The sequence below is a fragment of the Eretmochelys imbricata genome, chromosome 11 (genome assembly GCF_965152235.1).
Source record: "Eretmochelys imbricata isolate rEreImb1 chromosome 11, rEreImb1.hap1, whole genome shotgun sequence".
NCBI classification, from domain to species: domain Eukaryota; kingdom Metazoa; phylum Chordata; order Testudines; family Cheloniidae; genus Eretmochelys; species Eretmochelys imbricata.
In genome coordinates, this window is record NC_135582.1 from 75,623,349 (window position 1) to 75,684,296 (window position 60,948).

The window sequence follows — 60,948 nt, forward strand, 5'->3', positions numbered from 1 at the left end:
CAGGCTAAACAAGCCGTCATGCCTAGCTCTGTTCTGGAAACTTCTACCGGGATCCGGTCAGAGGTGATGGACCCAGACCCCAGGCCAATGTCTGCAACAGCAGTAGTGGATCCAGTCCCAGAACCGGAACTGGCGGAACAACCAGCACCAGACCCATTGCCAGCACTGAATCCAGTACTTGCAACCCCAACACCAGAGGACCCCACCGAACCTGAACCGGCAGCAGCCAATAACACTACACAAGAGGCTCAGCCGGAGCTTGAACCCCAACATAGTGCACCAGTCACAGTCAACGGAAACAGCCCCATCCCTACATCGCTTCCAGGGGGACCAAGCTGAGGTCCACAATCCAATGAGGAACTGATGTCTCCAGCATCAAGGGAATAGTTCCAGACCGAACAGGAAGCAGATGAAAGCCTCCAGAGAACTTGGACGCTGGCCCGGAGCAACCCATCGCCTCTCAGCTCTTCTAATCAATCCAGATTTGTTGTAGAAAGAGGACTTTTATACAAGGAAACTCTTTCTGGTGGACACCAGGAAGACTGGCATCCTCAGAGACAGTTGGTAGTTCCAACTAAGTACCGGGTCAAGCTCTTGAGCTTAGCCCACGATCATCCTAGTGGCCATGCTGGGGTGAACAGGACCAAAGACTGTTTGGGGAGGTCATTGCACTGGGAGGGAATGGGCAAGGATGTTTCTACCTATGTCTGGTCTTGTGAAGTATGACAAAGAGTGGGAAAACTCCAAGACCAGGTCAAAGCCCCTCTCCAGCCACTCCCAATCATTGAAGTTCCATTTCAGCAAGTAGCTGTGGATATTCTGGGTCCTTTTCCGAAAAAGACACCCAGAGGAAAGCAGTACATACTGACTTTCATGGATTTTGCCACCCGATGGCCGGAAGCAGTAGCTCTAAGCAACACCAGGGCTAAAAGTGTGTGCCAGGCACTAGCAGACATTTTTGCCAGGGTAGGTTGGCCCTCCGACATCCTCACAGATGCAGGAACTAATTTCCTTGCAGGAACTATGAAAAGCCTTTGGGAAGCTCATGGGGTAAATCACTTGGTTGCCACTCCTTACCACCATCAAACAAATGGCATGGTGGAGAAGTTTAATGGAACTTTGGGGGCCATGATATGTAAATTCGTAAATGAGCACTCCAATGATTGGGACCTAGTGTTGCAGCAGTTGCTCTTTGCCTATTGAGCTGTACCACGTCCCAGTTTAGGGTTTTTACCATTTGAACTTGTATATGGCCGCGAGGTTAAGGGGCCATTACAGTTGGTGAAGCAGCAATGGGAGGGATTTACACCTTCTCCAGGAACTAATATATTGGACTTTATAATCAACCTACAAACACCCTCCGAACCTCTCTAGCCCTTGCTAAAGAAAACCTACAGGATACTGAAAAAGAGCAAAAAGCCTGGTATGATAAACATGCCAGAGAGCGTTCCTTCAAAGTAGGGGACCAGGTCATGGTCTTAAAGGCGCTCCAGGCCCATAAAATGGAAGCATCATAGGAAGGGCCATTCACAGTCCAGGAGCGCCTGGGAGCTGTTAATTATCTCATAGCATTCCCCACCTGCAATCAAAAGCCTAAGGTGTACCATATTAATTCTCTAAAGCCCTTTTATTCCAGAGAATTAAAGGTTTGTCAGTTTACAGCCCAGGGAGGAGATGACGCTGAGTGGCCTGAAGGTGTCTGCTACGAAGGAAAATGTGCTGGTGGAGTGGAAGAGTTGAACCTCTCCATGACCCTTGGGCGTATACAGCAACAGCAGATCCAGGAGCTGTGCACTAGCTATGCGCCGACGTTCTCAGCCACCCCAGGACTGACTGAACGGGCATACCACTCCATTGACACAGGTAATGCTCACCCAATTAAAGTCCAACCTTACCGGGTGTCTCCTCAAGCTAAAACTGCTATAGACCGGGAGATCCAGGATATGTTACAGATGGGTGTAATCTGCCCCTCTGGCAGTGCATGGGCATCTCCAGTGGTTCTAGTTCCCAAACCAGATGGGGAGATACGTTTTTGCGTGGACTTCTGTAAGCTAAATGCTGCAACTCGCCCAGACAACTATCCAATGCCACGCACAGATGAACTATTAGAGAAACTGGGACAGGCCCAGTTCATCTCTACCTTGGACTTAACCAAGGGGTACTGGCAGGTACCACTAGATGAATCTGCCAAGGAAAGGTCAGCCTTCACCACCCATGTCGGGCTGTATGAATTTAATGTACTCCCTTTCGGGCTGCGGAATGCACCCGTCACCTTCCAAAGACTTGTAGATGGTCTCCTAGCAGGATTGGGAAAATATGCAGTCCCCTACCTTGACGATGTCGCCATATTTTAGGATTCCTGGGCAGAACACCTGGAACAGCTACAAACAGTCTTCGAGCACATAAGGGAGGCAGGACTAACTGTTAAGACTAAGAAGTGTCAAATAGGCCTAAACAGAGTGACTTACCTTGGACACCAGGTGGGTCAAGGAACTATCAACCCCCTACATGCCAAAGTGGATACTATCCAAAAGTGGCCTGTACCAAAGTCAAAGAAACAGGTCCAATCCTTCTTAGGCTTGGCCGGTTATTACAGGCGATTTGTACCACAATACAGCCAAATCGCCACCCCACTGACAGACCTAACCAAAAAGAAACAGCCAAATGCCGTTCAGTGGACCGAAGAGTGTCAGAAGGCCTTTAACCAGCTTAAAGCGACACTCATGTCTGACCCTGTGCTAAGGGCCCCAGACTTTGACAAACCGTTCCTAGTAACCACAGATGCATCCGAGCGTGGTGTGGGAGCAGTTTTAATGCAGGAAGGACCGGATCAAGAATTCCACCCTGTAGTGTTTCTCAGCAAGAAGCTGTCTGAGAGGGAAAGCAACTGGTTAGTCAGTGAAAAAGAATGTTACACCATTGTCTACGCTCTGGAAAAGCTACGCCCATATGTTTGGGAAAGGCGTTTCCACCTGCAAACCGACCATGCTGCGCTACAGTGGCTTCGTACCACCACGGGAAATAACAAAAAACTTATTCGGTGGAGTTTAGCTCTCCAAGATTTTGATTTCAACATCCAACACATCTGAGGAGCTTCTAACAAAGTGGCTGATACACTCTCCCATGAAAGTTTCCCAGAATCAACTGGTTAAAATCGTCCTTCAGATGTGGAAAATATTGTTTAGTCTTTATATACTTGGTAGTATATTTAGAGGTACATGTGCCTTATTAACTCTGTTTTCTCCTAGAGCTCCAGGAAGAAATCACAGCCAGCATTTCACCCTATCTGTGATTTGGGGGGTGTCTCATAAATATAAAGGGAAGGGTAAACACCTTTAAAATCCCTCCTGGCCAGAGGAAAAACCCTTTCACCTGTAAAGGGTTAAGAAGCTAGGATAACCTCGCTGGCACCTGAACAAAATGACCAATGAGGAGAGAAGATACTTTCAAAGCTGGAGCGGGGAAGAAACAAAGGCTCTCTCTGTCTGTGTGGTGCATTTTCTGGGAACAGAAAGGAATGGAGTCTTAGAACCTAATAAGTAATCTAGCCAGATATGCGTTAGATTCTGTTTGTTTAAATGGCTGAGAAAATAAGTTGTGCTGAATGGAATGTAGATTCCTGTTTTTGGTGTCTTTTTGTAACTTAAGGTTTTGTCTAGAGGCATTCTCTATGTTTTGAATCTGATTACCCTGTAAGATATTTACCAGCCTGATTTTACAGAGGTGATTCTTTTTACTTTTTCTTCTATTAAAATTCTTCTTTTAAGAACCCGATTGCTTTTTTCCTTGTTCTTAAGATCCAAGGGTTTGGGTCTGTGTTCACCTATGCAAATTGGTGAGGATTTTTATCAAGCCTTCCCCAGGAAAGGGGGTGTCGTGTTTGGGGAGGATTTTGGGGGAAAAGACGTTTAGAAGGGGGCTCTTTCCCTGTTATATATCTGTTAGACGCTTGGTGGTGGCAGCGATAAAGTACAAGGGCAAAAGGTAAAATAGTTTGTACCTTGGGGAAGTTCTAACCTAAGCTGGTAAAAATAAGCTTAGGGGGTTTTCATGCAGGTCCCCACATCTGTACCCTAGAGTTCAGAGTGGGGAAGGAACCTTGAGAGCCTCTGAAGTTCTTTTCCACAACCCACCATGACTTGCCACCAGATGTCAGGGTAGAGCTCATCCTGACTCTGCTTACACCTGCACTTCGGATTTCTGGTCTTCTGCTCTCTGTCTGTGTGACAAGAGCCAGGGGAGAGGGTGAAGGAAAGGAGGCACTTAAGTCCACTTGTAAGAGGTTTAGAATAAAGGCAGCATTATGAGAGATGGACAGTAATTTTTTTTTAAAGTTTGGTGCTACTCCAGTAAAGGCAACTGGAGGACTGTAAATTAAAGTTTGGGGTGGTTAAAGATAACTTGGCACAACAGGGTTTGGAGGATTTGGTCGTAGTGAAGAAAAGAGGAAAAAAATGGTTTTGAAGTGAAAAAGGGAGAGTGAGTGGGTTAACCCGGGAAGTTGCTCAGAAACAATTAACTGTAACAGAGAATGGCACTTCTGCAATTCAACTGAGGTGCAAACAAAAGCGCAAAAAAAAAAAAAAAAAAAAAAAAAGGCCCAGGGTAAGGCAGCTGAATTGAACCTTAAAGAATTGAATGCAGAAGTAAATGATTCAAAATAAGTGAAGAGTTACAAGTAGCTTTTGCAAAAATTAATACCGCAGACTTTGTAGGGAAGTAAACACTTAGGAGTTGTGAAAATGTTAAAAAGTAACAGTTGTGGTGTTATAAAAAGGGAATTCTTGGTTTAATAATAATACCCAGTTATGTAAATATAAATATATGTGCAATGACTCGTCCTTCTCACTGGCTTCAGTGACACGACGGCAGGCTCACGAGATGACAGCAGGGTGCTCACAGGCGACTGACAGCGATGGATGTTAACTGCCACAGATGGTAAGTAATAGCTGCAGGTGGCACTTGCCCGGAGTTTCCATCACCTGTGGAAGCAAACCCACGTGCACCTGCCACTCGGATGGACAGCCCCCAACTGAGGTAATGGCTGCTGTTATATAGATTCTGCAGCGCAAAACCCCTTAGGGAAACCCCATAGAATCCCCGGGAAAATCCAGTTAAAACTGGAACTTGTTTACTACTTGGGCCCCTGACCATTGGAAAGGGCAGGAAAACTCTCCAACTGCCCTCCTGATCACATGACCAAGTCCTCCATTTTAGATAACAAAATGGGTTCCATACAAACAATAAATCATAATACTAATAGCCTTACAAACACAGCTTTAGGAATTTGCCCCTAACAGAGGGGAAATGGGAATAGTTTGTCATCAAAATCACTAGATGTGTGTGTGTGTGTGTGTGTATAAATGGGGTTTCTTTTGGAACTTAACTTGACTGCCTTGTTTATACAAAATGGGAATGTAATCAGGGTACAGTATTATAAAAAAATAATCAGAGCAGTGCAAGGGATATTAGGCAAAAAATAATTTGTGTGTGTAAATATTTCTGTGTGATGATGTAAGGTTTTAAGGACCTAAACCAACACTCATGGTTTGTAAAATCCTGTTTGTAGGTTTAAGAATAATTGGGTTTGTTTTGTTTTTAAATAAAAAAATAATGCCACTAAAAGTCCATTTGAATCTCACATCCAAAGTTGCAACTTTGACAGACCCTTTTGCCAGCTATCAGAGTAACAGCCGTGTTAGTCTGTATTCGCAAAAAGAAAAGGAGTACTTGTGGCACCTTAGAGACTAACCAATTTATTTGAGCATGAGTTTTCGTGAGCTACAGCTCACTTCATCGGATGCATACCGTGGAAAGTGCAGCAGACTTTATATATACACAGAGAATATGAAACAATACCTCCTCCCACCCCACTGTCCTGCTGGTAATAGCTTATCTAAAGTGATCATCAGGTTGGGCCATTTCCAGCACAAATCCAGGTTTTCTCACCCTCCACCCCCCCACACAAATTCACTCTCCTGCTGGTGATAGCCCATCCAAAGTGACAACTCTCTTCACAATGTGCATGATAATCAAGTTGGGCCATTTCCTGCACAAATCCAGGTTCTCTCACCCCCTCACCCCCCTCCCAAAAACCACACACACAAACTCACTATCCTGCTGGTAATAGCTCATCCAAAGTGACCATTCTCCCTACAATGTGCATGATAATCAAGGTGGGCCATTTCCAGCACAAATCCAGGTTTTCTCACATCCCCCCCACCCCCATACACACACAAACTCACTCTCCTGCTGGTAATAGCTCATCCAAACTGACCACTCTCCAAGTTTAAATCCAAGTTAAACCAGAACATCTGGGGGGAGGGGTTAGGAAAAAACAAGAGGAAATAGGCTACCTTGCATAATGACTTAGCCACTCCCAGTCTCTATTTAAGCCTAAATTAATAGTATCCAATTTGCAAATGAATTCCAATTCAGCAGTTTCTCACTGGAGTCTGGATTTGAAGTTTTTTTGTTTTAAGATAGCGACCTTCATGTCTGTGATTGCGTGACCAGAGAGATTGAAGTGTTCTCCGACTGGTTTATGAATGTTATAATTCTTGACATCTGATTTGTGTCCATTTATTCTTTTACGTAGAGACTGTCCAGTTTGACCAATGTACATGGCAGAGGGGCATTGCTGGCACATGATGGCATATATCACATTGGTGGATGTGCAGGTGAACGAGCCTCTGATAGTGTGGCTGATGTTGCGCTATATTGATGACATCTTCATCATCTGGACCCACGGAAAAGAAGCCCTTGAGGAATTCCACCATGATTTCAACAATTTCCATCCCACCACCAACCTCAGCCTGGTCCAGTCCACACAAGAGATCCACTTCCTGGACACTACAGTGCTAATAAACAATGGTCACATAAACACCACCCTATACCGGAAACCTACTGACCGCTATTCCTACCTGCATGCCTCCAGCTTTCACCCTGACCACACCACACGGTCCATCGTCTACAGCCAAGCTCTGCGATACAACCGCATTTGCTCCAACCCCTCAGACAGAGACAAACACCTACAAGATCTCTGTCAAGCTTTCTTACAACTACAATACCCACCTGCAGAAGTAAAGAAACAGATTGATATAGCCAGAAGAGTTCCCAGAAGTTACCTACTACAGGACAGGCCTAACAAAGAAAATAACAGAACGCCACTAGCCGTCACCTTCAGCCCCCAACTAAAACCCTCCAACGCATTATTAAGGATCTACAACCTATCCTAAAGGATGACCCAACACTCTCACAAATCTTGGGAGACAGGCCAGTCCTTGTCTACAGACAGCCCCCCAACCTGAAGCAAATACTCACCAACAACCACATACCACACAACAGAACCACTAACCCAGGAACTTATCCTTGCAACAAAGCCCGTTGCCAATTGTGCCCACATATCTATTCAGGGGACACCATCACAGGGCCTAATAACATCAGCCACACTATCAGAGGCTCGTTCACCTGCACATCCACCAATGTGATATATGCCATCATGTGCCAGCAATGCCCCTCTGCCATGTACATTGGTCAAACTGGACAGTCTCTACGTAAAAGAATAAATGGACACAAATCAGATGTCAAGAATTATAACATTCATAAACCAGTCGGAGAACACTTCAATCTCTCTGGTCACGCAATCACAGACATGAAGGTCGCTATCTTAAAACAAAAAAACTTCAAATCCAGACTCCAGTGAGAAACTGCTGAATTGGAATTCATTTGCAAATTGGATACTATTAATTTAGGCTTAAATAGAGACTGGGAGTGGCTAAGTCATTATGCAAGGTAGCCTATTTCCTCTTGTTTTTTCCTAACCCCTCCCCCCAGATGTTCTGGTTTAACTTGGATTTAAACTTGGAGAGTGGTCAGTTTGGATGAGCTATTACCAGCAGGAGAGTGAGTTTGTGTGTGTATGGGGGTGGGGGGGATGTGAGAAAACCTGGATTTGTGCTGGAAATGGCCCACCTTGATTATCATGCACATTGTAGGGAGAATGGTCACTTTGGATGAGCTATTACCAGCAGGATAGTGAGTTTGTGTGTGTGGTTTTTGGGAGGGGGGTGAGGGGGTGAGAGAACCTGGATTTGTGCAGGAAATGGCCCAACTTGATTATCATGCACATTGTGTAAAGAGTTGTCACTTTGGATGGGCTATCACCAGCAGGAGAGTGAATTTGTGTGGGGGGGTGGAGGGTGAGAAAACCTGGATTTGTGCTGGAAATGGCCCAACTTGATGATCACTTTAGATAAGCTATTACCAGCAGGACAGTGGGGTGGGAGGAGGTATTGTTTCATATTCTCTGTGTGTATATAAAGTCTGCTGCACTTTCCACGGTATGCATCCGATGAAGTGAGCTGTAGCTCACGAAAGCTCATGCTCAAATAAATTGGTTAGTCTCTAAGGTGCCACAATTACTCCTTTTCTTTTTGCCAGCTAGTATGAGGTGGCTTTGGTATTTAGCATTTAACCCTTTGGGTACTTCTATGTGTTTATGAAGTTTAATATCTTTTTAAATGAGGACCAAAGAATGTGGCCTTGGCAGAGGCAGCCACAACTGGGAAAATGGAGAGAGATACTGGATCCTTTTTTTTTTTTTAAACTAATTGTGAATTGGTTGGGGATCAAAATAATACTGGGGTGGGGGGAGTAAATGGGATGGAAGGCTCCCTTGCCATGCAAACAAAAATGACACTACTAATGTTTAGAGAAAGGAAAGTCCACTGAACACTTCTACTTTCATCTAAGCGTGCAGCCAGCAATAACCTAAGTGACTGCATACCACATCACTGTGACATTTAAAATATGCACTGTCCTAATTCTTTCTAAATGATCCTATTGTTTTTCTAGCTGTATCTTTGTATCTCATACTGTTATTTATCCGTTTTGTTCCCTATCCCTCAAGTGTTTTTATATGGGAAAAAATGTATTGAAGAAACTTAGTATGCAGTTGACAAAGAGGAATTTGGTGTAATTATGATCGGTGATTATTTTTTATACTGTAAGTGCCAAAGCTTTACTACCGTGGAAAGACAACTCTTTTAATAAAAAGATTTACAAACCAAATGTGTGGCTAGTGATTTTTTATTTTGTTGTTGCAATGGGTTCAGGGAAAGAAGGTGTACCCTGAACTGAAATAGCTTTGCCTTTGGAAAGAAGACGGGACAGCCATCTTTCTGCAATATGAAGTTGAAAACAGGAGAATATTTGTGGATCATTTTCTTAAAGAAAGTAGCATAGAAACGATTATTTGAATTACAGTAGCCCCTAGAGACACCAGTGGAGATCAAAGCACCACTGAGTTAGTACAAACCCCATAGAGTTAGTACACACCGAGTGAGAAAGTGATCGAGAGAGCTTCAGGGCAGGGACTAATTAGATGAGACAGACAAAGAATGGGAGAAAGGAAGTATTATCTCCATTTTAAAGATGGGAAACTGTGGGACAGCATTTAAGGCCTCAGTCCAACAAGGTACTTAAGCGTGTGAGTAACTTTAAGCGCATGTATTGTCTTATCAGTTTTAATGGGATTACTGACATGCTTAAAGTTAGCCCTACGTTTAAATATTTGCTGAACTGGGGTCCAAGCGACTTGCCCAGCACCCCAAAAGAAGTGGCAAAGCCAGGAATTGACCCTACATCTCCTGAGATCAGGCCTATAGCTTAGCTGCACTGTCACCCATACAGAGTAAGCAGTGGGGAAGATTATAAATTATCTTAATTCATCTCTCCTTATAACTGTGGATGGAGGATAATTTAATCACTTGTTACTAAGCAAGGGATGGAAATGTATAAGAGATACCTGTCTCCATTTTACAAGAATTTACAGATCCATTCTACTTCATTCTTCAAAAGTGGGCCGCTATTCAGGGTGGATAAAAACAATAATGATTTAAAAAAAATAAATAACAAAAATCAGATTTTTTTATTTAAATCGGATTTTTGAGGGAATAAACCTCTCTAAAGATAGTTTTAATTAAGAATCACTATAGCTCAAAGATGTCTCATCATGGAATAGGGATTATAAATTCTCTAGTTTGAGGCAATATATTCATGTAATGTTTAAGAAAAGTTTTGTAAATGAGTTCCAATAGTTCATGGATTAGGGACCCAATCTTATGGGGTTCCAGAGGCTTCTGTATAGATTATTTAGGGTAATCTTTCTATCTACCCAACGGGATTCAGTGATCAGTCTAGAAGATACCATGAAGATGCTTAGTTTTGTAGTTCTCAAACTGTGGATTTGTGTCTCCAGAGATAACATGCTTCTTAACAGCAAAAATGTTTTAAATAAATAAAAAAATAGAAAATATAGAGAGGTGAGAAACAAGAGACCTCAACCCTATTGTCCCTCTGCAAATTTCTGTACACAGAGTCAATCCCTTACCTCTCACTAAAAGTGCAAAGTTTCAAAAAGTTCAATGCACAGAAGATTGTTGGGGGTGGAATAGATCTGGAGAAGGAGAAGAAGTCTGGAGATAAATGTGAGAAGGGAGGGACAGGCAGTAGAAACAAAAGTCAAACTGTTTGAGCAGCATATTCCAGAAGTCTTGAGGTCTTTCTGAGTGTAGCCTTCATTGATTTGACATGTACCATACCATTCTCTCACTAGAAAGGAAAACCTATAATGGCAGCAGGCTGTAAAAGAGACCCAGTTTGGGAATATTTTAATGAAGTTCCTCTACTTGTGAGTAAGACAGGCATGCGTGTAAAACGCAAACGGTGCAACAAAGAATTGCAAGGCCTGGTTGCCCAAATAAAACAACATCATGAGAAGTGTTCCTTCTCAGGAGGAAGCTGTATTGAAGATGATGAGAGGAACATGTCTGAACATGCAGGATCTTCAGGGTGGTAAACTTTTTTATTTCATACTTCTCTCTTAAGGGCTGCCTGTCTTTCTTCTGGACTATTCTTGAATTCTCATGTTTCAGCAAAAAATATAGTTGTTACTCTATGGTACTGTCACTTTAGATGCAGTTATAATAAAAAAATAAACAGCTGAAATGGGCGGATCTTCCTTTTACAATTTCACCTTTAAAGTAGTACTGAGTGTCAGTGAATGCAATGAGTCATACAAAATGAGCAGTATGGTAATAATAAATAACTGCATTGACTTATTTTATTTAGGAGAATCCATCCTCAACATACAGGATTCTGAAGACTATCTACCTTCAAGATCACCATCATTTTCTGTAGTTTTAGAGCCATCTGCCAATGATAGTGTTTCAGTCACATCAAGTATGTCACACAGCCACAGTATATCACCTGTAGCAAAAAGAAAAAAAAATCTCCATCATCCAGAAACAACCATAGATAAGTTTGTGATAAGAACCAGCAGATTACAAAGAGAGGTAATTGATGAAAAAATTGCCCTGTTTGTTTATGCAACAAACTCTCCACATGACCAAGAACCCACACTTCATTAACATGGTTCAGTCATTAAGACCAGGATACAGTCCACCCAACAGAACAGATGTCGCAGGCAAATTGCTGGATAATATGTGTATGAAAGAGAAACTGAGCAGTGTGCAAAAGGTCTAGGGACCAAAATTGTTAACCTGAGTCTTGATGGATGGAGCAATGTCCACAATGCTCCTGTTGTATGTGCTTGTGTGACAACAGAAGAAGGGAATGTCTTCTTTACAGAAACAATTGATACATCAGGAAATGCTCACACAGCAGAATACTTACAACAAGTAGCAGTGAAAGCTATACCAAACTGTGAAAAAAAATTCAAATGTCTAGTACGCAGCTTGGTCACAGACAATGCTGCAAATGTATCCAAGATGAGAAGAAATTATTTTGAAGAGAGTGAAGAGAGTCCCAAGCTAATAACATATGGTTGCAGTGCTCATTTGATGCACCTCCTAGCCAAAGACTTCAGTGTTTCAGAAATAAAGGCTAATGTTGTTGAAATTGCAAAAAAACACTTTGCAGTAGCTGCTCTGAAAAAAGTGGGAGGAACCAAGCTAACTCTCCCACAAGACGTGCGATGGAACTCAGTAGTGGACTGTTTTGAGCACTAGATCGAGATCTTGCCTAATCTGATGACAGTTTGTGAACAAAATCCTGAAAAAATAGATGGTGCTGTCACAGCCAAAGTTCTCAACACTGGGCTTAAGAGAAATGTTGAACGCATGCTGAGTACCCTGAAGCCTATTTCTGTAGCCTTGAACGCAGGGAAATAGCTGTTTTACTGCTGATGCTGTTGAAATTTGGAAGGAACCGGGTGAGATCTTAAAAAGAGAAATATGCAATGACAGAGATAAATTACAAGCATTAAAAAAAAACAAACGGGACAAGCACTATCTCCAGCTCATTTTCTTGCAAATATTCTCAATACTTGGTACCAGGGTCAAATCTTAACTGCTGAAGAAGACGAGTTGGCTATGACATGGACATCCAGCAATCATCCCTCCAGAATGCCAACTAGAATAAACTTCAGAGCTAAGGGTGAACCATTCGAGAAATATAGGTTTGCTGATGATGTTTTAAAGAAAGTCACACCAGTGAACTTGTGGAATTCACTTAAGCACTTGGATTCAGAGACTGATGAAGTGATAATCTCACTTTTAACAGCAGTCGCTTCTTCTGGAAAAGGCCTGGGTAGGGAACGTCGAATCGTGGAAGTCAACGAATGGCTACGCAGGTGGTGTCGGAGAGAAGGCTTTGGATTCTTTGACTATGGGATGGTGTTCCATGAAGGAGGAGTGCTGGGCAGAGACGGGCTCCATCTTACGAAGAGAGGGAAGAGCATCTTTGCCAGCAGGCTGGCTAACCTAGTGAGGAGGGCTTTAAACTAGGTTCACCGGGGGAAGGAGACCAAAGCCCTGAGGTAAGTGGGAAAGAGGGATACCGGGAGGAAGCACAGGCAGAAATGTCTGTGAGGGGAGGGCTCCTGCCTCATACTGGGAATGAGGGGCGATCAACAGGTTATCTCAAGTGCTTATATACGAATGCACAAAGCCTTGGAAACAAGCAGGGAGAACTGGAGGTCCTGGTGATGTCAAGGAACTATGATGTGATTGGAATCACAGAGACTTGGTGGGATAACTCACATGACTGGAGTACTGTCATGGATGGTTATAAACTGTTCAGGAAGGACAGGCAGGGCAGAAAAGGTGGGGGAGTAGCACTGTATGTAAGGGAGCAGTATGACTGCTCAGAGCTCCGGTACGAAACTGTAGAAAAACCTGAGTGTCTCTGGATTAAGTTTAGAAGTGCGTGCAACAAGAGTGATGTAGTGGTGGGAGTCTGCTATAGACCACCGGACCAGGGGGATGAGGTAGATGAGGCTTTCTTCCGGCAGCTCATGGAAGCTACTAGATCGCATGCCCTGATTCTCATGGGTGACTTTAATTTTCCGGATATCTGCTGGGAAAGCAATACTGCGGTGCATAGACAATCCAGGAAGTTTTTGGAAAGCGTAGGGGACAATTTCCTGGTGCAAGTGCTAGAGGAGCCAACTAGGGGGGGCGCTTTTCTTGACCTGCTGCTCACAAACCAGGTAGAATTAGTGGGGGAAGCAAAAGTGGATGGGAATCTGGGAGGTAGTGACCATGAATTGGTTGAGTTCAGGATCCTGACGCAGGGAAGAAAGGTAAGCAGCAGGATACGGACCCTGGACTTCAGGAAAGCAGACTTCGACTCCCTCAGGGAACGGATGGCCAGGATCCCCTGGGGGACTAACTTGAAGGGGAAAGGAGTCCAGGAGAGCTGGCTGTATTTCAAGGAATCCCTGTTGAGGTTACAGGGACAAACCATCCCAATGAGTCGAAAGAATAGTAAATATGGCAGGCGACCAGCTTGGCTTAACGGTGAAATCCTAGCGGGTCTTAAACATAAAAAAGAAGCTTACAAGAAGTGGAAGGTTGGACATATGACCAGGGAAAAGTATAAAAATATTGCTCGGGCATGTAGGAATGAAATCAGGAGCGCCAAATCGCACCTGGAGCTGCAGCTAGCGAGAGATGTCAAGAGTAACAAGAAGGGTTTCTTCAGGTATGTTGGCAACAAGAAGAAAGCCAAGGAAAGTGTGGGCCCCTTACTGAATGAGGGAGGCAACCTAGTGACAGAGGATGTGGAAAAAGCTAATGTACTCAATGCTTTTTTTGCCTCTGTTTTCACTAACAAGGTCAGCTCCCAGACTGCTACGCTGGGCATCACAAAATGGGGAAGAGATGGCCAGCCCTCTGTGGAGATAGAAGTGGTTAGGGACTATTTAGAAAAGCTGGACGTGCACAAGTCCATGGGGCCGGACGAGTTGCATCCGAGAGTGCTGAAGGAATTGGCGGCTGTGATTGCAGAGCCATTGGCCATTATCTTTAAAAACTCGTGGCGAACGGGGGAAGTCCCGGATGACTGGAAAAAGGCTAATGTAGTGCCAATCTTTAAAAAAGGGAAGAAGGAGGATCCTGGGAACTACAGGCCAGTCAGCCTCACCTCAGTCCCTGGAAAAATCATGGAGCAGGTCCTCAAAGAATCAATCTTGAAGTACTTGCATGAGAGGAAAGTGATCAGGAACAGCCAGCATGGATTCACCAAGGGAAGGTCATGCCTGACTAATCTAATCGCCTTTTATCATGAGATTACTGGTTCTGTGGATGAAGGGAAAGCAGTGGATGTATTGTTTCTTGACTTTAGCAAAGCTTTTGACACGGTCTCCCACAGTATTCTTGTCAGCAAGTTAAGGAAGTATGGGCTGGATGAATGCACTATAGGGTGGGTAGAAAGCTGGCTAGATTGTCGGGCTCAATGGGTAGTGATCAATGGCTCCATGTCTAGTTGGCAGCCGGTGTCAAGTGGAGTGCCCCAGGGGTCGGTCCTGGGGCCGGTTTTGTTCAATATCTCCATAAATGATCTGGAGGATGGTGTGGATTGCACTCTCAGCAAATTTGCGGACGATACTAAACTGGGAGGAGTGGTAGATACACTGGAGGGGAGGGATAGGATACAGAAGGACCTAGACAAATTGGAGGATTGGGCCAAAAGAAATCTGATGAGGTTCAATAAGGATAAGTGCAGGGTCCTGCACTTAGGACGGAAGAATCCAATGCACCGCTACAGACTAGGGACCGAATGGCTAGGCAGCAGTTCTGCGGAAAAGGACCTAGGGGTGACAGTGGACGAGAAGCTGGATATGAGTCAGCAGTGTGCCCTTGTTGCCAAGAAGGCCAATGGCATTTTGGGATGTATAAGTAGGGGCATAGCGAGCAGATCGAGGGACGTGATCGTCCCCCTCTATTCGACATTGGTGAGGCCTCATCTGGAGTACTGTGTCCAGTTTTGGGCCCCACACTACAAGAAGGATGTGGATAAATTGGAGAGAGTCCAGCGAAGGGCAACAAAACTGATTAGGGGTCTAGAACACATGACTTATGAGGAGAGGCTGAGGGAGCTGGGATTGTTTAGCCTGCAGAAGAGAAGAATGAGGGGGGATTTGATAGCTGCTTTCAACTACCTGAAAGGGGGTTCCAAAGAGGATGGCTCTAGACTGTTCTCAATGGTAGCAGATGACAGAACGAGGAGTAATGGCCTCAAGTTGCAGTGGGGGAGGTTTAGATTGGATATTAGGAAAAACTTTTTCACTAAGAGGGTGGTGAAACACTGGAATGCGTTGCCTAGGGAGGTGGTGGAATCTCCTTCCTTGGAAGTTTTTAAGGTCAGGCTTGACAAAGCCCTGGCTGGGATGATTTAACTGGGAATTGGTCCTGCTTCGAGCAGGGGGTTGGACTAGATGACCTTCAGGGGTCCCTTCCAACCCTGATATTCTATGATTCTATGATTCTGCCAGTGTAGAAAGAATATTCTCTTCCTTCGGACTGGTTCATTCCAAATTGAGAAATTGTTTGGGACCTGAACAAGCAGGGAAGCTTGTTTTTCTTTTCCAGATTATGAACAAACAGGGAAATGAAGGTGAAGACGACTGAGTTAGCTGCAGAAGCCAGTATTTTAAGTTTCTCATGTTGACCTGGCTGACACAGTCAATTAAATTTCTTAAAAAATATTTCATTTAACTATTTTAGTTAAAAACAATTGTAACAAAAAAACCTGATTTTAAAAAACTTGAATGTTTAACTACATTCAAAAATTCATATTTTTTGTTAAAATATTGTATGTTTGCTGTTGAAGAAAAAAAAATCCAGAATACATAATGTTGTTGTTTTGGTTAAATAAAACAATTTAAATGTCTCTTCTCCTTCTAATACAGCAGGGATCAGCAACCTTTGGCACGTGGCATGTCAGGGAAAGCCCCGGAGGTCCAGGCTGGTTTGTTTACCTGCCATGTCCGCAGGTTCGGCCGCTCGCAGCTCCCACGGGCAGCGGTTTGCCATCCCAGGCCAATGGGGGCTGCGGGAAGGGAAGCCAGCACGTCCCTCGGCCCATGCCACTTCCCGCAGCCCCCATTGGCCTGGAGCGGCCGAACCTGCGGACACCACAGGTAAACAAACCGGCCCGGCCCGCCAGCGGCTTTCCCTGGCAGGCTGCGTGCCAAAGGTTGCTGATCCCTGTGATACAGCATGGCAAGAAAATCCTCCAAATATTAATGATAGTTCACCTCCCAACGACTTCATAAATATCTGCTTCAATTATGTTTGGTAAATGAAATAACCAAACAATCATTCATTTTCTGATTTTGCTGTAAAACTAATCTGAAAAGTTTTCAAAATAAATCACTTTAAAAATGTATCGTGTTTACCTTCTAAAAATGAAACTTACATCTATCTCTGAGTTGTGAAGAATATTTATTAAGGTTATAACAACCAACAAAAATGCACTTTTATGTAGAAATCCATGATGAATCGAGTCTCCTTACTAGTGATTTAAATCAAATCCACCCTGATCTTAACACTTTCAGTGTCCTTACAAACTTAGATGCTTTCACCACAGGCTGGCTGGTTGCCCTTCAGCCAGGCTCTCCCCTTTGATCAGCACTTCAGTTGCTTGGTGTGGTGATGTCTGTAGATGGAGGTGGAAGAGAGAGGAAGAGCATGGCAAACGCCTCTCCCCTTTATTATGTTCTTTCTTCCCTCTTGGCTTTGCCATCCCCCTTCAGAGTCAGGTGAGCATTACTTCATCGCCGTCCCAAACTGACCAAAGTAAGGGGGGTGACTCGCTCGAGAGTCCAACAGATCCTTTGTTGCTGCGTAGGCCAGTGTCCTTTGTTCCTGTGAGGCTGAGCTGGGTTTGAGACATACATGTCCTGATGAGGTGTGAACTGCCCCTCTGCTCTTGGACAGTTTTGCCTGGGCCTGTTTTAAGCCATGAGGCCACATTTTCAGCCTCATAACTATATACATGAAATTACAACCTAACACATTACATCACTATAACAACAATGCTCAGTGCATCATGAGCCTTCCAAAGACACCCAACATGACAAACTTTGCATTGGATACTACACAATCCTTTTATAAGGATGAACATATGGGTGTAAGGTGTTCCCCCGAGGTACAGAACCTCACAGTGGGCTAAAAACACTTCCACACACGGGCTGAGGACAGACAAGTTCTCCCACAATACATTACAAAACAGTTCAGAGAGTGGCTTGGTTTAAAAATAGCCAGTTATGGGGAGTCTGCCACAATGATTGGCTATTAAAAATGTGTGCCTTATTTCCAGTCTGAATTTGTCTGGCTCCAAATTCCAAAGATTGGATCTTGTTAGACCTTTGCCTGATAGATTGAAGAGCCCATTATAAAATTTGTGCTTCGAAGCAGGTACTTAGAAACTATGATCAAGTCACCCCTTAACCTTCTCTTTGATAAGCTTAATAGACACAGCTCCTTAAGTCTCACTGTAAGGCAGATTTTCCAATCCTTTCATCATTCTGGCAGCTCTTCTCTGAATCTGTCCAATGTTTCTATGTCCTCTTGAACTGTGGGCACCAGAACTGGACACAGGATTCCAGCCGCAGTCACACCAGTGCCAAACACAGAGGTGAAATACCCTCTCTGCTCCTTCTCAAGGTTCCCCTGTTTATACATCAAAAGATCACATTAGGCCTTTTGGCACAGTGTCACATTGGCAGTTCATGCTCAGCTGATTGTCCAAGATGATCTCCAAGTCTTTTTCAGAGTCACTGCTTCCCAGGATAGAGGCCCCCATCCAGTGAGCGTGACCTGCATTCTTTTTTCCTCGCTGGACATTTACATTTGGCCATATTAAAACACATATTGATTGGTTGTGCCCCATTTACCAAGTGATCCAGACTGCTCCGTATCAGTGACCTGTCCTCTTCGTTATTTACCATCCCTCCAATGTTTGCATCGTCTGAAACTTTATCAGTGACACTATTTGCCTTCTTCCAAATCATCAATAAAAATGAACAGCCTAGAGCCAAGCTCCGATCCCTGTGGGACCCTACTGGGGAAACACCCATCAATGAGGATTCCCAGTTTACAGCTACCTTGTGAGACCAGTCAGCCAGCCAGTTCTTAATTCACTTAGTGGGTGCTAGCATGTTAATTTCGCACTGTTCTAGTTTCTTCCTCAAAATGTTGTGTGTTAAGAAGTCAAATGCCTCTCAGAATTCTAAGTACACCACATCAGCGCTATTACCTTTATCAACCAAACTTGTGAGTTTGAGCAGATCTATTTTCTATAAACCCGTGCTATTGGCATTAATTATATTACCCTCCTTTAATTCTTTATTGATTGAGTTGGATATCTACCATTCCATTCTTTTGCCTCGGATCAATGCCAATCTGACAGGCCTACAATTACCCAGGGTGTCCTATTTACCCTTTTAAAATACTGGCACAACATTAGCTTTCGTCCAGTCCTCTGGAAACTTCCCCAGCGTACTAAGAGTTATTGAAAATCAGCATTAATGGGCGAGCAAGCTCCTCGGCCAGCTCTTTTAAAACTCCTAGATGCAAGTTATCTGGATCTGCTGCTTTAAAAGTAGCTGCTGTTAACATTCTCCTTAGTCACTCTTGGAATAGAAAATATTTCTCACTATCATATAACATGAATACATTATCTGGCATTTTCCCAAATGGAAAACAGAAATATTTATTGAATGCTTTGGCCTTCTCTACATTATTACTGTCAGCTCTACCATTTCCACCTAGTAATGGACAAATACCATTGATAGGTTTCCTTTTGTTCTGAATATTCTTAAAATGTGTTTTTATTGTCCTTAACTCGGCTGGCCATCGATAATCTTCTTGTGTCCTTTTGTTTCCCTTAGCAATTTTCTGCAATCCCTAGCGTCTAATTTATATTTTCCCCCATATGTTACATATTGTATATTTTTATAGCTGCTTTCACTTCTCCTCTCAGCCAGGTTGTTTGTTTTTTCCCCCACCTGTGTAGCCTTCTTTCTAGCTTGGAGAATTTGGGCTTTTGGGGCATCTAGCACAATGTTCTTATACAACTCCAAAATACCATTTACAAGTTTCTGATTAAATCCTTTCTCCCAGTTCATCTGACTCATCACTGTTTTCAGCTTTTTGAAACTTTTAAAACACCAGTGTAGATAGAATTATACTGGTTTGGACATTATTCTGTTTGCACATGACAAATGTAATCAAGTCATGGTCACTGGCACCTAAGCATCTTGGGCTTATTCATCATTGCTGCTCCTTAGTAATAAAATAAAAATAGTAATAAGACCCAGCTCTTATTTAGTGCTTTTCATCACTAGACCTCAAAGTGTTTTAGAAAGGTCAGTAACATTATTCCCATTTTACCAATAGGGAAATTGAGGCAGAGAGCTGGGCAGTGACTTGCCCAAGGTCACCCAGCAGGCCACTGGTGCAGCCAGGAATCCTCTCTGGTTTGTATCCCAATGCCCCCTGTTACATAATTCCCAAGCAATTAATCACCCCAGGAATGTGCTCCCTTCCCCCAATCCCACAACTCACAGCTGACCCGACATGCCTCGAATGGCGTGTGATGCAGAACATGTCTGGTGGGATGGGGCCCCGTGGGCCCAGAGGACATGACAGGGTGTGTGACAGATTTTTGTGACCAATCTGTCAGGTGATCAGTCTGAGGCCACAGGATCATTAAGACAGGAGATGACGTAACACATCAAGTGTCTAAATTTTAAAGCTTTATTGATAAAATAATAAAATAACAGCAAAGAGTGCTGGCGGGGGGTGTTCCCCACGTCACTCAGAGGAAGAAAGAAAGCGTTAGTGCCCCAAGCCCTAACCCACTTTCATACTCACACAGGCACTACCCGAGGCTGGCCAGGCCTGGGTGTAACATAAGAAGAGGGGGAAGGGTGGAGGGAGTTCTGTCCTGTGCGCACAGGTTGTCTGGGTCCGCTGTGATCTCCAAGTTGCTCCAGCTCTCAGGAGGGTTTTAAGTCCCAGGCTCCTTGGGGTGGGTGCTTCGTTCAGGGACCTCTGCTCCTGGTGCCCTCTGGGCCAGTCCAAACCGGCTTTCCATGGTGTCTTCAGTTTTCTCAAAACACCCCGGCTCCAGGGACGCAAGGCTCGGCTCCCCCTCTTGCGGTCTCGCCACTGTTTTCAATCTCTGCAGTCTTAAACCTTGTTTTCTTCTTTGCTGGCCTCGCTGCCTTGCAGGTCTGTGCAGTTGGGTTTTTCTTTGTCATGGCTGTTTGGGCACATTCACGCCCCCGTCTTTCTCGGCTGTGAGCAGCGTCCTTGGGCTGAGGCCAGCTTCTTATCGTTGGACTGAGCTTGCTAGCTGCAGTGTTGAGTTAACCCATTCTCTGCTGTCTTTCTCCTTCCCTCTTTGGCCTCTTGCAGCCTGCAAAAGAATCTTTCACTCTTCACTCACGCCTTTGACCCTCCCCAAAATGCTTTGCGATGCTTGCAACAGCGTTAGCAATATGCAGTGCTGATCTGCCTTCCCCAGAGGAACCCCTGAGGTTGTGAGAGGTGTCTCTGATGCAACATCAGCTGTGACGTCCCCCACAGTCAGTGCACGGATGGGGCTTTTCTCTGTGAAGCTCCAGAGGGTGCCCACTGCTTCGCTTGATCTCCAGTTGGGATTCCCAGGTGAGGACTCTCAAGTTGGAGACGCAATCCTGTCATCATGTGGGATAAAGAGGCTGTCTGGGCCTGAGCTGTCCCCTGGGAGTGGAAGACAGGGAACTCAGGAATAGGAACTGCACACAGGGGTGTCACCGATAACCACTGCTCCCAGGGCATGAACCCCAGAGCTGAATGCACAACATCCATCTGCCGAGGGGAGGAGATGGGCGAGGACAACTAGGAAAGGGAACAGTGAAGGGAAGGTGATGGGCCTGGGCGGGAGGAGGGAAGGCTGCAGGGGTCTCTCTCTCTCTTTGGATCCCTAAGATCCTTTCTGGCTCAGTCACTAATGACTGGGCTGGATGCAGGATTCTCCAGAGGAGGTTCTACGGCCTGAGTGATTGAGAAGGCCAGACTGGATGGGCGTAATGGTCCCTTCTAGCCTCAGGACTCTACATTTATGTTTTGTTTTACGGCTCCACAACTCTCTGGTACTCAGGGGGTGAATCCCCCCAGGCAGAAAGGGCTGCTCAGAGCCATGGGATGGCAAACACTGCACATTTCCAGCTGAGACCTGCCTCTGCAGAGCTCACAAGAGGAGGCAGTGCTGGGGGAACTCATGCCGCTTTCCCAGGGTCCCAACATTTAATTTCATTCGTTGGTGGGTTCATAGGTGCTTTATCCCATCCCGCATCTGTGTAGATGCTTCTCAGGGTCTCTGGTTCTTCAAGGCCCTGGGCAGCTGGGACAAAGGGCTCCTCTCCTAGCTCTAGGCAGGAGATGATGTCAGGCTTGTGAACAGGAATTCCTGCTCATGGGAAAGTCCACAGGTAGCATCCCAGCCCGCCAAATGTCTCACCATTCATGGTTCCATTATTTTAACCCCAGCCACCCTTCCTATGCTCAGAAGGAGGTGGGAGCCGCACAGCTGGGGATATACCAAGGAAGCCTTCTGGGGAGGCAGAGTGTCTGCGAGGGGGGTTGATGTGCCCTGTTAAGACACCAGAGCCTCTATTAAATGCCAGTGGACCCTCTGTCTCCAACTCAGAGGGCTAAATCCAATCCTTGCACTGCCACTATGGTCGTCATCCCCCAGCAGCAAGTTACAACTGGGGGGCACAAGCTAAGGGGGGGAAGACATGTGACCGCCCCACGTGTCTCCCCTGCCGAGTAAACCCCCGCTCCCCCACCCAGCCTGGGAACACTGCGTTCTCCCCACCCCAGGTTACTTGTGGGGAGGAGCCCAGGGGGTTCTGTCCTTCTCTCCCCGTGCCTCCTCCCTCCCCCACGCAAGTTCGACCCGCTCTCCCTGGCAGCCAGGCAGGGAGCAGGACAGAGCCGCTTCTGCCTGAGAGAGCCTGGCGTGGAGGCAGCCTGGGCTCGGTTTCCGGGGAAGGGAGCGGGCTCCGGCTCACTTGGCCCCTGTCCCTGCAGCAGGGCCAGGTGTGGGGCAGCCGCCCTAGTTGCCAGGCACGGGGTGAGCAAGCCAGAGTCCCCTCTCCCCCCTACAGCATGTTTCTGGCTCACTTGGCCCTTGTCCCTGGCAGCTGGGGTGGCAGCAGGCTGCCCCCCCCAGGCCTTGCTATGGGGACAGGGGCCAAGGGAGCTGGAGTCCCCTCCCCCTGCACCTGAGCTGAGGCAGGGAGTGGGCTGCCGCTGCCTCCCAGCCAGGCTCTCTCAGGCCATGCGGCTCTGTGCCCAGGTGTGGTACAGGAAACTGCTCCCTGTAGGAATGTGCTACTTACGGGGGACTGAGCATGCTCACGTGAACTGAGCATGCTCAGTAACATCTCCTGAAGCCACTGCCCTTCACCCTGCCCTTATTAGCCGTAAGATTCTGCAGACTGCTTTCTACGGGGGGTTCCAAAGGGGAAAATCGGAGGAGGGGGGTGACCAGGGTCTGAGCAGGGGGTGGACATTGATTGGTCAGGGGAGTCAAGCAGCTGGAGGTCAAGTTAGGAGAGGGGCTGAAGGCAAAATCAGGGATGGTGGGGGAAGGAGCTGGGGTTAAGCCCAGCGGTGAGGCACTGCCAGAGGGTGACAGAGGGCACAGGCAGGGGCAGAGGAGGTAACAGTTACCCCCACTGGACTGAGTCATCAGGGTTTGGGGGGAGGGATAGCTCAGTGGTTTGAGCATTGGCCCGCTAAACCCAGGGTTGTGAGTTCAATCCTTGAGGGGGCCATTTAGGGATCTGGGGCAAAAATTGGGGATTGGTCCGCTTTGAGCAGAGGGTTGGACTAGATGACCTCCTAAGGTCCCTTCCAACCCTGAGATTCTATGATAGGGTGTGGGGAGCAAAGGGGCTTTTTTATTTCCCCTCCCACAGACAGCACCTCTCAGCGCGGGCTTCCCAGGGCTGGGTTCTTAAAGACACAGGCATCCAAATGCCTAGTCACTGCAGCTCCTCTTTGTCTGATGGAACCGACTGAGATGCTCCAGCAGGAGACTTAATTCAGTGAAACCGGGCCTCCCCTAGACTCCCCTGAACTTCCCCAACACCCCCCAACTAGTCACATGCAGTGTTGCCAGTTTAGTCATTGGTTGGAAATTTGAACTGAAAATACACACTTTAAAAGCATAGAAAATGTATGCTACTTTTTCAAGTACAAGTATTTTATAATAGGTTTGAAAAGTATGAATAAAGACTAGCTTCCTCACACAGCTGTTGTTTTTGCTGATAATGTTGGTGCATTCGTTTCAGCAATGTTGTCCAGCCTTATAATTTAACATTATGATTTGTAAGCAAGGTCAGAATGAGCTCTCCCCTGACAGCTAATGATAAGCCAGGGGAGGGGGAAGGCTTCAGGACCTGACTGTATTTACACGAACTCAGCTATCAATTTTGGCTGCTGTTGGGAGTTTCCAACCTAAACATTTTTATTATAATTAAGTTTTACATAAGAACGGCCACATTGAGCCAGACCAATGGTCCATCTAGCCCTGTAATCTTCCGACAGTGGCCAATGCCAGGTGCTTCAAAGGGAATTAACAGAACAGGGCAATTATTGAGTGATCCATCCCCTATCATCCACTCCCAGCTTCAGGCCAACAGAGGCTCTCAGAGCTTGGTGTTGCATCCCTGCCCATCCTGGCCAATAGCCGTTGTTGGACATATCTTCCATGAATTTATCTAGTTCTTTTATAATCCTGTTCTAGCTTTGGCCTTCACAACATCCCCTGGCAAAAAGTTCCACAGGTTGATTGTACACTGTGTGAAGAAATACTTCCTTTTGTTTGTTTTAAATCTGCTGCCTATTAATGTCATTGGGTGACCCCTAGTTCTTGTGTAATGTGAGGGAGCTTTTCACTTTCTCCACACCAGTCAAAATTGTATAGACCTCTATCATATCCCCCCTTTACAGTCTCTTTTCTAAGCCGGAAAGTCCCCCAGTCTTTTTAATCTCTCCTCATATGGAAGCTGTTCCATACGCCTAATTATTTTAGTTGCCCTTTTCTGTACCTTTTCCAACTCCAATATATCTTTTAGGAGATGGGGTGATCAGGACTGCACGTAGTATTCAAGATGTGAGCATACCATGGATTTATATAATAAAAGTGGAGGAGCTTGGTTTGCCAGGCTGGTCAGCAAAGCCAATGCTGACAAATTCTGTGAAAAGGCTGCAAAACACCAATCCTCGGGACTGCATTGACATGCAGAAAGCCTTATAAGCCAGTCATGGTCAAAGCCAATTTTAGAACTACTTAATGAGGCTGTTAAGAATGCTGGAGACACAACACAGTTTATGGGAACAAACATGGCTGTCACATCATCCTCTCTCTTTAAGTAAGAGATACCACACACTACAAACTGGAGGCCAATGTTAAGTGCATTGTCATTTGATAATCCTGAAGTTGGACGCTGGTTACAACCAAGACCAGCAAATGCACACTATCTTTCTGCAAGAAACTCAGCTGACTGGCTAGAAGCATGCGGTGCAACAGTGAAAGACTCAGCAGTTGAAAAAGTGAAGAACTCTCTCACTGCATTCAGAAAATGTGCATACATGACTGATGAATGCACCGATGGAAATGGGTGTCAAGTATTAAGTCACTGTGTATGTTATCTCGATATCAGTGGTAGGTCAGTAGATGAACTTCTAGATGTTCAGGTTACAGAAGACACGTCAGCTGCATCTGTGACAACCCACGTCTTAGAAGAGTTAAATGCTTGTCAACTGAACCCCACACAGATGGCTGCTTGTGCACTTGATGGAGCTGCAAACTTCTCTGGAAGGCATAGTGGAGTACAAGCTTTGCTCAGAGAAAAGTGTAACGCTAATCTCTCCAAAATACACTGCAGAGGCCATCTACTCCAATTAGCGCTAGTACAAGCTGCATGATCTTAAAAAGGCATTTAAAAAGCTATACATTTAATGTCTTCATTATACACTTTTTCAGCAAGAGTCCAAAAGGACTGAACATCGTGGAAAATATAGAAGATAGATTGGGACAGAAGTTCAAATTAGTCCAACCTGGGAAAATCCACTGGCTTTCTCATGAACGGTCCTTGGCTATTGTCTTAAAATTACTACAACCATTATTATTGGCTTTGGAAAGTTTCTACCGAGATAGGACAGATCTAAGTGGCGAGGCTGGTGGACTACTTTTGCTGCTAAGTTCAGAGAAGACAATCGCCATTCTCTCTTGTAAGTCTACTGTTGAAACCACTTGGGTCATTAAACAATGCCATCCAGCCATCTGCTACAACAGTAGTAGATCTCTGTCCAGCAATGGAAGCTACACTTGGATCAGTCAGAGAGATATCCATTGAAAATGTACTGGAAGAAGCAAAGACTTCAGTTCAGAAGTTGACTAATTAGGGCACTTATATTAACTCCTTAAATGAAGACAAGAAGTGTTTGTTAAGCCAGCTGAAAAAGTAAAGTACACTGACTTGATTCTTACATCTCCACAACAACTTTTGGATCCCATCAACCTTTACGTAGCTTGTACAGATGCCTGTCTTATAAAACACCGACAGTTGAGTGGAGTGAGGCACTACCAGCAATGGGGCTGCCATGTGATCAGGACAGTATATAGAGAATTTGAACACAGAGTGGAATATCATACAATGAACGAATGTAGATTTGATTTCAACTTCTTCTTTGTCATCGCTAATGGTTTGACCCATTTTTGTGCTATGTTTCCTGGGATGAAAGAAGTAGGAATTCATCTCTTTCTACTCCCAGTCACAACAGCTACAGTTGGGCGTTCTTTTTCCTCATTGAATAGAATTTTGTGTTCTGAAAGAAATCACCTTGTGCCTGATCATGAGCATATCATGAAGGACTGGCAGTCCCTGACACACGGGAAGCCACCAAAAATGAATGCACTGCATTCGAGAAATTAATTAACAGAGTTGTCCAAAATTACATGAAACCAAGGAGGATATAGGTACAGTGCTTCATATTAGGCTTGTATAGCCAACTGTAATTTGTGTGAAGATTTAAAAGCATGAGTTAAATCTAATAAAATGGTTGTGAAAACATTTTTCAGTTTTTACTATGGTGCCATACAGCCCACCTTTGCCCTTACAGTTTCGCCCCTCATCGGTCCTCACCCCTCCCCCTGTATTTTTGAACTCACACCCTAATTTCTGTGGAAAGCACTGCAGTGAAATATATTTTCTGTGCGATACTTGTTCATATCACATTCTCTCAACTGCACTATTCAGCATCAATTCTCCTCCTAATGTAAATAGCAGGGTAGGTTGGTTTATTTTGCTAGGCTGCTTCGCTGACTCATTTGATTGTGGGAGAAGCCTGAACCTCTAAAGAGCTATTCACCTCACTGAAAACTCCACGTCAGTTTTTCAATCGAACTCTTTGCCTCCTCACCAAGCTTTGTCTGAGTTTGAGATCCTCAGTAGCAACAGTTATAATCATCCTATGCCATGTTATATAGAGCTCATGAGCACTTTACCAACTGCAGGCTCAGGTATGGCTCTAAAGCTTGAGCAAGGGTGTGGAGGAGGAGACGGTGGTACATCTTCAGGCAGCAGTGGTAGGAGCGGTGTTTGTGCTGGTGGAAGCCGGGGAAGCTCTGGGGCCACCAGGAGCACTGGGGAGTGAGGGTTGCCCTCACCAGTACAGAATGGGCGTAGCAGCCTACACTCCACAGTGCCTGGCTCCTCTGGGGTGCTCAGAACAGCTGGTAGGGCCATCTGCCCCTCTCCGTCTGCCATCAGGGTATTTAGGCAGCAGCAACATTATAGCTTCCACATGCATGGGAGTGTTTGGGGGAAGGAAAGGGCATTTTGGCCCTCTTCTCACCTCCACCACCACTAATGCCTCGGTGTGATGGCAGCCAGGTTTTGACCCTGTAATAAACAGATAGGAACTGCTTCTGCCAGGAAAAATTTCAGGTGAGTTTAGCTGGCCTTCAGTAAGGGAAACAGGAAATGAAAAATACTTCTCTCTCCTTTCTACCCAATCCCAAGAGAATAAGATATAGCTGCATGGAGACAAAGCCATCTGGCTCGTTTTTACCCTTCAGACTTCAAAATCTCTTTCTGACCAAGCCCTTGCATCCCCAATGAGATATTACCCCCAGGAGCTGGCTGGAATCTACGCTCCCTTTGATCAGAAACTCTTCTCAGTCAAGGCAACAGGACAAGTGCGTTGCTACCTGCGCCTGCCTGCCGAGTTGATGAACTGTAACAGCCAGAGATTGCACCAGCCTAGACATATATTGAAGGTGAATGTTAGGGGGCTTATTCCTTCACCCGCTTCCTTCCCTGATCCTTCTCGCATGAACAGAGAGCAACAATATCCGAAGTCCAAAGGTGCAAACAATTCAACGTTTATTGGGGTGAACTTCCAGCAAGCATGATTCCAGTTTCCTTCCTTAGTGTCCTCCTTCCCCGCTCTGACACCACAGAGCCTTACACCTGTGTCCTTGTTCCCATTCCTGCCCTTAGCCAAACATGATTCCAATTTCCTTACCCACATTCCCTGTTCCCATCTCCCCCACCCAAACACCCACCCCCTCACTTCCTGATTGACTGCAGACTATACAGTAAAACTTGAGTTCTGCTTAGCTATACCTTCACCAATCATTTTCCTGAAATTTAACTAACCAATCCTAACATATTGTCACATGATTATGTAACCAATTATATCCCACCACCTTAATTAGTTTACACCCAGCAAAATTAATTATACAGCAGACAGGAACAATCACAGAACCAGACAGAGATTATACAGACAAACAATAGCGAAGTGGGAACTATAATGACAAAACAATACAGAAGTGAGGATTTCACATCCCAGCTATTGATAAGTGAGTTCTTGCCAGACAGGATGCTATCAGACTAAGTTTCCTTTTACATTTTCTAGGCACTTCCTTTTCTCTGGAGGTGATAGGCACTATCAGGACAGGATTGTATTCCTAACAGCCCAATACCACCTTATTTCAATGTGACTAGTTTGGAATGTGAGGATGTGACTGTTCGCTTCCCAGTTTATGTCTGCCTGTTGCTTAGCCAAAGGCCTTAGCCTAAGAACAGGGCCTCAGACTATCACAGTAAGAGAAGGCCCTTACACCAGCAGACAGTGATTTTGATTCTTACTTTTATCTCTCTCTAACTAGCCAAGTGATAAGAATACACCTAAATTCTTGGAGTATAGGCCTTTACAGACAGACCTGAATATCTATATCCTAACAGCGAACCCTAAGGAATTTAAGAGTTTAAATTATCCTCCACACGTCCGGCATCCCACTACAATAAATCCAGGCTGGGTCGTTTGGAAGCCGAACACTTTATGCTTCCATCCCACACCACTGTAAAGTTTTAGCAAATTAGGACAAGTCAGCAAATAAGAACAACCTTATTTATCAGTAATTGCTAATGGTAACAAAATTCCTACAAATAGTAGTTTCATACATCCTATGGTGTAAGAAACTGCTATCTGTCAGAATTAGCTAAATCAGCTAGCCGTTTTTAGCAAAGTAGGACAAGTCAGCAAATAAAAACAACCTTATGTTTTTGGTGGTGATGGGGGACTTCAGCTACTCAGACATCTGTTGGGAAAATAACACAGCAGGGCACAGATTATCCAACAAGTTATTGGAATGTATTGGAGACCATTTTTTATTTCAGAAGGTGGAGAAAGCTACTAGCGGAGAGGCTGTTCTAGATTTGATTTTGACAAACAGGGAGCAACTGGTTGAAAATTTGAAAGTGGAAGGCAGCTTTAGTGGAAGTGATCATGAAATGATAGAGTTCATGATACCAAGGAAGGGTAGGAGGGGGAACAGCAAAATAAAGACAATGGATTTCAAGAAGGCAGACTTTAGCAAACTCAGGGAGTTGGCAGGTAAGATCCCATGGGAAGCAAGTCTAAGCACCACTCCCCACCTGAATTATGGGGAGTTTGATATCCAGGTAATATTTTGCACCTTCCATCTGAGATTCTCTACAGTTTACAGATGTGTATTTAGCCTTACAATATCTCTTTGAGATAGCACTTACCTATTTGTTGTTATTCCCATTGTACAGCTGAGGAAATATAGACTCAGAGACTGGCTCAAAATTATAGAAATGTGCTGGAGGGGACTTCTGAGAGCTTTCAGAAGCCCATTATTAAAGAAAAGGTGAGGACTGTGTTCAATGCAAGGTCACACAGAATGTCTGTGTTAGATCCAGGAATAGAAGCCCAGGATCTGATTCTTTTCTAACTTATACTGATTTTTACACTAGTGTGACCCGATTGGCTTTAGTACAGTTACTTGAGATTAATACTAGTGTAAATGATGGGACTTTGGGCCCCTGGTTTCCCCTCTCCCAATCCTGTGATCTGCTCATAGCTCCACATCTGAATTTTGCACCTTGAACCAGAGTAGGTGGCAGGCTACGCAAGCAGTGAGGGTCAACAAAGCATTTTCTTACCCACGGTTTCCATTACATTTCATGTAGGTAAAATCCCATGGGCAGCAAGTCTAAGGGGAAAAACAATTGACGACAGTTGGCAGTTTTTCAAAGAGACATTATTAAGGGCACAAGAGCAAACTATCCCACTGCATAGGAAAGATAGGAAGTATGGCAAGAGACCACCCTGGCTTTACCAGGAGATCTTCAATGATCTAAAACTCAAAAAAGAGCCCTACCAAAAGTGGAAACTTGGTCAAATTACAAGAATGAATATAAACAAATAACACAAGTATGTAGGGACAAAATTAGAAAAGCCAAGGCATAGATCAAACTAGCTAGGGACATAAAAGGAAATAAGAAAACGTTCTACAAATACATTGGACACAAGAGGAAGACCAAGGACAGGGTAGGCCCGCTACTCAATGAGGGGGGAAAAACAATAACAGAAAACGTGGAAATGGCAGAAGTGCTTAATGATTTCTTTGTTTCGGTTTTCACCAAGAAGATTGGTGTTGATTGGACATCTAACATAGTGAATGCCAGTGAAAATGAGAGATGATCAGAGGCAAAAATAGGAAAAGAACAAGTTAAAAATTACTTAGACAAATTAGTTGTCTTCAAGTCACCAGGGCCTGATGAAATGCATCCTAGAATACTCAAGGAGCTGACTGAGGAGATATCTAAGCCATTAGCAATTATCTTTGAAAAGTCATGGAAGACTGGAAAAGGGCAATTATAGTACCAATCTATAAAAAGGGAAATAAGGATAATCCAGGGAATTACAGACCAGTCAGCTTAACTTGTGTACCCAGAAAGATAATGGAGCAAATAATTAAGCAATCAGTTTGAAAACATCTCGAAGGAAATAAGGTGATAAGTAACCGTCAGCATGGATTTGTCAAGAATAAATCATGTCAAACCAACCTGATAGTTTTCTTTGACAGGGTAACAAGCCTTGTGGATAAGGGGGAAGTGGTAGATGTGGTGTATCTTGACTTTAGTAAAGCTTTTGATACTGTCCTGTGTGACCTTCTCATAAACAAACTTGGGAAATGGAACCTGGATGGAGCTACAATAAGGTGAGTGCAAAACTGTTTGGAAAACCGTTCCCAGATCGTAGTTATCAGTGGTTCACAGTCATGCTGGAAGGGCATAACGAGTGGGGTCCCGCAGGGATCAGTTCTGGGTCTGGTTCTGTTCAATATTTTCATTAATGATTTTGATAATGTCATAGAGAGTACACTTACAAAGTTTGCGGAGAATATCAAGCTGGGAGGGGTTGCAAGTGCTTTGGAGGATAGGATTAAAATTCAAATGATCTGGACAAACTGTAGAAATGATCTGAAGTAAATAGGATGAAATTCAATAAGGACAAATGCAAAGTACTCCACTTAGGAAGGAACAATCAATCAGTTGCACACATACAAAATGGGAAATGACTGCCTAGGAAGGAGTACTGCGGAAAGGGATCTGGGGGTCATAGTGGACCACAACCTAACATGAGTCAACAGTGTAACGCTGTTGCAGAAAAACAAACATACGCTAGCAGGCGTATGTTTGGGATACGCTAGCAGGCGTGTTTTAAGTAAGACACGAGAAGGAATTCTTCCACTCTGCTCCGTGCTGATTAGGCCTCAAGTGGAGTATTGTGTCCAGTTCTGGGCGCCACATTTCAGGAAAGATGTGGACAAATTGGAGAAAGTCCAGAGAAGAGCAACAAAAATGACTGAAGGTCCAGAAAACATGACCTATGAGGGAAGATTGAAACATGATAACAGTTTTCAAGTACATAAAAGGTTGTCACAAGGACGAGGGAGAAAAATTGTTTTTCTTAACCTCTGAAGATGGGACAAGAAGCAATGGGCTTAAACTGCAGCAAGGGCGATTTAGGTTGGACATTAGGAAAAACTTCCTGTCAGAGTGGTTAAGCACCGGAATAAATTGCCTACCGAGGTTGTGGAATCTCCATCATTGGGGATTTTTAAGAGCAGGCTGGAGAAACACCTGTCAGGGATGGTCTAGATAACACTTAGTCCTGACAGGAGTGCAGGGGCCAACACAAGAGTGCAGGGGACAAACTGCTATCTGTCGGCATTTGCTACAGCAGACAGCCGTCTTTGACAACAGCAGTTTTCTACCTTACATTTCCCTAACTGCTACAGGGATCACATTGCTACGGGGAGTCATTTCCGACACTGCAGGCCGGGGGAACCATCGACCCACCCGTGTTGTCAGCCAGTGCAGATGGGTCACCCCATTTGGGGCACTTTTACCCTCTCTGCCCCCCAGATTTCCCCCTCCCCCCTCTGACGGTGCCTGTGCCCCATGCTCACCCCGGCTCCTGCCCCCGGCCCCCCTCCTGCCCCACCCCAGCTGTTTGCCCCTCCTGGGACCCAGTCTGCCCCCGCCCCGCCGGGCTTCCCCGGGGCCCCAGGCCAGCAGGGCACGTGCCCAGCCCCGGGCCAGCGCCTCAGCCGACGGGACCGAGCAGCCGCAGGAGCCGGCCCGGCCCGGCCCCGCGTGTCGGGCGCCGGCAGCAGCGCTCGGACCGGCGGCCCCGGCCGGGGAACGGGGCTGGGGCGGGGACGGGCCGGGCGAGCAGAGGCACTTTCCTGCCCGGCCCTGGCCCGAGGTCTCCCCAGCCGCCGTGCTCGGCGCGGGAGCTACTGCGGGCGGGGCCCGGGGGGCTGGAGCCGCGGAGCGGGCGGGGCCGGGAGGCGGGAGCGGGCGGGCGGCGCTGGGGAGAACAAAGGGCCGAGCGGGTCCCCAGCCCCGGCCGGGCCACGGGGAGACCTTCGGGGCCGCGGCTGCTGCGCCCAGCCGGAGCGGGCTTCCCCCGCGGGGCTGGGCCTCGCCCCGGGCCGGAGACCAGGTAACCGAGGGGCCGGGCCGGGGTCTGCTCCCGCGCTGGGCCTGCGCCGGCCGGGGCTGCCCCGGGACAGGGCGGAGAGAGCGTGTGAGCTGCGGTGGCTTTGCCCAGCTCGGTGCAGCCAGGACCTTCCGGGGGGGGGGGAAGAGCCGGGGCCCGCACGGGGGGAATTCCGTGGTCGGCCGCCTGGCCGAGGCCCAAAGTCCCAGTGAGCCCTGCCGGGGTATTAGAGTCCCCCCAAGAAGCAGTCTGCTTCCCCGGCTAGGGCCTTCAGCCCCAGCTCCCGGCCCGTTACATTCAGCCCTTCGGTCAGGCTCCCAAACGGGGCCTGTCCCCTTTTGGGGGTTACACCATTTTCCCTGTTGCCAGGGGAACCCAGGCCCAGCCATTGCCCCAGGTTCCAACCTGGGGACCCTCGACACAGCGGCCACGTACTGCTCGCTCCAGTCCATCCCTGCTGTTTCCCTGGGCCTCTTCCTACGGGGCCCTTCCGTCTGCAGCCCTGTCGCAGGGGCGCCGTCCTCCGCTTCTTCTCTCGCACCAGGCCAGGGAAGAGCCCCCCTGCTTTACTCCTTCCGTCCAGCCAGGGACTGAGCTGCTGTGCCCGCCGCTCCTTTTCTCTGAGCCTCCTGAGCTCTGAGTGGCTGCTTCTGGGAGGCCTGGGTCGGCCCTAGAGAGGCCCAGAGGACCCACCTTTGCCGTTTCCTGGGACGGGATGTAGTAGGATCGTGGGGTCTCCTGTAGGGAGCTGCAAAGGCCAGCTGCATCCCATCACAAATCCCCTTAAACGTTCCCACTTTTCCCTCCAATTCTTTAATATCAAGAAGTCTGCTCAGATGTTGGTGTTTTTCACTTGTATTAGGAAATGTTTAGTTTTTGCCCCATTTTCTCCTCAGTTCTAAAATATTGATATAAAATCCTGAACATTTTGCCCCATTTTTCTCTAGTTATCTATGATTTATTCCCTAAGATTTTCCCCATCTAATCTTCTGACCTTGTCCTTTTCTTACATTTGTGAATATTGCTTGCTGTAAAATCCTTGCACATTTTGCCCTTTCTCTCCCTAATTATCAAATATTGATATGAAATCCACTCAAATGTTATCTCTTACCTTGTATCAACTATTGATATAAAATCCCTCAAACTTTTCCGTTTTTCTCTGTTCTGAGGAAATTTCTCATATTTGCTTCCTTTTCTTTTTAGTTACTGAACACTGATGTCACATTTCAGAATTTGCCATTTCCAGATAATTATCAGTTATTGATTTTAAAAAAATCCCTTCCAGCTTGTAGGAGTTCCCCTTGTTTTTCATGTGCAGACCCTTCTCCTTTTTTCGAGGGAACCTGTTACCCTGAGTCATTCTCCACAGTGGAGGTTGCAGAGGGTTTAAATTCCTCAGTGATCAGCTTTCCCACTCACCTTTGAGAATCATTTGTTTCCCCCTTTGTCTCCATTAAAATCCACTTGGTTGCTGATCAGAGTGACTTGCCCCGTTTCGATACACATCCCAGGCAGGCCTCACACTATGTGGGCCTCACACTATCCAGTGTCTCCAAGACCCTGATTGAATTTCCTTTCCCCAGACATTGCGAGACAAGGGGTTTACTCCCCTCAGCAGGTTGCTCTGTGCGTGGGTGGGTTCTTGTTCCTCCCCCCAGGCATTGCCCAGAGCAGCTGAGATGCTCCATCCTCCTGTATTAACTCCTCCCATTTCGATAGCTGCTTTCACCAAAAGGATCTCCAGAGCCCGTGGTGAACAGTCACCATGAGGGGTCTCTTCCTGCAGTGCTGAGACCCAGCCGCCTCTGGGGTGGGTTTATGGTGGTCATTATTAGCCAGTGAGAGGACACGGAAGTTTATTGAATCGTCTGGCTCCTCCATCTACTCCCCTCTCCTGTTAAAGCAGCATTGCCCAGGGCTGTGTGAATGGCCGGTCGGGGGCAGTGATAACTTTCTCTCCATTGGTCAAATACTAATATAAAATCACCACAAATTTTGTTTCTCTCCCCCTTTAGAGAGATGTCGGATGTTCAGGGTTTGGAGGGAAGATAGTTGCCCTGAGTCCTTGCTCCAGATATGGGGAATGGGGGAGGAGGGAAGGCCTGGAACCTCCCCTCCCAGGATGTGTTTAAACAGATTTTGGCGTCTTCCCCTCCCCAATGTCACATTTCTGGTCTCATTGACTCCAGAGTCGGTGCAAGGAAGGAAAAGGAGTGACTCTGGATTAACATAGGAGCCGATAAGATCGGGAAGGTGGTGTCCTTAGTTGCTGTCACCAGAGGGCTCTGGCTGTTGCTAAGGGAGGGGAGGCTGCTCTCTCTGTCTCTCTTTACTCAAGATATCAGGGTTGAGTTTCTCAGGTGGGATGGTGCTGCCTCACCTGTGCTCTGGGAGCCCAGGCTGAGCTGCTGCTGCTCCTCGGCAGGGTCTGTGCTGTGGAGAGACTTTCATTAAAGCCTCCCCCATGCCCAGCCAGGGACTTCCTGCAGTGGCTGGAACTAGCCCCCTAAGGGAGCCCCGAGGGCTCTCCAGTGAGCTGGTTACCATTGTCACATGTATAAGTTACAGCTGACCCATTAGAGAAGTTTTTCATGAACCTGCCAGTGTGTCTTCCATTGGGGATGACACAGAATATGCTCACAAATGGATAAATCACTGCTCCATGCAACACGCATGCCAGAAATCTCACATCGTCTGTAAGGCTGTCCAATCAACTGGTGCCCTTCTTCACATGTAAAGTTGATGGTTGATCCAAAGAGGATATCTGTTAATTCTGCCATTCTCCGGCTCTCCTGGATGACCACACGATTTCTCAGTTAATTTTGTGATCTGGGTAGGAGCTCTCTTATCAGGGATTTCATGTATTACACACAGCCTTTCGAAGCTTATTCAGCAATATCATTGTCTTCACTGTTTGTAGGACATAAGTGTTCCCATTTGTGGATTTTTGGAATGATTGGGGTCCTGGGGCATTCTAGTTCTTCTCTAGCAGGTCCAGTTGCCGTTTTCACTCTCTTTCTTCCTTCTCTTTTTCTTCCATGGCCCTTCGGTGTGCAGCTTCCTCCCTGGCTGCCTTTGTCTCCATAGCCTTTCTGTGTGCTGCAAGCCTTGTGCTTTCCCGCAACGCACTGGGGGGTCAGGATTCCTCAAACTGCACCAGCTGCGAGAAGTGACCCAAGTTGCCAAGAGCCATGGGTCTGCTGAGGGGAATTTCTGTAACTTAAAGCAGAAAGCGGACCACTTTTATCTTCCTCTGCTCAGGATCCTCATGTCTGTCCCATCTTGAAATGGGAACTGGAAGTGATTTAGAAGATGATATTCAATAACTTCTTGGTCCACCGCAGCTTTTGTAGCGAAATGTGTAAGCCCAGAAGTGGAGAATGGAGGAACAAATGGGGTACAGCCTGTCTACAGAGCCAGAGACATCATTGTGTTTGAATGTAACCCTGGTTATACACCTGAGCAGCAGCCCAGAGACTCCCCTTGGGAGAATAAGCCTGGTACATAACAATTTTTTTGTTAAATTGACTTGCCTATAGGAGCTTGCAGCGTCCAGGGGGCATAGCTAGACACTGCAAGACAGAGGTTCCTAGGGTTGTTTCTGGGACCGGGGATATTGGCTAGTGTCATTTGTTTGCAAGTAGCTGGGAGCAGCTGACATGCCAGAGGCTGTGTGTGACCAGCCCAGGAGTGGGGGTTCTCACAGCAGAGCAGAGTAAGGCTGGCTCCCAGTGTCAAGGATTGGAGAGGCCTAGCAGATCACCGGTCCAGATAACACCGAGGGGAGTCTCTGACACACTGCCAACCAAATGCACTGCTTCAGGTAGAATAAACAGATTTATTAACTATAAAGGTAGATTTAAGTGATTATCCGTCAAAGGATAACAAGTCAGATTTGGCCAAATGAAATAAAAGCAAAACTCATTCTGAGCTGATCTTAACACTTTCGGTGTCCTTAAAAACTTAGATGCTTCTCACCAGAGTCTGGCTTTTCAGTCAGGCTCTCCCCTTTGGTCAGCGTTTCAGTTGCTTGGTGTTGGTGGTGTCTGTAGATGTAGGTGAAAGAGCGAGCATGGCAAAATGTCTCTCCCTTTTATCATGTCCTTTATTCCCTCATGGCTTTGTGCCCCTCCCCCCCACCTCAGAGTCGGGTGAGCATTACCTCAGTGCAGTCCCAAACTGCCCAAAGGAAGGGGGTTACTCCCTCCAGGGTCTAACAGATTCTTTTGTTGCTACCTAAGCCAGTGTCCATTGTTCCTGTGAGGCTGGGCTGGGTTTGTCCCATCCATGCCCTGACGAGGTATGAACTGTCTCTCTCTGTTCTTAGAGATTTCAGAGTAGCAGCCGTGTTAGTCTGTATTCGCAAAAAGAAAAGGAGTACTTGTGGCACCTTAGAGACTAACCAATTTATTTGCACATAAGCTTTCGTGAGCTACAGCTCACTTCATCGGATGCATAAAGTGGAAAATGCAGTGAGGATGTTGTTAAACCCTGGATTTGTGCTGGAAGTGGCCCACCTTGATTATCATACACATTGTAAGGACAGTGATCACTTTAGATAAGCTATTACCAGCAGGAGAGAAAACCTTTTGAAGTGATAAACACCCATGTTTTCATAGTCTGGTTGTATAAAACATCCTCACTGCATTTTCCACTTTATGCAGCCGATGAAGTGAGCTGTAGCTCACGAAAGCTTATGCTCAAATAAATTGGTTAGTCTCTAAGGTGCCACAAGTACTCCTTTTCTTTTTGTTCTTGGAGAGTTTTTGCATGGGCTTGCTTTAGCCATGAGGTTACATTTTCAGCCTCATAACGATATACATTAAATTATAACCTATAACCTGACTATAACATTACTGTAACAGTTACTATAACAACAATGCTCAGTGCATCATGAGTCTTCCAAAGACACCCAACATGACAAACTTTGCATTGGATACCACACAGTTATTTTATAAAGATGAACATGGGGGTGTAGGGTGTTACCCTGAGGTACAGAGCGTCACAGGGGACTTCCTCCAATGGCTGGAATGAGCCCCCTAAGGCAGCCTTAGGCTCTGCCAACCCCAACTGCTGAGCCAGAGACTTCAGGTGACTGAGAGAGACAAGAGGATGATCAGAAAAGTGACTCTGCACAAATGTCACCAGGAGCCTCGTATTTCACAGACCGTGGGAGTCTTCTACTTGTTGTTAATGCACCTGTGGGTGGAATCCAAGTTGCCTTAACAGCACCAAAGCCACTGATTTCCTGCTAGGATCTGCCTAGTGGCAAAACTGGGGATTGAGGAGTGGAAGAGACCGGCTCCGTGGGGTTCCCCTTTGCGTGTCTGGGGTGTGGAGGTGCTAGGCAGGGAAGGGTCGGGGAGGGACAGAGATGGAGGGAGAGACAGTGTGAGTTGGGAGCAGTCAGGAAATTACAGGGGCGAGGGAGCATGAAATCCCCTGTGATTTTGCCACTTCCCTCTGAAAGATTTATAAAATTCTCTCTGATTCCGTCGTGTAATTATCAAATATGGATATAAAATCTATGTTGATTTCTTCTTCTTTTCTCTCAAATTATTTACAATTTCTCCATTCAGCCTTTGCCCCATTTTCTCTCTTAATTCTCCAATGTCAATTTAAATTCTCCTCAGATTTGGGGTGTTTCCTACCCCTTGGATCTGCAGTGCTTTGTCCTTATAGGACAATTGGTAGGGAATAGGTACGGAATTGTTGCCTTGAACCATTCCCCAGGTTGGCCAGTCTTTGCTGGCAATGGGGCATGGAAGGGGCACATGAGGGGAAGGGAGAAGCAAATCTCCCACATGGAGACTGCCCAGCCCCAGGTTACCCAGTCCCAGCTGCTGCCCCACACCGTGACCTGTGTGAATGGCAGGTGGGGTGGGGAACCATCGTCTTCTGTTTATTAAACACCCATTTTCCCTGACAACTTCATTAATGCAGCGCTAAGGGTGCCCAGTGCTGTCTTGTGCCCTTCCAGCGTGTTGAGTTCAGCAAAATTCAGACCTCTCAAAAGTAGGAAATCAAAGCTGTATTGGTCTGGTGTAGATGTACCCTAAGTGTTTCTCAGTGCAACAGAACCTGGAATGTCTGTTTGCAGGGAGAACGCCTGGGATGAATGGAGAATGTGAAATGGACAAAACCCCTTCTGAAATCACTCCAATTGCCCTTCTCGCCCTGACAGGCTGCAGAATAACATCCATATTTTGCTCTGGATTATCCCATCTTCCCAAGGGAAAGGAAATGGCGTCGGAGGAACCAGCTCAGGTAAGGGGTTGTCTGGGAGCTGGTGGTGGGTTCTGGCAGGAGGGAGAGGGGCAGTAAATGTACAGGAGAATGAGAGCTGCTGGAGGTGGGAGGAGGGGGGCAGGAAATAGACAATGTAGAGAAAGGGAGAAGACGGTGTGACCATCCTGCTGGAACTGGTTGTATTTGGGGCTTGCTTTCGAGGAACAGACTCATGGGGTTTGGGAGTGGGACTTCTCCTGTTTATAGAACAGGAAATAACCTCCCTGGGAAAACTTTCCAGACTCCCAGTGCTGGAGCCTGAACCTACCGATACACTTCATTATTTGCCGCTCCCCCAATCTTTGTGTCATCTGCAAACTTTATCAATGACGACTTTATGTTCTATTCCCGCTCATTGATAAATAGCACAGGGTCAAGAACCTATCCCTGTGAGATCCCACTAGAAACACACCTACTCAACCGTGATTCCTCACTTACAGTTACGTTTTGAAACCTATCAGCCACATTTTAATTTTTTTCATGTGTGCAATGTTAATTTTGAATTTTTCTGGTGGCTTAATCAAAGGATCGTTCTGTACCAAGTCAAATGCCTTAAAGAAGTCTATGTATATTACATCAATGTAATTACCTTAATCAACCAAACGTCTAAACTCATCCAAAAAGACATGCAGTTAGTTTGCTAGGATCTAAACCTATGTTGATTAGTATTAATTATATTACCCTCCTTTAATCTTTTATTAATACAATTATGAGATGCTCCATTATCTTGTCTGGTATCAATGTCAGATGGACATCCTATAATTACTTGTGTCATCTCTTTTAAACCTTCTAAGTAATGGCACAGGACCATCTTTCTTCCATTCTTCTGGAGTTTTCCCAGTGTTCCAAGACCCATTGAGAATCAACTGTAATGGTCCAGCGGCTCCTCAGCCAATTCTTTTAAAACTCCTGAATGCAAGTTATCTGGACCTGCTGATTTAAAATATGTCTAACTTTAATAGCTGCTGTTTAACATCCTCATTAGTTGTTACTGGAAGGTAGAGTGTGTCCGTATCATCATATGATATTACTATCATCTTTGTGTCTCTTTCCCAGGTACAGAACAGAAGTATTCACTGAACACTTTTGCCTTCTCTGTATTATCATTGATAATTCTATAGTAATTGAGAAATACCATTGTTAGGATTCTTTGTTAATATATTTACAAGAAAACCCTTCATATTTTCCTTAACTCTGCTGGCCATAGATTTCTCCTTCTGTCCCTTTGCTTCCCTTATGAATTTTCTACAATTCCCAGTTGCTGATTTATATTCTTTCCTGACCACTTCCCCTTTCCTTCGTTTGATATCTATTGCTTTTTTATGGTGTGGGTTTGGGATTCCTGCTGGGGTTCCACGTCCTGTATCAGCCCCTGGCTAGTACGTGTGTGATAAATGTGAAGACCCTTGTTCCCTCTGTGTGCTGGCAGGAACAAAGGGCTCTTTCTCTCTCCCCTCACCCTCTTGGCTGCTCTGAGTGGGATAGGGATGGGAATCTGCTACCGTGTCCGTCCCAGAGCATTCATTTTACTAGCCCTTCTCTCCTGTGAATACTGGTGTTGTCACTGGGCAGCAGGTATTGAGTGGGCGACTCTTGTTTTTTTCAGGGGCCGGTGACCTTCGAGGAGCTGGCTGTGTACTTCACGGAGGGGGAATGGGCTCTGCTAGACCCTGCTCAGAGAGCCCTCTACAGGGAGGTCATGCAGGAGAACTATGCCACTGTGGCCTCACTGGGTAAGGATTCCTGTGCCCTGGTTATTAGAAGCTGTGGGGTCTCTACAGAACCTGAGTAGTAATAACTCTGGACCTTTACTCAGCCTGTAATTTTTGGCAAGTTTCCATGCCTGGCTTTTTGCTTCATGTCCTTCCCGGTGTCATTTGTGGGTGTGTGTGTATTTAATGTCGGCCATTTTGAAAAAAATATGATTTATAAAATTTAGTTTAATTTATCCTTATTGGATGCATTAAAAGTAATGAATAACTAGAGCGTTCACCCCTTTCCTCATTTGATGGGGTCTCTCTGCAGCTGGTACGATTCTAGATACAGTCCAGTAAACAGGGGAACTACGAGGTACATGGACGGCGTGACAGTCAGGTGAGCCCATGTTTTGATAGGCGAGCGTAGGGGGTTGTCGCTCAGGAGTCCATGGGTGACAGGGAAACAGAGCAGTGGAAGGGGAGGAGAAGGGGAGTAGATGTGCTGGGGTGGGCTGAGAGTACTCACTGCGACCCTGGCCACCATTCCAGAGACCTGGCCACCATTCCAGAGTCCTTGCTGTGTTCCTCCCTCCCAGAGGACGATCACTGCCCCGGCACAAATGTGCCCTTTGCCAGTGATGTCATGTGGTGGTAGTGAGAGTTCTGGGGACTCAGCAGGTCTTGTTATGGTTGACATAAGTAACTTAGTGTCTACAATCATGCTGCATTGACCCATGGTAATGAGGAGGAGTGGCCTCCCTCTGAGCAGGAGAGCGAGGGACCACAACACTGCCCTGGTGAGTGGAGCTAAATCGATCCTGCCCCCCTTACCGCAAGTCCCGGGGTGGGACAGGAAGTATAAAAGGAGAGCCCCGGTGTTCATTTGGGGCTGGCACACCAGAGGGAGCTAGGCTCTCAACAGGATCCTGAACTAGGCCCCGAATGGAGCTGTGGCCAGAGGAGACAGAAGAGTGCCCTGAGGAGCTGCCAGGACCCGCATCAGAAGAGTGCCCTGAGGAGCTGTGAGGACTGCCAGAGGCTGAGTACCTCGAGGAGACAGAGGACCTTTAGGCTACAGAGCCCGACACCCAGATTGCAGTAGGAAGTAGTGCAGAGGAACCAGACGCTGGTCCGATTCTGCTGCTGGAGTGCGAGTCAGCGTGAGTCCCCCTCTGTTAGGGCCTTGGGCTGGGACATGGTGGAGGCAGGTGTGCCGCATCACCCTGTTTCCTGCCACTCCACCCCTGGGGTGGCCGCCTCCCCACCTGAGACCCAAGAGGCCTGTGTTCCTCTGCCGTGCACCTCAGCAGGACCCCAGACTGCTTTGTCTGCTGTGTCTGCTCTGCCCCTGCCCGAAGCTGCTGGGCTATAAACTGGTTTTTGCTCTGCCCCTCCCAGGGGGCTGGAGTTTCCCCTACAAACTGTGATTTGCAGTCTGCCTGTAGTGAGGCAGAGCGACCTCCCTCCCCACTCAAGAGCAAGTGACCACGACGCTTTGTGGGCAATGCCCCAGCCCTGAAACAAGGGGACTAGCCCAGCACAACAGCGAGGCAAATTCTCCCTTTGCTGGAAGATAAGACAGTGACCCTCTCCAGCTAGGAAGAGTGGAGGTTGAGAAACTCATCCAGTGGCTTTCTGGAAGACGACAGCAACAGCATGTGATGCAGCTCCGGCAGCAGGAGCTCCTGCAATAGCTTGGACACTAGCACCAGCAACTGATCCAAGAGCAGCGGGCCCAACAGCAGCGGCGGTGCCTGCAACACCTAGCAGTTCCAATCCTGTGAAGGCAGTGACTCCACCCGGCCCCGTGGGGCCTGTGCTCCTGGCAAAGGCAGGTTCCGAGGATGACCCAGAGGCCTTCCTCAGTTTCAAACGAGGCTGGACCAGGGAATCTCGGGCACATAAGTGGCCCCTGGGCAGGTGACAACCCTGATAGACGTAGATGGAATTTGGGTCTCCACCCTCATCGACTCCAGTTGTGGACAGACTCTGGTACATCAGGACCTCATCAAATCCCCAGAGTTGGGGGTCATTAGGCTGTAGTGCATCCATGGGCACAAGAAACCTTATCCTCGAGCCTGAGCCACCTTGACTGTGAGGGGAGAGATGAGGGTTATGGTGGCGGGCCTGGCCTAAAGGCTGGTCTACCCAGTCATTTTAGGTCAACACCGCGAGGCCCTACACACCACAAGCCTTGAATCCCAACAACCCTGGGTGGTGCTTGATGGAAAACCTCTCGAAGGGGCAGATGGGACACTCAGAGACTCCAACCCAGGCACCCCAGGAAACTCTGAGGCTGAGTGGGACCCACCCCCTGATGATAGGGACAAGTCCAAGCCTCTCACTGAGGGTGAGCCCGCCAGTTTAGTCACATACTTTAGCTGTGACCAACGGAAGGACCCCACCCTGGGACAGGCCTATGAGCAGTTGGCTTATGTTGATGGAACGATTACAGACCCACGACAAACGACTCAATACCCCCACTTCGAGTTGACCAGTGACCATCTCGATCGGGTTGATTGTGATTCCCAGACCCAGGACATCCGGACCCAACAGTTCCGCAATGCCATTGACGGGCCATTCTGCAGCTGGCCCATGGCATTCTTGCAGTGGGGCATCTGGGGCATGGATCATAGCCAGGATCCTGATGCAGCTTTTCTGGCCAGGAGTGCACTGGGAGGTAAAGGATTTTTGTGACTCCTGTCTGGAGTGTCAACTCGCAACTCCATGGGGGGTACCAAAGGCTCCTCTTGTCCCTCTACCAGTGATTAACACCCCTTTCGAGAAGATCACGTGGATCCTGATAAGGCATCTCCTGAAGAGCACTGCAGGTTTTCAGTATATCTTAGTTGTGCTCAATGATGCCACCCTTTCCCAGAAGTGATCCCCCTTCAAAACATCATGGCAAGAACGCTGGTCGCAGAGCTTCTGAGGATATTTTCCCGGGTAGGTCTCCCCTGGGAAGTCCTAACAGACCAAGGCACCGATTTCACCTCAAAGCTATTCCGACAGGTCTGTGACCTCTTAGGAATAAAAATGTTACAGATGTGTACCACCCACAGACTACCAGGTTGATAGGATGCTTTACATAAGAATGGCCATACTTGGTCAGACCAAAGGTCCATCTATCCCAGTATCCTGTCTTCCGACAGTGGCCAATGGCAGGCGTCCCACAGGGAATGAACAGAATAGGTAATCATCAAGTGATCCATCCCCTGTTGCTCATTCCCAGCTTCTGGCAAACAGAGGCTAGGGACACCATTCCTGCCCATCGTAGCTAATAGCCATTCATGGGCCTAGCCTCCGTGAACTTATCTAGTTCTTTTTTGAACCCTGATATGATCTTGGTCTTCACAACATCCTCTGGCACGGAGTTCCACAGGTTGACTGTGTGTTGTGTGAAGAAATACTTCCTTTTATTTGTTTTAAATCTGCTGCCTATTAATTTAATTGGGTGATCACTAGTTCTTGTGTTATGAGAAGTAGTAAACAACACTTCCTTATCTGCTTTCTCTACACCAGTCATGATTTTAAAGACCTCAATCATATCTCCCCTTAGCTGTCTCTTTTCCAAGCTGAAAAGTGCCAGTCTTATTAATCTCTCCTCATAAAGAAGTCGTTCCCTACCCCTAACCATTTTTGTTGCCCTTTTCTGAACCTTTTCCAAGTCCAATATATCTTTTTTGAGATGGGCGACCACATCTGCAGGCAGTATTCAAGGTGCAGGCGTACAATGGATTTATATAGGGGCGCAACATGATATTTTCTGTCCTATTATTTATCCCTTTCTTAATGAGTCCCCAGCATTCTGTTCGCTTTTTCGACTGCCGCTGCACATTGAATGGATGTTTTCAGAGAACTATCCATGCTGACTCCCAAGAACTTTCTTGAGTGGTAAGAGCTAATTTAGACCCCATCATTTTATATGTATAGTTGGGATTATGCTTTCCAATGTGCATTACTTTGCATTTTATCAACATTAAATTTCATCTGCCATTTTGTTGCCCAGTCACCCAGTTTTGAGAGATCCTTTTGTAGCTCTTCACAGTCTGCCTGGGTCTTAATTATCTTTAGTAATTTTGTATCATTTGAAAATTTTGCCACCTCACTGTTTACCCCTTTTTCCAGATCATTTATGAATATGTTGAATAGGACTGGTCCCAGAACAGACCCCTGGGGGACACCACTATTTACCTCTCTTCATTCTGAGAACTGACCATTTATACCTACCCTTTGTTTCCTATCTTTTAATAAAAAAAAGAAAAGGAGTACTTGTGGCACCTTAGAGACTAACAAATAAATTTGTTAATCTCTAAAAAATGTATTTGTTAGTCTCTAAGGTGTTACAAGTACTTCTTTTCTTTTTGCAGATACAGACTAACACGGTTGCTACTTTGCAACCTATCTTTTAACCAGTTACCAGTCCATGAGAGCACCTTCCCTCTTATCCCCCGGCAGCGTACTTTGCGTAAGAGCCTTTGGTGAGGGACCTTGTCAAAGGCTTTCTGAAAATCTAAGGACACTATATCCACTGTATCCGCTTGGTTCACATGCTTTTTGACCATCTCAAAGAATTCTAGTGGATTGGTTAGGCATGATTTCCCTTTACTAAAACCATGTTGACTCTTCCTCGACAAATTATGCTCATCTATATGTCTGACAACATTGTTCTTTATTATAGTTTCAACCAGTTTTCCCGGTACTGATGTCAGGCTTACAGGCCTGAAATTGCCGGGATCACCTCTGGAGCCCTTTTTAAAAATTGGTGTCACATTAGCTATCCTCCAGTCATCTGGTACAGAAGCTGATTTAAATGATAGGTTGCAGACTACAGTTAGTAGTTTTGCAATTTCACATTTGAGTTCCTTCAGAACTCTGGGGTGAATCCCATCTGGTCCCGGTGACTTATTTCTGTTTAACTTATCAATTTGTTCCAAAGCCTCATCTAATGATACCTCAATCTGGGACAGTTCCTCAGATCTGTCACCCTAAAAAGAATGGCTCAGGTTTGGGAATCTCCTTCACATCCTCAGCCGTGAAGACCAATTCAAAGAATTCATTTAGTTTCTCCGCAATGGCCTTATCGTCCTGGAGTGCTCCTTTAGCACCTCAATCGTCCAGTGGCCCCACGGGTTGTGGGCTTCCTGCTTCTGATGTACTTTAAAAAAAAATTGCTATTACTTTTTGGGTCACTGCTTCTTTTACTTTGTTTAGCCATGGTGGCTCTTTTTTGGTTCTTTTACTATGTTTTTTAATTTGGGGTAAACATTTAAGTTAAGTCTCTATTATGGTGTCTTTAAAAAGTATCCATGCAGCTTGCAGAGATTTCACTTTTGGCGCTGTACCCTTTAATTTCTGTTTAACTAACCTCCTCATTTTTGTGTAGTTCCCCTTTCTGAAATTAAATGCTACAGTGCTGGGCCGCTGTGGTGTTTTTCCTGCCACATGGTTATTAAATTTAATTATATTATGGTCACTATTCCCAAGCAGTCCAGCTATAGTCACCTCTTGGACCAGATCCTGTGCTCCACTTAGGACTAAATCAAGAATTGCCTCTCCTCCGGTGGGTTCAAGAAACTTTGTCTGCATCCCGTCCTGAGGTGACGTTTACCCAGTCAATATCGGGATAATTGAAATGCCCCATTATTTTTAATAGTCTCTCTAATCTCCCTGAGCATTTCACAGTCACTATCACCATCCTGGGCAAGTGATCGGTAATATATCCCTACTGCTATATTCTTATTATTAGAGCATGGAATTTCTAACCATAGAGATTCTGTGGTACAGTTTGATTCATTAATGATTTTTACTTCATTTGATTCTATGCTTTCTTTCACGTATAATGCCACTCCCCCACTAGCACGACCTGTTCTGTCTTTCCGATATACTTTGTACCCTGGTATTACTGTGTCCCATTCATTATCCTCATTCCACCAAGTTTCTGGTTTGCCTATTATATCAATAGCCTCATTTAATACAAGGCACTCTAGCTTTAACCGAACCCTTAAAGAGATGCTAAGAAATTTCCACCAGAAGATCTTTGCCACTGGGACCAGCTTATCCCATACCTGTTACTAGCCATTAGAGAAGTTCCCCAGGCATCCGCTAAGTTTTCCGCATTTGAACTATTGTATGGCCGGCGACCCTGGTGGCTGTTCAACTTCACGCAAGAGAACTGGGAATGGACGTCGTCGCCATCCCAAGGTCTCCTGCAGTATGTCCTGAAGCTCTAGGGGCAGTCAGCCCAGGTTGCGGATCTAGCGAAGGAAAACCTCCAGAAGGGCCAAGCAGCTCAGGAACACACTTACAACAAGAGGGTCTGCAGAAGAACCTTTGAGCCTGGCGAAAGGGTCCTCCTCCTATTCTACTCCAAGGAGTCGAAACTCCAAACATAGTGGCAAGGGCCCTATGAGGTTATTCACCAGGTAGGTCCAGTCACTTATGAACTATCTCAACCCAACTGGAAGAAAAAGCAACAGATTTATCACATCAGTCTTTTAAAGGCATGGTGGGAACAAGAGGAGCTGTTAACTGCCCCTGGAAGCAGACTTAGGACGTCATCTCCCCAGCCTGATTGACTCTGAAGGGCCCCAGCTGGGCGATATTCTGACCGAAGAGCAGCAAAGGCAGGCTAGGTGCTTGTAGAAGGCATTCCCCAAAACCTTTATAGCCCAGCCTGAACTGACCACCCTCATTCATCATGCAATATTGATGAATCCAGAGGAAGTCGTCCAAGAAACTACTAGCCCTTGCTACGACAGACCTTCAGGATAGCCGAGAAGGAGGTCGAGACCATGACGGAATTATGTATAATTGAAAGATCACAAAGTGAGTGGTGCAGCCCCATTGTGTTAGTCCTGAAACCAGATGGGACAGTTAAGTTTTGTATTGATTTTAGGAGAGTTAACACCATCTCTAAATTAGATTCTTACCTGATGCCATGAATCAATGAGCTTTTGGACTGACTCAGGGAGGCCTACTACATCAGCATCTTGGATCTCACTAAGAGAAATTGGCAAATCCTCCTGGACCCGAGCTCCAAGGAGAAGACTGCTTTTGCCACTCTAACCATGCTGTATTAATTTACCCAGATGCCCTTCAGACTTCATGGGGCACCAGCCACCTTCCAGCGACTGATGGGTTGCATATATGCTGCTGCCTATCTGGGTGATGTGATGATTATGTAGTAGCCACTGGGAGGACCACCTTAACCAGGTCACCGCCATCCTTAGGGCCTTACGTGTTGCTGGGCTGACCATAAATCCTCGAAAATGCAAAATAGGTAGTCTCCTGCTAGCCTATCTGGGGTACGCCCTGGGGAGAGGCCAGGTACGCCCGTTGGTGGGGAAGGTCCAACCTTTAAAAGCCTACTGACCACTGACAACAAAGAGGGTTGGTGGGCTATTACCCCCGGTTCATCCCCAATTTCGCCTCAATTATCACCCAACTAATAGAGCTCCTGAGAAAGGATTGCCCCTGACATATGCCTTGGATAGAAGAGTGTGACCAGGCCTTCAAAACCCTCAAAGAGCACCTATCCCGGGAGCCAGTGTTGTTCTGCTCCAGCCTCACACAGGAGTTTATTTTGCAGACAGATGCCTCAGAGGTAGGACTGGGAGCTGTCCTCTCACAGGAAGGGGAGGCACATCCCATCCTGTATATTAGCTGCAAGGTGTTTACCTGAGAGAGGAACTACTTGGTCGTGGAGAAAGAGACCCTTGCTGTCAAGTGGGCCGTGGATGCCTTAAGATACTACCTCCTAGGAGCCCCCTGAAGTACCCGAAAATGGTCAAGGAAACAAACCCCCGACTGATGCACGGATACCTCACCTTGCAGCCCTATGCTTTCACAGTGCACCATCGGACTGGTAGGGACCATACCAATGCTAATTTCTTCTCCCGATCTGGGGAAGGAGATTTTGCCATCTCAGGTTTCCTGGAGATGGACTTGAGGGGGGAATGTAGTGTGGTGTGTAGCTGCCTCCCTCTGAGCAGGAGAATGAGGGACCACTACACTCCCCCTGGTGGCTGAGCTAAATCCCTCACTGGAAGTCCTGAGTGGGACAGGAAGTAGAAAAGGAGAGCCCCGGCACACATTTGGGGCTGGTGCACTGGAGGGAGCAGATTAACCAATCATTCTAGGGACCTGGGCTCTCAACAGGATCCTGAACTAGGCCCCTAGTGGAGCTACGGCCGGAGGAGACAGATGAGTGCCCTGAGGAGCTGCCAGGACCACCATCAGACAAATGCACTGAGGAGCTGTGAGGACTGCCGGTGGCCGACTAGCCCAAGGAGACAGAGGCCTGTGTTCGTCTGCCGTGCACCTCAGCCAGGATGCCACACCCCTGACTGCTTCGTGTGCTGTGTCTGCTCTGCCCCTGCCTAAAGGGCCCAGAGTTGACAGAATGTTTGTGCTCTGCCCCACGCGGGGAGCCAGAGCTCCCTTAGACTGTTACTTACGGTTGGCCCCAGCCAGAAGGTTCTGGGGCATAGAGTGTGTGGCTCTGCCCTGCACAGGGGGCTGGAGTTTCCGCTACTAACTGTGACTTGCAGTCTGCCCGTAGTGAGGCAGAGTGGCCTCCCTCCCAACTCGAGAGCGTGGAACCACTAGACTTACGTATATTGACCATGGCTCAACGCTGCTCAGGAAGGTGATGTTACTGTGCTGGTGCTTCTGGGACAGTGGCTATGGGGGCAGGACAGGATAAGGGAATCTGGGCCCTATGGCTAGCTCCCTATTGAACAGGGGAAGCTCAGGCAGCCTACCTGGTGCTCAGTGACAAGCAGGCAAGAGACTACGACGTAGTTCAGGCAGCTGTCTTAGACTGGGTGGGCCTTTTGGCAGAAAAGTATTGGCAAAGATTTCGAACCACAGAATGTATGGGAGGATTAGGGCCCCAGGCATTTGCCCCAAAACTGACAGACTGGGCCACTCATTGGCTAAGGCCAGACACCCAACATGTGGCCAATACTATGGACACTGTCATTCTTGAACCATTCCTTCAGAGTCTCCCAGAGAGGACCCCAACATGGTTCAGGTCCATCAAACCGTCACCCTAGATGTGGCAGTTAACTAACAGAGGAGTTTGTAGAGGCAGACAGTCCCAGAAGGGGTCGGCAGCTTAAGGGTCAGGATCCAGGCAGGAGGAGCAGAGAAGTTACAGCGGGAAAGGGCTCTGAGAAGAAGAGGGCGGAGGCCAGGGGAACACTAGGGGCATCCTGGGTGATGGTATATAACAAGTGGGGGTGGCAGGGACATATTAAAAAAAGACTGCCCATATATGGAGTGTGTAGGGTGACCAGAGTGCAAGAATAAAATATCGGGACATATAGGGGGGAGGGGAACCACAGATTCACAGCCCCCACCGGAGCCGTGGGGGAGGGGGGCATACAGTCCTAGGAAGCCATGGGTTGGGGGTGCATGGCCCCAGCTCTGACACCTGGCAGCAGTCCCCCTGCAAGCCACTGCCACAAGCTGCGGATCGGTCGGTGGCGCACAGCCCTGGCTTTGGCCCCTACTGCAAGCCGCAGGTTAGTTGGGGGTGCATGGCCCCAGCTGCAGCCTCCAGCTCCAGTCCTGCTGCGAGCCGCCCGCCGCAAGCCATGGGTCAGTTAGGGGTGCATGGTCCTGGCTCCGGCACCTGGCAGCAGTCCCACCGCAAGCCACCTGCCACAAGCCATGGGTTGGTTGGGGGCACACGGCCCTGGCTCCGGTTCCTGCTGCGGATTGGTCAGGGGCGCACAGCCCTGGCTCCAGCCCCCTCGCAAGCTGCAGATCAGTCGGGGGCGCACGGCCCTGGCTCCAGCCCCCTCGCAAGCTGCAGATCAGTCGGGGGCGCATGGCCCCTGGCTCCAGCCCCCTCGCAAGCTGCAGATCAATCGGGGGGGTGTGGCCCTGGCTGCAGGCCCCGCTGCAGGGAGGGGGTCTCAGGGCTGGGGCACAGGGTTGGGGCATGGGAGAGTGTTCAGGATGCTGACTCCGGGAGGGAGTTTAGGTGCAGGAGGGGACTCAGGGCTGGGGATTGGGGTATGGGAGGGGGTTGCCTTTTATATAATTTTGCTATGTGGCTCATACTTCCTTTGTCCCAAACACAAGCTTCACAGCACATGGCATGGAAAAGCCTTAGAGCTCCCTGTCCATAGGCATGCTCCTACAAGTCCTGCTGAGGCGTAAGGTGTACTCTGTGGCTCCTTTCAAGGGGTTCATTGTACAGCTGATCACCCCTGATGGGCCATTGAACAGGCGAGGCAGGGCTGATGCCAATCTGTCTGGGGCTGTCACCCAGAAACACAGCACACATTTGGAAATACAGATATAGCCCACATACCTATAGCTCATAATACAAAGGTGACATAAACAAGATTATCATACTTTGCAAATTATAACATTTTTGCAGACACCTCACATGGTGTATCTGGTGAGATTCCTTGCAGTTTTATAAATTGGTATCAACAATTATCATAAAGTGTCCCACATACTCCATACAGTGTCACAGTAGCTATTAAAAATGAAGTGTACCAATACATAGACAAAAAGTGGAGTCAGTTTTGTGAAATATATACAGATAGGTCCAAACAAGAAAAAATAGAAAGAGTAGGGGCAAAATATTGTACACCAAAAATTGGAATTAGTATATCTAAAAGAATATCTGATTTTGCGGCTGACGGCCAAACTAGCAGCAATAAAAAGAACATTCAACTGGATCTGGGTTATATGCCCAACAACAGAAGTCATTTTTTTGACTCAGTCTCAGGCCTTATGGTGTTAAAAAAGGCTGTCTCAGTATGTAGAAGTGATTTAATCAATGACATTATATTTCTAAGAACAGAGTGCAGATGGAGTTACATGTAGTGTTAGCTTGGATCCTGCAGCATATCAGGATAACAGGAAAAGAAATGGCAGATAAATTATCTAAAAATGCTGTAGGAAATGAAAGCCTAGTACAGAAAAATACAACAAAGAGGAATGTCAAAAATTTTGGATTAAGAAAAGAAGAGAGAGAACAATTTTTGAATTGTGCCCTGGAGTTGAGCATAAGGACGTACATCAGGGCCTGGTTAGGAAAAATGAAACAATTTTGTTTAGAGTACTAACTGGCCACTGTGGCATAAACAAAAGTCTATTTAGAGTAAATAGACACAAAGGTGGATTATGTGTGCTCTGTAAGTTGGAAGAAACAATTGATCACCTTTTATGGGTATAAAAGGGCTTTGATAAAGAAAGGGATTTCAGTGTCAGCAGCAGAAGTATCGCTCGGTCTCCAGGTTGGAACTCGCAGAGATGGGCCTTGTTATAGACCTGCTCCTGGTTGTGTTGTACCTTTTGCAGCTTTTCCCTCGCAAGTGCTTCCAGGGTCTTCAGTTTCTTTCTTGACTGTATAACATACCGCACTACATTGGTTGTTCTGGAGTTCTGCCCTTCCCATGTCTGATGGAGGAGATCCAGGATTCCCCTTGACTGCCTCCCATGCAATAATTCAAATGGGGAGAAACCTGTGGATGCCTGGGGCACCCCGCAGGTGCTGAGCAGGCCAGGTGGGGTGGTCCCAGTGTCACAAGTGAGTGGTCATGAACTTCCTCCACTTTTTAATGTTTTGTTAAACTGTTCCACCAGCCTGTTGGTCTGGTGGTGGTATACTGACGTCTTCAAGGACTTGAACTACACCAGGTTTCACAACTCCTTCATTAACTGTGAGGTGACGTTTGTCCCTTGCTCTATCAATTCTTTGGGGATCCCTCCTCAGGCAAATACTCAGGGTTGTATGTCCTCATGCATACACTGGAGGAAGACCATGCACCTAGATTCTCCTCCTGACCACACCAACCACTCCCTGACTAAAGTCTGGCTGCAGCCAGAGCCCCAGTCCTTGTACGTTTACTCCATTCACTAGAAGGGGACTAACATTTTCCCTGGGCCCCTTTTCTGAGCCCAGTTATCCGCTCTCCAGGCTGCCCATAATTATAGTCCATGAATGGGCAGTCCCATCTGAAATGGCCTGGCTGCTCACGTGCAACTAGCCCCCATGGGAAAAAGAGATTTCTCATTAATTCTCCTGTGTGGGATGGCCCCTTCTAATGAGGCTGCTCGGCTTGACCTAAATGGCTCCTGACTAGCTGAGGGTGGGCTTCCAGGCTCCTCTATTGGCCTTTGTATCCCCCTCTGCTAGGATTCAGTACCCAAATCCCCCTGGATAGCCTCAGTGAGGTGTGGGTCAGTGGTACCTGGGGCCCCAGGGCTGCACCAGACTGGCTTTTGGCATTTCAGCTTTGGACCCAAGGGACATCAGGTAGTTCTCCACCATGGCAACTGCCTCTGCCGAGGTCTCTGGTCGGTGTCTCATCTCCCACTCAAGCTTCCCCCTGGAGTTAAAAAGAGCAGAGTCCTGTGAGGTCTTCTGGTTGTGAGAAAAGGGGGGCCTGGGTTTGGAGAAGGCACGGCCTGGGGGTTTCACCAGCATCGTGCTTCCATCCCAGGTCCAACCTTCCAAGTGGCTTTTCAAGCGAAGGACCTGTTTTCCCTTAGCCTGTTCCCTCTCCCCCATTTCCTTGGGCTTCTGAGCATCTTCTAACCTGCGCCTCCAGCTGAAGCATGCTCCGCAGGCCTGGGGGAGGGACTTCCTGTGCCCAGTAGTGTCCTTTAACCCATCAGGCCCAGTGTGGGGTTTGTGTACCCCCATCACAGTTAAATGCATTAGTATCAACATAAGCCTGTGTTTATCATATCGGTCTGCCATTACATTGTTCGCTCTACTCATGTATTCTAACCCTTCCCCCACCCAGTGTGTGTCTTGTCTTTTTGGACTGTAAGTTCCTCAGGGCATGGACAATCTACTACTCTGTGTTTACACAATGCCTAGAACAATGGGGCCCCGTTTTTTATTGTCCCTTAGGCATTAATGTAATTAACATGATTAATAAAAATAACTGTCCTGCTGCTTGGAGCCCAGGAAGGTGGCCTGGGATGCTTAAAAATGAGCTGAGGGTAGAATCATGGAATGCTCTTTGTGACAAGTATCCCACAAATTCAACTGATCTTCCTTGTTTTTGTTCTCATACGCAGGGTTTCCAGTTTCCAAACCTGATGTGATCTCCCGGCTGGAACGAGGGGAAGAGCCATGGGTCCCAGATCTCCAGGGCTCTGAGGAAAGAGAGCTCCAGACAGGTGAGGCATTCGTTAAACCAACTCAGAAACTGTCCATGAATGAAGGAAATGTTTGGGATTCTCTACAAACATCTTGTGAGCTCTCCAAACTCGGAATTGTTCCCAGCAGGTGTGGCATCCTCAAGGAAGATGACTTACTGCCTCTCCTGACTGACACGTAGCTGTAGCTCCCTCCCCAATCTTCCTTCCCCGTGAGTGGGATGTAGACTCAGAAATGACCCTCTATTCTCTGTCCTCCAGAGTAGGGCTTTGGAAAGGGCAAGGGAGAGGTTGGAAATCAAATCTTGATTGTTTGATCTCTCCAGCACTTATTTTGGTTTGTTTCCACCTTTTCCCATTCCTCTCCCTGAGGTATCCTCTCTCCCCAGCACAGGGAGTGACTTATGTCTGGATTCTCTCTTTATCCTTCCAGGAGGTGGGATGCTGAGTGAGAACAAGGAAAAGAATCCGCAGCAGGAAGATGCTGAGCAAGTAGAACGACGAGGGACATTAGCAGGAAAAACCAAAGGGAAAGTTTCTTGGAGTTGTGCAGAGGCAAAAGCCTGTGAGAGTCAGCATAGGCCAGAGAAAAGCTTCCGTAGCGACTCAGACGTTATTAGACATGAGAGAATTAACATGGGAGAGAGACCCTACACATGCCTTGAGTGTGGAAAAAGTTTTAGTCAGAGCTCAAACCTCATCACACATCAGATAATCCACACAGGAGAGCGACCCTACACGTGCTTTGAGTGTGGGAAAAGCTTCAGTCGGCGCTCAGACCTGATCAAACATCAGAGAGTCCACACAGGAGAGCGACCCTACACGTGCTCTGAGTGTGGGAAAAGCTTCAGCCAGAGCTCGAGCCTCAACAAACATCAGAGAATCCACACAGGAGAGCGTCTCTACACATGCCTTGAGTGCAGGAAAAGTTTTATAAACAGATCACACCTTCTCGCACATCACAGAATCCACACAGGAGAGCGACCCTACTTGTGCTCTGAGTGCGGGAACAGCTTCAAACTCTACTCTCACCTCATCACACATCTGAGAGTCCACACAGGAGAGCGGCCATACACATGCCTTCAGTGCGGGAAAAGCTTCAGCCAGAGGTCACAGCTTACCACACATCAGAGAATCCACACAGGAGAGCGACCCTACACGTGCTCTGAGTGTGGGAAAAGCTTCAAACACAAGTCACACATGTTGGCACATCAAAGAATCCACACTGGGGAGACACCCTACACATGCTCTGAGTGTGGGAAAAGGTTTAGTGGGAGCTCAACATTCAGCATACATCAGAGAATCCACACAGGAGAGAGACCCTACTCGTGCTCTGAGTGCGGGAAAAGCTTTTGTTGGAGCTCAGCTTTTATCAAACATAAGAAAATCCACACAGGTGAGTAACGCCATAAATGTCTTGACTAGGGCTCACCAAAGAATTTTTGTAAAATACATTAGCTAATGCCCACAGTTTGTACCATTTTCTTCAGTGTGGTCTCTCAGCTCCACGTGAGTTGCCGGCCTCTGTCTTTTCCATCTCCCCACCTCCCACTGATTTGCGGTGAATCCCATCATCCTTTATCAACTCCTTTGTCTTACAAATCCTGGGAGTGTCCTCCCCTGCCAGAAATATGCATCAGTGCCAGGTGGGGGAGATGGGTTGACCTGGACTAGCTCACACTGAGGTAAAAACTTACCCGTGCCTTGTCTCCACTGGGATTGTGCATGGATGCAGTGTCTCATCTTAGCGATCTAGTTGTAACAACACAACTACATTTGCAGTGCAGACATAACCCGGGTACAGTGGCTGGGGTTAGCTTTCTCCCCTGAGCTCACCTCCATCATTTCCCCTAGTCTAGACAAACCCCGAGCATCACATTGATACTATTCCCCCATTACAAAGTGATTGTTAGTCACCGTGTTCCCCTTGGGGACAGATTGTCTCAATCCCAGTTGTTCTCACCTTGCTCAGGGTTGTGCTGGACAGAAGTATTTTTTCTACCATTTTCCTCAATTAAAATAGATTGTAATAGAACAAAGAGCAGGAGTGGGGTAGGCAAAATGTGTCATTTCAGCCTCTGTGACTCCTGAAGGAGACAGGGTGAGTCAGAGGGATTCCCTTCTTCCCCATCACTGTCACAATCCCTCCTTGCCCCAGCAGCATTAGCTTCTGTGTAAGCCACAATAGCGTTTATCCTCCCCATGTTCTATCCCTGGACCTCCCAAAGTGTCACGTGATGCCATGTTCTGAGCGCTCTCTGTGCTTAGGTGTCACACTTCGATCCTAAATCCGACTCACTGGGGCTAAAGATGAAAGTGTCACATGCCTGGAGGGGGGATTTGAATGGATCCGAAAGACACAGTAATCATTCTGTGCTTTCATCTCTGCTTCCATCTCTTGGCAAAGCTGCTTCTGGCCTTTTTCCTGCTGAGCATGGATTGTTTGCAGATGGGAAGGTTGGCTGTTTTCCCCCTTGTGATGAAACTAAATCTTTTGTAAGTAACATGACTCAATAATAATGAGGTGGCACAGAGTGAAGGAAAATTGAATGGATCAGAGGCGAACGCAGTGGGAGAATCTGTTTTGATTTTGAGTTATCAGATATTATCTGCTCTGGAATTTAATATTATATGAAAGTATCTTCTACCCCTCTGTGTTGTGTGTTTTTCTCTCTGTCCTGAAGGCGGTTTGGTTTCATAAATGGAGGTTACCTTTGTTTGACAGCATGTACCTCAGATTTATTGGGAACTTTGAGACAAATGACCGCTTGCTAAAATCATAATATCTTATTTTATATGTGTCTTTTCCCCACCTCTGTATGGTGACATGGAGGAAGTTCAAGTGCAGTTTAATAATTGGGAAAGAAGACTGCAAACTATTGGGCATGCTCCCAAGGAAACAACCATTTTAAAATGTGTACTCTGAAACAGTGAAGAGAGGCATACCACAGATTGTGCAACGAATTGAAGTAACTGGACACATTCACACTTGTTGTGGGTACATTATGAATTAAAAAGAAGAGATGTCCAATAACTAGGCTTAATCAATTGATTAATCAATGATTATTAGTCAAAGATTAATACAGCTTAATACAGAAAGGAAGAGTACCTACATTACCAATCCCTGTGGAAGACAGGATTACAGTGCTCACAGTGTCTGAGAGATTCTGTGCTTATTCCTCCTGTATTTATACCTAACTGGGGGGAGTTTCACAATTTTCCCTACATCACTTTAGCTAATATTTTCTCTATTTTCTGTGACATGTTTTTCATAGATAGTAATTGCTACACCTTCCATGTAGGGGATATGTTGTAAGTTTAAACATGACATATATTTTATATTTTGACGGTTATGCAGATATTAAACAAAAGCACAAGATTAGAATTTTGTTTTGAACATTCCAGGCCTAGCATTACTTATTTTTCTGTTATGTTTGTGCCTAGCCCTGAAATTACAATACTTCACCTATCTCTTTCTGTAACGTAAATAAAAAACACAACCTCCCTAGGCAATTTATTCCAGGGCTTCACCACCCTGACAGTTAGGAAGTTTTTCCTAATGTCCAATCTAAACCTCCCTTGCTGCAATTTAAGCCCATTGCTTCTTGTCCTATCCTCAGAGGTTAAGAAGAACAATTTTTCTCTCTCCTCCTTGTAACAACCTTTTACGTACTTGAAAACTGTTATCATGTTTAGTCTTCCCTCATAGGTCACGTTTTCTAGACCTTTAATAATTTTTGTTGCTCTTCTCTGGATCTTCTCCAATTCGTCCACATCTTTCCTAAAATGTGGCACCCAGAACTAGACACAATACTCCAGTTGAGGCCTAATCAGTGCGGAGTAGAGTGGAAGAATTCCTTCTCGTGTTTTACTCACAGCAGTCCTGCTAATACATCCCAGAATGATGTTCACTTTTTTTTGCAACAGAGTTACACTGTTGACTCATATTTAGCTTGTGGTCCACTATGACCCCCAGTTCCCTTTCCGCAGTACTCCTTCCTAGGCAGTCATTTCTCTTTTTGTATGTGTGCAACTGATTGTTCCTTCCTAAGTGGAATACTTTGCATTTGTCCTTATTGAATTTCATCCTGTTTTCTTCAGACCATTTCTCCAGTTTGTCCAGATCATTTTGAATTGTAATCCTATCCTCCAAAGCACTTGCAACCCCTCCCAGCTTGGTATCGTCCGCAAACTTTGTAAGTGTACTCTCTATACCATTATCTAAATCATTGATGAAGATATTGAACAGAACTGGACCCAGAACCGATTCCTGCGGGACCCCATTTGTTATGCCCTTCCAGCATGATTGTGAGTCACTGATAACTACTCTCTGGGAATGGTTTTCCAGCCAGTTATGCACCCACCTTATAGTAGCTCCATCTATGTTGCATTTCCCTAGTTTGTTTATGAGAAGGTCATGCGAGACAGTATCAAAAGCCTTACTAAAGTCAAGATATACCACATCTACCGCTTTCCCCCTATCCACAAGGCTTGTTACCCTGTCAAAGAAAGCTATCAGTTTGGTTTGACATGATTTGTTCTTGACAAATCCATGCTGACTGTTACTTATCACCTTATTATCGTCTAGGTGTTTGCAAATTATTTGCTCCATTATCTTTTCAGGTACAGAAGTTAAACTGACTATTTGTAATTCTCCGGGTTGTCCTTATTTCTCTTTTTATAGATGGGCGCTATAATTGCCCTTTTCCAGTCTTCTGGAGTCTGTCCTGTCTTCCATGACTTTTTAAAGATAATCGCTAATGAGCTCATCCCTTGTAGATGCTGCAAATATGTATAAAATGAAATCAGTGTTGAATGTGAGACAGCTGCAGGATTATACCTGTTTTTAATAAACACCCCAAAATCCCTGGGTTACAGGGATTCTGATCCAGGCCTGAATTTAGTCTCCTAGATCTGTGGCACCAGATTAAATAAATAAACCAGGCATGTTTGGGGAAGCTATTCCTCACTATCACTACTGACATTTGGTGTGGTTTGGTAAGGATGCTAATCCGGAGAAGTGTCAAATTACCCCAACCAAGGCCTAGGAGTACACAAGAACTCAGGTAGAAATAGCAGATACCCAGTGGTTGATTTTCACCCCAGAAATGGAAACTATGATATCCCATGACACAGCTAAACTATTTATTTTCAGAACACTACTTCTTAGTTCAGGGGCATTCATTCTGGTGCCAAAGGATGCCATGGTTAAACTGGGAGCAATTGTCCTTTGCCTTTTGGGTTGAAAGCTTAATGAGGCAAAGAGATAAATAATTGATGCCTTCAGTGTACATTCCTTCACCATCTGATGGCCTTTTTGGACAAGGAGCACTTCCATGCTGTGCACGTGATGACGGTCAGTGAAGGACTGAATGTGTCAGACTCCAAGTTCAAACTGCAGGATACAAGAATGTTGAGTCCCAGTTCTATGCTTTCGTCTCTTAGCTTTGCTCTTGTGTCTTATGCATTTGTATCACTTCTCCACCTCCTGCTTCCTTGACAGATTAGAAAATGTGAAAATAAAATACAGGTGGTTTTCTCATGATGCAAATCTTCTCACATAGTATGAGACCCCTTCCACCAACGCTTACAGCAGAAGACAGCGGGTATGTCTACACTGCAGTGTAACCCCAGCTTAGTGGGACTTGAGTCAGATGACCCATGTGAAGAAACCCCGGGCTTGAGTGTCTGCGATAGATTTTAATCCTACGTTAAGACTTTTCTAACATGTGCTGGAACCTAGCGCTCTGGCGTCCACACAGCAGTGCGCAGACCCGAGTCAAAGTAACCACATCCCGAAGTCCCTTGTACCCTCATACCCCAAATGTGACTGCTCTAGCTCTTGGACCATGGTGTACTGTGTGAAAATTTATTGGCCACCTCTCTGTCATGTGGGGAAGGGCTTTGGCAGGGGAGAGGGTGGAAATCAAATCCTGTTTTGTCTCTCCTGCACTTATTTTGGTTTGTTCCCATCTTTTCCCATTCCTGTCCCCGAGGTTTCCTTTCTCCCCAGCACAGGGAATGACTTATGTCTGGATTCTCTCTGTGTCTTTCTAGGAGATGGGATGGTGAGTGAGAACAAGGAGTATTCCCAGCAGGAAGATGCTGAGCGAGTAGAACCACGTGGGACATTAGCAGGAAGATCCAAAGGGAAAGTTTCTTGGAGTTGTGCAGAGACAAAAGCCTGTGAGAGTCAGCAAAGGCCAGAGAAAAGCTATAGTAGCAGCTCACATGTTATTAGACATGAAAGAATGAACACAAGAGAGAGACCTTACCAATGCCTGGAGTGCGGGAAAAGCTTCAGATTGAGCACACACCTTATCGCACATCAGATAATCCACACAGGGGAACGACCCTACACGTGCTCTGAGTGCAGGAAAAGCTTCAGTCGGCGCTCGGACCTGATCAAACATCAGAGAGTCCACACAGGAGAGCGACCCTACACGTGTTCCGAGTGTGGGAAAAGCTTCAGCCAGAGCTCGACTCTCAGGAAACATCAGAGAATCCACATGCGAGAGAGATCCTTCACATGCCCCTGAGCGCGGGGAAAAGTTTTAGACAGGACTCAGCTTTTATCAGACATAAGAGAACCTACACAGTAATGCCGTAAATGTCTTGACTAGGGCTGGACAAAGATTTTTTTGTAAAATACATTAGCTAATTCCCACATCATTTGCACCATTTTCTTCCGTGTGGTCTCTCAGCTCCACGTGAGTTGCCTGCCTCTGTCTTTCACACCTCCCCCTTCTTTGTGGTGAATCCCATGATGAAGGCTACGATTTAGTCATGGGTATTTTTACTAGAAGTCATGGACAGGTCATGGGCAATAAACAAAAATTCATGTTCTGTGACCTGCCCATGACTTATAATGTAATACCCCTGACTAAATCTTAGGTGTTGGAGGAGGGGCTCCAGGGCGCTGCCGGTGCTGGGGGGAGGCCTCCGAGGCGCTGCAGGTGCCGGGGGGGGCCTCCGGGGCGCTGCAGGTGCTGAGGGGGGGCTCCGGGGTGCTGAAGGTGCTGAGGGGGGGCTCCGGGGTGCTGAAGGCACTGGGGGGGGCTCTGGGGCACTGCAGGTGCTGGGGGGGGCTCTAGAGCACTGCAGGCATGGGGTGGGGCCTC

General features: G+C 46.6%; 1 protein-coding gene across 3 annotated transcripts; it reads left to right on the forward strand.

The window, feature by feature from the left end:
* The first annotated feature begins 32,592 nt into the window (after positions 1-32,592).
* LOC144272474 (uncharacterized) lies at positions 32,593-60,743 on the forward strand. 3 transcript variants are annotated; one of them, XM_077830550.1, is made up of 6 exons: positions 32,593-32,705; positions 38,803-38,969; positions 40,597-40,723; positions 53,747-53,848; positions 54,261-55,223; positions 59,885-60,743. In XM_077830550.1, the coding sequence occupies exons 2-6, from the start codon at positions 38,817-38,819 to the stop codon at positions 60,364-60,366; spliced, it is 1,827 nt and encodes a 608-aa protein (XP_077686676.1). In that variant the 5' UTR covers positions 32,593-32,705; positions 38,803-38,816; the 3' UTR covers positions 60,367-60,743. The 3 variants fall into 3 exon arrangements, with proteins under 3 accessions (XP_077686676.1, XP_077686678.1, XP_077686677.1); XM_077830552.1 differs by having other exon boundaries at positions 32,595-32,705; positions 38,887-38,969; XM_077830551.1 differs by lacking the exon at positions 32,593-32,705 and adding an exon at positions 36,180-36,202 and having other exon boundaries at positions 38,887-38,969.
* Positions 60,744-60,948: the final 205 nt, after the last annotated feature.

Excerpts from the sequence above, each read along its gene's own strand:
- LOC144272474 (XM_077830550.1), top strand. The coding sequence starts at position 38,817 with ATGAATGGAGAATGTGAAATGGACAAAACCCCTTCTGAAATCACTCCA. Across the intron at positions 53,849-54,260 it reads GGAAAGAGAGCTCCAGACAG|GAGGTGGGATGCTGAGTGAG; the intron begins GTGAGGCATTCG and ends TTATCCTTCCAG. Across the intron at positions 55,224-59,884 it reads ACATAAGAAAATCCACACAG|GAGATGGGATGGTGAGTGAG; the intron begins GTGAGTAACGCC and ends GTGTCTTTCTAG.